The sequence below is a fragment of the Triticum urartu genome, chromosome 1 (genome assembly GCF_003073215.2).
Source record: "Triticum urartu cultivar G1812 chromosome 1, Tu2.1, whole genome shotgun sequence".
NCBI lineage: Eukaryota > Viridiplantae > Streptophyta > Magnoliopsida > Poales > Poaceae > Triticum > Triticum urartu.
In genome coordinates this window covers 151,428,839-151,500,927 of record NC_053022.1, presented here as the reverse complement: position 1 = coordinate 151,500,927, position 72,089 = coordinate 151,428,839, and the positions used below count along the sequence as shown (strand labels likewise).

Below are 72,089 nucleotides of genomic sequence, written 5' to 3'. Positions count from 1 at the left end.
CGTCATCCGCATCCCAATCCTGCCAAACATAGTTCGGCCAGGACTCTCCTGGCAGGGAGAGAGACCTTAATGAGTTCAGTATGTCGCCAAAGGGCGAGTGCTGAAAGATATCCGCGGAGGTGAACTCCATGATCGGCGCCCAGTCAGATTTGATAGGCATGGGCGCAGGCGGTTCAGAGTCCGTGGCCGGGGAAGAATGTAACGCCCCGAGACTGATGTGCCAGGTCTCCTCCAGTTATTCACTGTTGTTGCCTTGTCTTTTCTTGTGTGTCATGCATTTCATGTCATGTCATCATGTGCATTGCATCATCATGTTTTCGAAACTTGCATCCGTCCGGGTTCCCCCAATTCCGCCCGTTGTCCGTTCTGAGCCCAACCACACTTGCACGCGCCCGCGGCATGTCCGAAATATTATTTTATAAGTGGCCGGAAAATGTTCTCGGAATGGGATGAAAGTTGGTGTGTGGTCTTATTATAGTGTAGATAGACCGCCTGTCAAGTTTCATCGCATTCGGAGTTCGTTTGACGCCCCAACGATTAACTATAGCGGCAATATAGCCGGTCTAACGTCGGACGTTTTCGGCCTCCGAAAACTGCCGCCGGGCCCTCTCTCTCTCTTCTCTCCTCTCAGCCTCGCCACAGTCCACCTAGGCCCATGCCTACCCTCTCTGCACAGTGCATCGAACCCCTCGCACGCATCCGAAAGTTGTCCCGAACCTGACCCGGACTGTCGCCACCGTTGTGTCCGGATCATCACCAAACATCTACAAAACGTCTTCGTTTTCTTATTTGGGCTCCCTAGCCTTTTTTCCCGACCGTCCGATTATGATCGGAGGGACGGATTAGCCCCTACCCAAAAATCCCCTGCTATATATATATATATATATATAGAGAGAGAGAGAGAGAGAGAGAGATAGGTCCAACCCTAAAATCTAGGGACTTTGTCCTGCCGAGCCGCCGTCACCTACCGTATCTTCCTCGGGATCCAGATCCAATCCTCTTCCTCCCCGATCCGAAAGGCCCTCCTCGCTTTCACCACCACACCAACCAGAGCCCCCCTGCTCCCTGTCTCCTTCTCCCCGCTCCCGATGGCCAACCAGCGCCCGAGCCAACTGCCCATCGCTGCCGCTAGCGACCTCAACCACCACCACCGAAGCCTCCAGGTCCGGCCGTCGCCGGCAGCTACAACCAACAGATGAGCGCCGCCCTTCTTTTATTTCTTCCCTCATTCTTCCTCCTCTCCTTTTCCTGCTATCTCTCCCGAGCTCACCTCTCTCTCTCCCTCCCGTTCTGCAGGAAGCCACCTCCTGGCGGCCTCCTCTCAAGCCCGGCGCCGTCGTGACGGAACCCCTCGCTGAGCTCCATCAAGTCTGCCGCCCGCTGCCGTCTTCCCGGCGAATCCCGTCGAAGCCGCTGCCCCGGCCACCTTGCGCGACCTCCTGCCTCGTCCTCGTCTATGCGGGATATAAGCGATAGAGGCTGTGCGCCAAGCTTCCCTGCCTCGCCCGACCTTTCTCGTCGCAGAAACCACGCCATGACGCCATCCCTCTGCTTCCTCTTCCAACAGGACCACAAGACGTGTCCCCACCTCCTACCGCGCCAAGCCTGCTTCCTCTCCAGCGCAGCGCCCGCCGCGGTAAGTCCCACGCTGCCGCTGCGCCCCTGTACTGAACCTGCTGCTGCCCTGCATCAGTCCGTCGTCATGCTCATGGACCTTCCCTGCGCCCCAAGCTAGTCCGCGTTGTCCGCATCGCCCGCCGGAGTCGCCGCCTCGCCAAGCTCCGTCGCCGCCGGTGGTCTTCGCGTCGAGGAGCCAGAGTTCACGCCCTTGCCCCGCATCGCAACTCTGCCATCCTCTGTTTCGCTGGTGGTCGAGCGAGCCGACCGCTCGCGTTGACCGCTCGCCCTCCCTCGTTTGATCCATCCAGCACCAAGGTGGCCCGGCCCAGCTCTAGTGCGTGGAAGGCCCAGCCAGATCCGGCCTGTCCAGCCGCATGCCAGCAGGCCTCTTCCACCAACCGGGCCAGCCCAATGTGAGCAGCGCTCCTGATTTCGGCCCAGCTCTATATTTTTCTGCCTGAACGATTTTTCCCCATTATCCCGTTTTGCGCTGTTTTACAGAAAGGTCCCTCTTGATCATGCATATAATAACTCTCAAACCATGCATCATAAGTAAAAACTTTATATATGAAACTTGCTTAAAATTTCATCTAGTTTCATAATATGTCATTTTCATCCATGTTTTAAGTGATTAAATTGTTGTTTGTTTAAATTTGCTTAAATAACTTGTTAAAACGGTTTAATTCATAACTAAATAACCGTAACTCCGAATTTAATAAACTTTATATGTAAATGGGGTGGAAAAATGCCTAGTTTATCATGGTGCACTCATCTTGCATGTTTAACAACTATAAAAATTTGGTTTAGGGCAGAACAGTACCAAATCCATAAATATGCACATGAGGAGTTTCCGGACTTGTTGTTTTGTTGTTCCGGCCTCATTTAAACATGCCTAAATGTTTAGTTTACTTTTGCTTCACCCTCTTGCCATGTTTAACAACATTTAATATTGTTGGGTACATAAACAAGATCGAACTAAATAACTTGTTGTGGTGTTTCGTCAATATGCAACTCGTTGCATATTGAGCCCCACTTAATTTGTAGAACTGCTTGTGCACTTTGCCATGCCATGCCTCATTAAACCGGGCATGCATCATACTTGTTTGTGCATCATGCCATGTTATGTGGTGGTTGTTTACTATGTTGTGTGCTTCTTTCCGGTGTTGCTTCTTCGGGGTGGTCCCGATTACGTCGCGTTTGTGAGGAACCGTTCGACTACGTCCGTTTGTCTTCTTCATGGACTCGTTCTTCTTCCTTGCGGGATTTCAGGCAAGATGACCATACCCTCGAAATCACTTCTATCTTTGCTTGCTAGTTGCTCGCTCTTTTGCTATGCCTATGCTGCGATACCTACCACTTGCTTATCATGCCTCCCATATTGTTGAGCCAAGCCTCTAACCCACCTTGTCCTAGCAAACCGTTGTTTGGCTATGTTACCGCTTTGCTCAGCCCCTCTTATAGCGTTGTTAGTTGTAGGTGAAGATTGGAGCTTGTTCCTTGTTGGAACATGGATATTTTTGTTGGGATATCACAATATCTCTTATTTAATTAATGCATCTATATACTTGGTAAAGGGTGGAAGGCTCAGCCTTATGCCTGGTGTTTTGTTCCACTCTTGCCGCCCTAGTTTCCGTCATATCGGTGTTATGTTCCCGGATTTTGCGTTCCTTACGCGGTTGGGTTATAATGGGAACCCCTTGACAGTTCACTTTGAATAAAACTCCTCCAGCAAGGCCCAACCTTGGTTTTACCATTCGCCACCTAGCCTTTTTCCCTTGGGAGTCGCGCATCCCGAGGGTCATCTTTATTTTAAACCCCTGGGCCAGTGCTTGTCTAAGTGTTGGTCCAACCCAAAGCACCGTGTGGGGCCATGCCTTGGCAACTTGGGTTACGTTGGCTCCCGTACGCTTAGCTTATCCGGTGTGCCCTGAGAACGAGATATGTGCAGCTCCTATCGGGATGTCGGCGCATCGGGTGGTCTTGCTGGACTTGTTTTACCATTGCCGAGGATGTCTTGTAACCGGGATTCCGAGCCTGATCGGGTCTTCCCGCTAGAAGGAATATCCTTCGTTGACCGTGAGAGCTTGTGATGGGCTAAGTTGGGACACCCCTGCAGGGATTTGAACTTTCGAAAGCCATGCCCACGGCTATGGGCAAATGGGAATTTGTTAATGTCCGGTTGTAGAAAACCTGAAGTTGATCTTAATTAAAATACATCAACCGCGTGTGTAACCGTGATGGTCTCTTCTCGGCGGAGTCCAGGAAGTGAACACGGTGTTGGAGTAATGCTTGACGTAGGTTGTTCTAGGATCACTTCTTGATCATTAGTTGTTCGACCGTGCTTTTGCCTTCTCTTCTCGCTCTCTTTTGCGAATATGTTTAGCCACCATATATGCTAGTCGCTTTCTGCAGCTCCACCTCATACCTTTTACCCTTCCTATAAGCTTAAATAGTCTTGATCGCGAGGGTGTGAGATTGCTGAGTCCCCGTGACTCACAGTTACTTCCAAAACCAGTTTGCAGGTGCCGAGGTTACCGAGCAAGTGACGCAACCAAGCTCAAGGAGGAGCTCGATGAAGATCTTGCCCTTTGTGTTGTTTGTTCTAGTTGATCAGTAGTGGAGCCCAGTCAGGACGATCGGGGATCTGTGTAGCTTTTGGGGTAGTCTTCTTTTATTTTGGTTCCGTAGTCGGACCTTGATTGTATCTGGATGATGTAATGCTTTATTCATGTATTGTGTGAAGTGGCGATTGTAAGCCAACTATGTATCTCTTTCCCTTATTTATTACATGGGTTGTGTGAAGATTACCTCACTTGTGACATTGCTTTCAATGCGGTTTTGCCCTTAAGTCGTGCTTCAACACGTGGGAGATATAGCCGCATCGAGGGCGTTACAAAGAATCCGGCAGTTCGGCGTCACGGCTCCCGTAAAGGGTAAGGTCGATATTCGGCTCGATCGCCGCTGAGAATACAGCCTCCGAGGCGGGGTCTATCCACCCGTCCATGGATGGCGCAATTGGCTCCGAATTAAGGGTCGGAGCGGTCGCCGGTGCGGTCGCCTGAACACTGTCCGATGGTAGAGCTAAATCATGCTCATCGTGACCGTGCGGCGCACTCGGCAGGGGCTCGAATCCGTCGAAGATCAAGTCTCCGCGGATGTTGGCCGTGTAGTTTAAGCTTCCAAACCTGACCTGGTGGCCAGGGGCGTAACTCTCGATCTGCTCCAGATGGCCAAGCGAGTTGGCCCGCAGTGCGAAGCCACCGAATACAAAGATTTGTCCGGGGAGAAAAGTCTCACCCTGGACTGCATCGCTATCGATGATCAAAGGAGCCATCAAGCCTAATGGTGACGACACAGAGGAACTCTCAATGAAAGCACCAATGTCGGTGTCAAAACCGGCGGATCTCAGGTAGGGGGTCCCGAACTGTGCATCTAAGGCGGATGGTAACAGGAGGCGGGGGACGCGATGTTTTACCCAGGTTCGGGCCCTCTTGATGGAGGTAAAACCCTACGTCCTGCTTGATTTATTCTTGATAATATGTGTAGTACAAGAGTTGATCTACCACGAGATCAGAGAGGCTAAACCCTAGAAGCTAGCTTATGGTATGATTGTATGTTGTCCTACGGACTAAAACCCTCCGGTTTATATAGACACCGGAGGGGGCTAGGGTTACACAAGGTCGGTTACAAAGGAGGACATATACATATCTGTATTGCCTAGCTTGCCTTCCACACCAAGTAGAGTCCCATCCGGACACGGGACGAAGTCTTCAATCTTGTATCTTCATAGTCCAATAGTCCGGCCAAAGGATATAATCCGGCCGGCCGGATACCCCCTAATCCAGGACTCCCTCACCCTCGATGCTCATTATGTGAAAGATATTATGTACTACTTTGATAATCCTGAAAAAACCCATTCAACTTTATAATGGGAGTAACGTTGGATCAACGTGAATACTTTAGGGATTATCGCTTGACTCAAAAAGGGTAACTATTATGGGATCAAATTTATATGTTGCATTGGTATGCTCGGCAACTATGCTTGAGATATGATTATACTTATTGCTCTAGGATGAAGGCTCCAAACCTTCCCTTTTCATGTGAATTTAATGATAATGAAACCTTAGCTTCTTATGCTAATGATATATATGATTACTATGATGTGGAACGAATAGAAGAATTCGTTGCTTTTATGGGTGCTTATGAAATTGAATCTTTGTTTAAAGAGTGTGAAAATCTTGATGATGCTGTTTACAGACCTGGAAATTTTGCTATACTTAGATATTGCTATGAGAATTATGAATTCAACTCCAATATTGATGATTTTATTGAGAGAGTCTCCGCTGTCCAAGAAGAGACTAATATTTTGCAGGAGTCTATGGAAGAAGAAATTGATGAAATTGTGAGCTCATTGGATGAAAAAGATGATGAGGAGAGCGAAGAACAAAAGGAGGAAGAGCGGTTTAGCTACCCATGCCCACCTTCTAATGAGAGTAACTCTTCAACTCGTACATTGTTTAGTTTCCCTTCGTGCTTACCAAAGGATGATTGCTATGATGATTGTGACGATCCCGTTGATTCTTTTGAAATATCCCTTTTTGATGATGCTTGCTATGCTTGTGACCAAGATGCCAATATGAATTATGCTTATGGAGATGAACTACAGTTCCTTATGTTAAACATGAAATTGTTGCTATTGCACCCACGCATGATAGTCCTATTATCTTTTTGAATTCTCCCGACTACACTATATCGGAGAAGTTTGCCCTTATTAAGGATTATATTGATGGGTTGTGTTTTACTACTACACATGATGATTTTGATAGATACAATATGCATGTGCTTGCTGCTCCTACTTGAAATTATTATGAGAGAGGAACTACATCTCCGCCTCTCCATGTTTCCAATATGATAAAATTGCAAGAAACTGTTTATACTATGCATTGGCCTTTACTATGTGTGCATGAATTTTTCTTTTATGACATGCCGATGCATAGGAAGAGAGTTAGACTTCATTGTTACATGATATATGTTGCTTTGTGCTCACTACTAAATGCCAAATCATTGCTAATTCAAATTGGCTTTGATATACCTTGGGATCCGGGTGGATTCATTACTCGAGCACTATATGCCTAGCTTAATGGCTTTAAAGAAAGGGTTGCCAGGGAGACAACCCAGAAGTTTTAGAGAGTCATTTATTTATGTTGAGTGCTTTTATATAGTTTAAAACAAAAAAATAAAGAGGGGAACCCAAATCTTTTCAAAAAGGAAAGTGAAAGTGAGAGACAAGCATTGTTGAAGTGGGGGAGCTCCTTGAACTTTGTTCATGCTCACGGAAACTTTGTGAATCTTGATTACAGAATTTTTTCAACAAAAATAATTATCCCCTTGTACAATTCCATTGTATTATAAAAATAATGTGCCAAGATTTGCCTTTAGGATGTTTACATTGCTTGTTGGTTTGTGCGGTGCAGAACTGAAACTTTGGCTGTAGTGCGCGATTTTACATTTCTTACTGGAACGTCAAACGGTTCTGAAACTTTTTGCACTGTCTTTATATACAAATTTTTTACTTTTTTATAATTTTTTCATAATTTTTGGAGTACCAGAAGTATGGTGAATGTTCAGATTACTACAAACGGTCATGTTTAAGACATATTCTGTTTTTGATGCATAGTTTGCTTGTTTTGATGAAACCATCAATTTCTATCAGTGGATTAAGCCATGGAAAAGTTATATTACAAAGGAGGAGATATACATATCCGTATTGCCTAGCTTGCCTTCCACGCCAAGTAGAGTCCCATCCGGACACAGGACGAAGTCTTCAATCTTGTATCTTCATAGTCCAACAGTCCGGCCAAAGGATATAATCCGGCCGTCCGAATACCCCCTAATCCTGGACTCCCTCAGTAGCCCCTGAACCAGGCTTCAATGATGATGAGTCCGGCGCGCAGTGTTGTCTTCGGCATTGCAAGGCGGGTTCCTCCCCCGAATACACCATGGAAGAATTTGAATACAAGGATAGTTTTCGACCCTGCAAAATAAGTTCCACATACCACCGTAGAGAGAATAATATTACCACAAATCTAATCTGCTGACACGTTTTCGGCAGCATGACATCACGCCACGGCCCGGTAATTATTTGAACCATTTTTCTTTAACCAGCCCCGCACATAACGCGAGGCGGTTTCTTGACACGTCTTGTCAAAGCAGAGATCATGTTCCCCTTATTACGGGATTCTCATCAATACGGGCGTGGGTAACCCAACCGCGCCATCAATTACGGCGCTTGGGGGATAAGCGAGTTTTACCAGGCTTGTGGGGGCGCACAGTTTAGTCCGCCCTTATAAAGGGATAAGATCTCACCTTTTTCTACCCACGCCTTCTTCCTCCTTGCTCATCCATTCTTGCGCACTCGAGCTCCAGCGCCCAAGTCCGCATCCTTCTCCTCAACTCTCTCCAAACATGTCCGGAGCGGGAGGCAAGTGGATGGCCTCCTCCGTCATGGAGGGACACATCAAAAAGCTACGTGGAGCCGGATACTTAGCCGCGGATATCGCGCACCGGCTGCCAGGCGCGGGGCAGATCGTCCCTACCCCGGAACCTCACGAAAGGGTGGGTTTCCTCCCCCATTTCGTCCGCGGATTGGGGTTTCCCCTCCATCCATTCGTCTGTGGCCTCATGTTCTATTACGGGCTGGACTTTCATGATCTGGCCCCAAATTTCATCCTCAACATCTCGGCGTTCATCGTCGTGTGCGAGGCTTTCCTCCGCATCCGGCCCCACTTCGACCTATGGCTGAAGACCTTCAACATCAAGCCGAAGGTAGTAGGCGGCCAACAAGCGGAATGCGGCGGAGCCATGGTGGGCAAAATGCCCAACGTTACATGGATCGAGGGCTCCTTCATGGAGACCGCAAAAGGGTGGCAATCGGGGTGGTTCTACATCATTGAGCCGCGCGACACCAACTGGGTGGCGGCCCCCGAGTTTCGATCCGGAATCCCCACGCGGCTCACTTCCTGGAAGGAGAAGGGCCTGTCCTGGGGTTCATCGATGGAGCTGGACGGACTCCAGAAGTGTATCCGGAACATGACAAGCAAAAAACTTAAGCTTGTCAATATAGTCCAGGTCATGCTCTTCCGCCGGAACCTCCCGTGTCAACAACGGGCTTTCAACTTATGGGAGTTCGACCCAGCCCAGCACCAGACTCTACGCGAGCTCTTCGACACGATGCATAAGGACGTCTGGAAGGTGCTGTTCAAGGGCGCCGAGGTCCCTCTTTCTCTTACCGAGGACCGCGGGCTAAGCGCGAAGCGCCCTGCGAATCCGGTAAGTTCTGTACATCTGATAGGGCATTTATTTCCCATAGCTTAACCATGTGCGGGGTCTGAGCTCTCATGCCTTTGACAGGACTGGGTGGAGGCATCGGAGCAGATTAACTGTCTGGCCCCACTGCCCGAAGACCCTGCGGACGCTCTCCTGATGGAGATGCGAACTCCGGCTCCTTACGAGGTGCCGGAGAAGACCAAGAAGAAGGCCAAGGGAACCCGAAAGAGTTCCCGGCGCCAGGTGGTATCGGACTCATCGTTCGATAACTCCGAGACGCATTCCTCCCGTGAAGACGAGGAGAAGGAAGATGAAGATTCTCCCCCTCCAGCCGGGGGAGACAAGAAAAGGAAGGCCGCCCCAACCGGGGAGGCCGAAGGGTCCAAGAAGGGAAGCACTCTCCTTCTGGACTATTCCACCACCACCGCCGACGGTGAAGACGAGTGGCTGCTCAGGGCCAAGCCCCTGGCGAAGTCGTAAGTATTCGGATACCAGAGTAACTCATAGCATACTTTTATTGCACTGCTTCTCCTAACGTCGAATATGATTATGCAGTCCGCCCCAAGCCCGTATCGACGTATCATTGTCGGACGGTTCCTTGGACTCGTCGGACATGGATAGTGATACACTTCCAACTGCCACCTCTCCTTGCCCTACGGACAATGTCGAGGTACTGTCTCAAGGGGAACCGAGCCGGGGGGAGACAGTCCCGGAGGCGCCTCAGGGCGACCTTCCGGACTCCAGGAGCAAAGGGAGCAAGGCTCCCAGGGGCTCCAAGTTCGGCCCGTAGCCGGACACCGCAACGGAACCTCCAGTGGTTCCGGACTCGGCCAGGCGCCCCCTTCCAAGAGGGACAACCCGTCCGTGCCGGTGACCTCTGTCCATCCAGAGGCACCAGACGAACTGTTGGGAGCGCTTAGCGGCGCTTCCATCGACAAAGAGCACCGCACTATTATGAGTGCGGTGATCAAGAAGGTTCAGTCCGCCAAGAGCGGACTGACTGAAGCCTGCACCAGCCTTCTAACTGGCTTTGAGGTAAGTATTTAAAATATAGGAATATATTACTGCATAGACAATAGCCCATGATGCTCTGTTTGGTGTTCACAAAGAAAAGCCGAATAGAGGATCAAATAATATCTGCAGGAGTCTAATATAAGTATGTCTGTATGCGTATGCAGGCTTCGCTGCTGACCTCTGCCGCACTGACTGCGGAGGTCGCCGCACTGAAGCAGGACCTCGAGCGGTCCGAGAAGGAGCTCAGCCTTGCCAAGAGGCAGCTAGAGGAGAACAAAGGTAAGTAATACCTTGTCTATATAAAAAAGAAAATGTGGTTGCGAACTGACAGGATCATCATGAATGTGCCAGGGGCCACGATCGAAGTGGCGACCCTGAAGCAAGCGCTGTCCGAGGCCGAAAACAAAGCGGCCAAGGAGCGCACCGAGCGGGAAAAACAAGAGGCACGGGTGGGCGAGGTGTAGCAAGAGCTCCAGGCTCTCGTGAAGAAGCACGAGGCTTTGGAGCTTGACTCGAAGACGCGAGAGTCCGAGCTTGCCGCAGCCCTTGAGAGCACAAAGCATGCCAAGGCTGAAGCCCAAAAGGCCCTCCAGGAAATTGAGGCGATGAGGAAGATAGAGGCGGGTAAGGCATTCAATATGCAAAGCAAGCATGTGAAAGTAAATTACTTGTTACTTACCCGAGTCCGGAGCTCTCCAGGAGCATTCGCAGATTTGCCCCGCAGCGTGTCGGATGCCGCGAAATATTACCAGGCCGAGGATGGAAGCTCAGCGAAGAAGCTGTTTTGGTCTCATATACTGGGACCAAACATCCGATGCCTATGAGCGACCAGCTGAAGCAACTGGTCGAGCTGCACAAGGCGGCCGAACAGGCCATGAGGGGCCTTATAGTCCAGATGTGGCCTGGCGACTCCCTTCCCAACAGATACTTCGGCCTGGTGAGGCGGCTTGTGGATGCCTGCCCACGGCTGGAGGCCATAAAGCGGTCTGTCTGCATCGAAGGTGCACGCCGGGCCTTTGCCCGTGCGAAGGTGCACTGGGCCAAGATGGACGCCGAGAAGCTGGTGAAGGAGGGGCCACCGCAGGGCAAGGAGCATCGCCACCCTGAGATGTATTATGAGGGTGTCCTGAAGGGTGCCCGTCTTGTGGCGGACGAGTGTGCGAAGGATGTAATTTTGAATAAACTTGCTCGGGTGATCCTGTATTATGAAAACCTTTTTATATGCGCTATGCAACGCTTGTTTGAATTTAAAATATTACCTTCTGTGCGGCTGTTTATCAAATCTGAGAGATGGCCAGTCGTCGGCTTCTGCCCCCATGCCATGAGTGCTGGGGTGTTCGGGATAAACTTGGGCACTCTTTTTTCCCATTGTTGGGTCCTTCGAGGGAGGTGCTCAGCACAACGAACAAGGCAACCGGACTATAATGCTTTATCACTCTCACTTAGCCATAGAAGTCTACAATTTTAAATTTTGGCGAAGCCCCTAGTATTTGGAAGGCAGAGTTCGAGGCACTATACACGCCTTAAGCCGGACAAAGCCGACTCCTCGCTCTAAGCGGCATAAGTCTTTAGGGACTCGATACCTCTCGAACAGCGACCAACTCTCGCCTTATCATGACAGTCAGTTTTAGCTTTCTCTACTGAGGTGCTTAGCCCAGCTGAACCGGGGCACAATCGCAGTAGTTCTCCTAGTGCTACCTTAGCTGATATAGCGGAACGTAAGGTACCAAAACATGGGAGCCGGGCAAACCCAACTATTGACCCAAGACATGATTCAGAGCTGATGCATATAATGCTATAAGTTCGGGGTGTCGCATTGTCGAAAGTGTCCAGACTTCTCACGCCATATTATGGGGTATGCTTAAGCCCCTGGTGTATTGGCCGTACCAGAGTGTACGGGTGCTGAATGTCATGAATGAACATATATATATATAAGAATAGAGAATGTGGTAATAGTCTAGCGCTATGCATTGTTTATTCAAAAAGGTGCGTCGAAGCAGAATGATACAAGTAGTGCGATAAGCAAAAAGTAGGACTATTTGACATGTCCCCTCCAAGGGCAAGCTGAGGAATGGTATTTAAAGAAGTATTTCACTCGTTATCGGAGACCACCGGGGAGTTCCGTGGTGCGACGTGGCTTTTTACCTCCTTGGTTGTTGCATCGTGTATCCGGCAATCGTACTGCCGGACGGGGTTTCCAGAGATTAAAGTCCTGAAAGAGAGAAAAATAACAAAGCGGGAAGCCCCTAGTGCGGTTGAGCCGCGTCTTGGGGCGTGCCGTAGTCGTGTCCCCCTCCCCACCTGTGCCCATGGTATTTCCAATGCGTAATTATGTACGCGTGGCACGGATTTCGCCGTTTGGCTGGGACTGGGGTGGGGGCCGCATTGCTATGCGAGCTCGGAACGTGCCAGTCGGTCTTGTTGCCGATTACTCCGGGCGCACTTGAAGGTGTCCGGGTGTTTAATCGCCGAACTGGTGGATTGCCTTAAGAGACTGCTTTGTGCTTCTACTGCAAGGGCCGCAGTGTGCTCCTCCGTGCGGAGAGAGCGTTTTGTGTTTCCATTGACTGTGATGACCCCCCGAGGTCCTGGCATCTTGAGCTTGAGATATGCATAGTGTGGTACCGCGTTGCTCGCAAATGCGGTTCGCCCGAGCAGTGCATGATAGCCGCTGCGGAACGGGACTATATCGAAGATTAACTCCTCGCTTCGGAAGTTATCCGGGGATCCGAAGACCACTTCCAGTGTGACTAAGCCTGTGCAATGGGCCTCTACACCTGGTATGACGCCTTTAAAGGTCGTTTTGTGGGTTTGATCCTTGAGGGGTCTATACCCATTTTGCGCACTGTGTCTTGATAAAGCAGGTTCAGACTGTTGCCGCCGTCCATAAGGACTCGAGTGAGGTGAAATCCGTCGATGATTGGGTCTAGGACCAGTGCTGCGAATCCGCCATGACGGATACTAGTGGGATGGTCCCTGCGATCGAAGGTGATCGGACAGGAGGACCATGGGTTGAACTTTGGGGCGACTGGCTCCAACGCGTATACATCCCTTAACGCACGCTTTCGCTCCCTCTTGGGGATGTGGGTTGCGTATATCATGTTCACCGTCTGCACTTGTGGGGGGAACCTCTTCTGCCCTCCGGTGTTTGGCTGCCGGGGCTCCTCCTCGTCATCGCTATGTAGCCCCTTATCTTTGTCTTCGGCGCTTAACTTGCCGGCCTGCTTGAACACCCAACATTCCCTGTTGGTGTGGTTGGCTGGCTTGTCGGGGGTGCCATGTATTTGGCACGAGCGATCGAGTATACGGTCCAAACTGGACGGGCCCGGGGTGCTTCTTTTGAATGGCTTTTTCCGCTGACCGGGTTTAGAGCCTCTGAATCCGGCATTGACTGCCGTATCCTCGGTATTGTCGCTATTGACGCGGCGCTTATGTTTGTTGCGACGTGACCTGCCATTGCTATCCTTAGTATCTGAAGTACCGTGGTTCTTTGATATGTTATTGCTGCGAGCCAGCCAGCTGTCTTCTCTCGCACAAAAGAGGGTCATAAGTGTCGTGAGGGCTGCCATGAATTTCGGCTTTTCCTGGCCAAGGTGCCAGGCGAGCCACTCATCACGGATGTTGTGCTTAAAAGCTGCTAGGGCCTCTGCATCCGGACAGTCAACGATTTGATTTTTCTTTGTCGGGAACCGTGTCCAGAATTGCCTGGCCGATTCCTCTGGCTGCTGAATTATGTGGCTCAAGTCATCGGCATCTGGTGGTCGCACATAAGTGCCCTGGAAGTTGTCGAGGAATGCGGCTTCCAGATCTTCCCAACAGCCAATGGATTCTGCTGGCAGGCTGTTGAGCCAATGCCGAGCTGGTCCTTTGAGTTTAAGTAGGAGGTATTTGATGGCGTGTAGATCGTCACCCCGGGCCATGTGGATGTGCAGGAGGAAGTCCTCGATCCATACCGCAGGATCTGTTGTGCCGTCGTATGATTCTATATTTACGGGTTTGAAACCCTCTGGGATTTGGTGATCCATTACTTTGTCTGTGAATCATAGGGGGTGTGCGGCGCCTCTGTACTAGGCTATGTCGCGACGCAGCTCAAATGAGTCTTGTCCGCTGTGTTCGGCCCGGCCGGATTTACTTTTACTATATCCGGCGTGACGGTTATCGTCCCGCGTGGTGGCGCGCCCTCGCGATCCGTAGATCAACCTTTCGTGTTTTGCTTTGTCCTCCAATATGTCTCGCAGGTCTAGCATGTTTCCCCATGCCTTGACATTTTTATTTGAGTGGCGTCAGGGTGCGGGCTGAGCTTTTGGCTGAAATGCCTCTCTGTCGCGTCTACGAGGTGGCCGATCAGCCACGTCATACACTGGAGATGTAGGTTTTAATGCTTCCTCCTCCAGTCGGGGTAGCAACCTGCGCTTTGGGTAACTCTTGGAGGGGCGTTCGGTTTCATATTCCTCGGCCGCAAGGACATCAGTCCATCTGTCAGCTAGCAAATCTTGATCAACTTGAAGCTGCTGCTGCTTTTTCTTAAGGCTATTTGTCGTGGCTATAAGCCGGCGCTTGAAGCGCTCTTGCTCGACGGGATCCTCGGGCATGACAAATTCGTCATCATCGAGGCTTGCCTCGTCTTCGGAGGGAGGCATGTAATTATCATCCTCCGCATCTCCATCTGCCGCTCTCTCGGGAGGGCTGGCTTCTCCATCCTCGTGCTCTAAATCTTGCTGGAAGGGATTGTTGTCGTCTTCGGCACTGTCCGAAGTGCTATTATCTCCTTGCCGGTGTCACCGCTTTTGCTTTGGTGAGACTTAGAGCGGCGCCGCTGATGTCGGCGCTTGGGTTGTTTCTTGGAGGGGTCATCCTCCCCTGTCTCGTCGCCATTGCCTTCTTTGGGTGTGTCCACCATGTATATATCATATGATGAGGTGGCTGTCCAATGCCCTATGGGCAGTGGTTCCTCTTCGTCTCCCGCATCGTCGTCCATACCGTCGATGTCTTCGGAGTCGAAGTCGAGCATGTCGGTCAAATTGTCGACAGTGGCTACTAAGTGGGTGGTGGGTGGGCGGCGAATTTCTTCGTCATCCGCATCCCAATCCTGCCCTTGTCAGGAGATCCTGAACTATGTGGCAGGATTGGGATGCGGATGATACGAAGAAATTCGCCGCCCACCCACCACCCACTTAGTAGCCACTGTCGACGACTTAACCGACATGCTCGACTTCGACTCCGAAGACATCGACGGTATGGACGACGATGCGGGAGACGAAGAGGAACCACTGCCCACAGGGCACTGGACAGCCACCTCATCATGATATATACATGGTGGACACACCCAAAGAAGGCAATGGCGACGAGACAGCGGAGGATGACCCCTCCAAGAAGCAACCCAAGCGCCGACGTCAGCGGCGCCGCTCTAAGTCTCGCCAAAGCAAAAGCGGTGATACCGGCACAGGAGATAATAGCACTCCGGACAGTGCCGAAGATGACAACAATCCCCTCCAGCAAGATTTAGAGCAGGAGGATGGAGAAGCCAGCCCTCCCGAGAGAGCGGCAGATGGAGAGGCGGAGGATGATAATTACATGCCTCCCTCCGAAGACGAGGCAAGCCTCGACGATGACGAATTTGTCGTGCCTGAGGATCCCGTCGAGCAAGAGCGCTTCAAGCGCCGGCTTATAGCCACGACAAATAGCCTTAAGAAAAAGCAGCAGCAGCTTCAAGTTGATCAAGATTTGCTAGCTGACAGATGGACTGATGTCCTTGCGGCCGAGGAATATGAAACCGAACGCCCCTCCAAGAGTTACCCAAAGCGCAGGTTGCTACCCCGACTGGAGGAGGAAGCATTAAAACCTACATCTCCAGTGTATGACGTGGCTGATCGGCCACCTCGTAGACGCGACAGAGAGGCATTTCAGCCAAAAGCTCAGCCCGCACCCTGACGCCACTCAAATAAAAATGTCAAGGCATGGGGAAACATGCTAGACCTGCGAGACATATTGGAGGACAAAGCAAAACACGAAAGGTTGATCTACGGATCGCGAGGGCGCGCCACCACGCGGGACGATAACCGTCACGCCGGATATAGTAAAAGTAAATCCGGCCGGGCCGAACACAGCGGACAAGACTCATTTGAGCTGCGTCGCGACATAGCCTAGTACAGAGGCGCCGCACACCCCCTATGATTCACAGACAAAGTAATGGATCACCAAATCCCAGAGGGTTTTCAAACCCGTAAATATATCAGAATCATACGACGGAACAACAGATCCTGCGGTATGGATCTGAGGACTTCCTCCTGCACATCCACATGGCCGGGTGACGATCTAACACGCCATTCAATACCTCCTACTTAAACTCAAAGGACCAGCTCGGCATTGGCTCAACAGCCTGCCAGCAAATCCATTGGCTAGTTGGAAGATCTGGGAAGCCGCATTCTCGACAACTTCCAGGGCACTTATGTGCGACACCAAGATGCCGATGACTGAGCCACATAATTCAGCAGCCAGAGGATCGCCAGGCAATTCTGGACCACGGTTCCTGACAAAGAAATCAAAATCGTCGACTGTCCGGATGCAGAGGCCCTAGCAGCTTTAAGCCACAACATCCGTGATGAGTGGCTCGCCTGGCACCTTTGGCCAGGAAAGCCGAATTCATGGCCCCTCACGACCACTCTATGACCCTCTTTTTTGTGCGAGAGAAGACAGCTGGCTGGCTCGCAGCTAATAACATATCAAAGAACCACGGTACTTCAGATACCAAGGATAGCAATGGCAGGTCACGTCGCAACAAACATAAGCGCCACGTCAATAGCGACAATACCGAGGATACGGCAGTCAATGCCAGATTCAGAGGCTCTAAACCCGGTCAGCGGAAAAAGCCATTCAAAAGAAGCACTCCGGGCCTGTGCAGTTTGGACCGTATACTCGATCGCTCGTGCCAAATACATGGCACCCCCGACAAGCCAGCCAACCATACCAACAGGTAATATTGGGTGTTCAAGCAGGCCGGCAAGTTAAACGCCGAAAACAAAGATAAGGGGCTACATAGCGATGACGAGGAGGAGCCCTGGCAGCCGAACACCGGAGGGCAGAAGAGGTTCCTCCCACAAGTGCGGACGGTGAACATGATATACGCAACCCACATCCCCAAGAGGGAGCGGAAGCGTGTGTTAAGGGATGTATATGCGTTGGAGCCAGTCGCCCCAAAGTTCAACCCATGGTCCTCCTGTCCGATCACCTTCGATCGCAGGGACCATCCCACTAGTATCCGTCATGGCGGATTCGCCGCACTGGTCCTAGACCCAATCATCAACGGATTTCACCTCACTCGAGTCCTTATGGACGGCGGCAGCAGCCTGAACCTGCTTTATCAGGACACAATGCGCAAAATGGGTATAGACCCCTCAAGGATCAAACCCACAAAAACGACCTTCAAAGGCGTCATACCAGGTGTAGAGGCCCATTGCACAAGGGGGGGACGCTTGAGCTCACCGGGGACTTTCGGATTGCTGCATCGCGCATCCAATATCCGAAAACGCTAGTCGGCCCGGAACAGCGAAGACTCTCCTGACAGGTGCGAAGCGGAGAGACCGTTATGAGAAGTTCTCATGTATGTCGCCTAATGGTGAGCGCGCTAAAGAGATAGCTATGCCAAGCGAGAGGGCATACCGCTCGCCACGTGAGACGAGCCGCCCAGTCCGATTTGAATAGTCTTGGCGCAGAGCCGCAGAGTCTCCACGCGGAGAGTGGCGTTGAGCCGGGGAGAATGTAACGCACCGAAGACTGATTGCATGACCAGCGTTCTCCACATCTCACAATAGTAAGTCCCTATGTGTTGCCTTCTCGTGGCTGTTGGTCTCTGAGAGTGTCACATGCGATTCCCTAACAGTCAAACGTCAATCGTCATCATGTGCATTGCATCATCATGTTTTCAAACTGTGCCATCCGTCCGGGTTCCCCCATTCCGTCCGTTGTCCGTTCTGAGCCCAACCACATCTTGCACGCGCCCGCGGCATGTCCGAAATAGTATTTTATAAGTGGCCGGAAAATGTTCTCGGAATGGGATGAAAGTTGGCGTGTGGTCTTATTATAGTGTAGATAGACCGCCTGTCAAGTTTCATCGCATTCGGAGTTCGTTTGACGCCCCAACGATTAACTATAGCGGCAATATAGCCGGTCTAACGTCGAACGTTTTCGGTCCTCCGGAAACTGCGCCGGGCTCCTCTCTCTCTCTTCTCTCCTCTCAGCCTCGCCACAGTCCACCTAGGCCCATGCCTACCCTCTCTGCACAGTGCATCGAACCCCTCGCGCGCGTCCGAAAGTTGTCCCGAACCCGACCCGGACTGTCACCGTTGTGTCCGGATCATCCCCAACATCTACAAAACGTCTCCGTTTTTCTTATTTGGCCTCCTAGCTATTTTTCCGACCGTCCGATTACGATCGGAGCGGATATACTACCAAAAATCCCTGCATACTAATATATATAGAGAGAGAGAGATAGGTCCAACCTAAAATCTAGGGACTTTGTCCGCCGAGCCGCCGCCACCTACCGTATTTCCTCCGGGATCCAGATCCAATCCGCTTCTCCCTGATCCAAAAGCCCCTCCTCGCTTTCACCACCACACCAACCAGAGCCCCTGCTCCTGTCTCCTTCTCCCGTCCCGATGGCCAACCATCAACTGCCGCATTCCTCGGACGGGCTGGCTTCTCCATCCTCCTGCTCTAAATCTTGCTGGAGGGGATTGTTGTCATCTTCGGCACTGTCCGAAGTGCTATTATCTCATGTGCCGGTGTCACCGCTTTTGCTTTGGCGAGACTTAGAGCGGTGCCGCTGACGTCGACGCTTGGGTTGTTTCTTGGAGGGGTCATCCTCTGCTGTCTCGTCGCCATTGCCTTCTTTGGGTGTGTCCACCATGTATATATGATATGATGAGGTGGCTGTCTAGTGCCCTGTGGGCAGTGGTTCCTCTTCGTCTCCCGCATCGTCATCCATACCGTCGATGTCTTCGGAGTCGAAGTCGAGCATGTCGGTCAAATTGTCGACAGTGGCTACTAAGTGGGTGGTGGGTGGGTGGTGAATTTCTTCGTCATCCGCATCCCAAACCTACCGAACATAGTTCGGCGAGGACTCTCCTGTCAGGGAGAGAGACCTTAATGAGTTCAGTATGTCGCCGAAGGGCGAGTGCTGAAAGATATCCGCGGAGGTGAACTCCATGATCGGCGCCCAGTCAGATTGATAGGCATGGGCGCAGGCGGTTCAGAGTCCGTGGCCGGGGAAGAATGTAACGCCCCGAGACTGATGTGCCAGGTCTCCTCCAGTTATTCGCTGTTGTTGCCTTGTCTTTGCTTGTGTGTCATGCATTTCATGTCATGTCATCATGTGCATTGCATCATCATGTTTTCGAAACTTGCATCGTCCGGGTTCCCCCAATTCCGTCTGTTGTCCATTCTGAGCCCAACCACACTTGCACGCGCCCGCGGCATGTACCAAATATTATTTTATAAGTGCCCAGAAAATGTTCTCAGAATGGGATGAAAGTTGGCGTGTGGTCTTATTATAGTGTAGATAGACCGCCTGTCAAGTTTCATCGCATTCGGAGTTCGTTTGATGCCCCAACGATTAACTATAGCGGCAATATAGCCGGTCTAACGTCGAACGTTTTCGGCCTCCGGAAACTGCCGCCGGGCCCTCTCTCTCTCTTCTCTCCTCTCAGCCTCGCCACAGTCCACTAGGCCCATGGCCTACCTCTCTGCACAGTGCATCGAACCCTCGCACGCATCCGAAAGTTGTCCCGACCTGACCCGGACTGTCGCCACCGTTGTGTCGGGATCATCACCAAACATCTACAAAACGTCTTCGGTTTTCTTATTGGCTCCTAGCCTTTTTCCCGACCGTCCGATTATGATCGAAGGGACGGATTAGCCCCTACCCAAAAATCCTGCTATATATATATATATATATGAGAGAGAGAGAGAGAGAGAGAGATAGGTCCAACCCTAAAATCTAGGGACTTTGTCCTGCCGAGCCGCCGTCACCTACCGTATCTTCCTCGGGATCCAGATCCAATCCGCTTCCTCTCCGATCCAAAAGCCCCTCCTCGCTTTCACCACCACACCAACCAGAGCCCCCCTGCTCCCTGTCTCCTTCTCCCCGCTCCCGATGGCCAACCAGCGCCCGAGCCAACTGCCCATCGCTGCCGCTAGCGACCTCAACCACCACCACCGAAGCCTCCAGGTCCGGCCGTTGCCGGCAGCTACAACCAACAGATGAGCGCCGCCCTTCTTTTATTTCTTCCCTCATTCTTCCTCCTCTCCTTTTCCTGCTATCTCTCCCGAGCTCACCTCTCTCTCTCCCTCCCGTTCTGCAGGAAGCCACCTCCTGGCGGCCTCCTCTCAAGCCCGGTGCCGTCGTGACGGAACCCCTCGCTGAGCTCCATCAAGTCTGCCGCCCGCTGCCGTCTTCCCGGCGAATCCCGTCGAAGCCGCTGCCCCGGCCACCTTGCGCGACCTCCTGCCTCATCCTCGTCTATGCGGGATATAAGCGATAGAGGCTGTGCGCCAAGCTTCCCTGCCTCGCCCGACCTTTCTCGTCGCAGAAACCACGCCATGACGCCATCCCTCTGCTTCCTCTTCCAACAGGACCACAAGACGTGTCCCCACCTCCTATCGCGCCAAGCCTGCTTCCTCTCCAGCACAGCGCCCGCCGCGGTAAGTCCCACGCTGCCGTTGCGCCCCTGTACTGAACCTGCTGCTGCCCTGCATCAGTCCGTCGTCATGCTCATGGACCTTCCCTGCGCCCCAAGCTAGTCCGCGTTGACCGCATCGCCCGCCGGAGTCGCCGCCTCGCCAAGCTCCGTCGCCGCCGGTGGTCTTCGCGTCGAGGAGCCAGAGTTCACGCCCTTGCCCCGCATCGCAACTCTGCCATCCTCTGTTTCGCTGGTGGTCGAGCGAGCCGACCGCTCGCGTTGACCGCTCGCCCTCCCTCGTTTGATCCATCCAGCACCAAGGTGGCCCGGCCCAGCTCTAGTGCGTGGAAGGCCCAGCCAGATCCGGCCTGTCCAGCCGCATGCCAGCAGGCCTCTTCCACCAACCGGGCCAGCCCAATGTGAGCAGCGCTCCTGATTTCGGCCCAGCTCTATATTTTTCTGCCTGAACGATTTTTCCCCATTATCCCGTTTTGCGCTGTTTTACAGAAAGGTCCCTCTTGATCATGCATATAATAACTCTCAAACCATACATCATAAGTAAAAACTTTATATATGAAACTTGCTTAAAATTTCATCTAGTTTCATAATATGTCATTTTCATCCATGTTTTAAGTGATTAAATTGTTGTTTGTTTAAATTTGCTTAAATAACTTGTTAAAACGGTTTAATTCATAACTAAATAACCGTAACTCCGAATTTAATAAACTTTATATGTAAATGGGGTGGAAAAATGCCTAGTTTATCATGGTGCACTCATCTTGCATGTTTAACAACTATAAAAATTTGGTTTAGGGCAGAACAGTACCAAATCCATAAATATGCACATGAGGAGTTTCCGGACTTGTTGTTTTGTTGTTCCGGCCTCATTTAAACATGCCTAAATGTTTAGTTTACTTTTGCTTCACCCTCTTGCCATGTTTAACAACATTTAATATTGTTGGGTACATAAACAAGATCGAACTAAATAACTTGTTGTGGTGTTTCGTCAATATGCAACTCGTTGCATATTGAGCCCCACTTAATTTGTAGAACTGCTTGTGCACTTTGCCATGCCATGCCTCATTAAACCGGGCATGCATCATACTTGTTTGTGCATCATGCCATGTTATGTGGTGGTTGTTTACTATGTTGTGTGCTTCTTTCCGGTGTTGCTTCTTCGGGGTGGTCCCGATTACGTCGCGTTTGTGAGGAACCGTTCGACTACGTCCGTTTGTCTTCTTCATGGACTCGTTCTTCTTCCTTGCGGGATTTCAGGCAAGATGACCATACCCTCGAAATCACTTCTATCTTTGCTTGCTAGTTGCTCGCTCTTTTGCTATGCCTATGCTTCGATACCTACCACTTGCTTATCATGCCTCCCATATTGTTGAGCCAAGCCTCTAACCCACCTTGTCCTAGCAAACCGTTGTTTGGCTATGTTACCGCTTTGCTCAGCCCCTCTTATAGCGTTGTTAGTTGCAGGTGAAGATTGGAAGCTTGTTCCATGTTTGGAACATGGTTATTTTGTTGGGATATCACAATATCTCTTATTTAATTAATGCATCTATATACTTGGTAAAGGGTGGAAGGCTTGGCCTTATGCCTGGTGTTTTGTTCCACTCTTGCCGCCCTAGTTTCCGTCATACCGGTGTTATGTTCCTCGAGTTTGCGTTCCTTACACGGTTGGGTCATAATGGGAACCCCTTGACAGTTCGCCTTGAATAAAACTCCTCCAGTAAGGCCCAACATTGGTTTTACCATTTGCCACCTAGCCTTTTTCTTTCCCTTGGGTCGGCCGGCTCAAGGGTCATCTTTATTTTAACCCCCCCCCCCCGGGCCAGTGCTTCTGTAAGTGTTGGTCCAACTGAGCGATGTCCGGAGCTACCAGGGGCAACTCTGGGCTGGCCTACCCGACGTCTGGCTCATCCGGTGTGTCCTGAGAACGAGATATGTGCAGCTCCTATCGGGATTTGTCGGCACATTCGGGTGGCTTTGGTGGACTTGTTTTACCATTGCCGAAATGTCTTGTAACCGGGATTCCGAGCCTGATCGGGTCTTCCTGGGAGAAGGAATATCCTTCGTTGACCGTGAGAGCTTGTGATGGGCTAAGTTGGGACACCCCTGCAGGGTTATGAACTTTCGAAAGCCGTGCCCGCGGTTATGGGCAGATGGGAATTTGTTAATGTCCGGTTTGTAGAAAACCTGAAACTTAACTTAATTAAAATGCACCAACCGCGTGTGTAACCGTGATGGTCTCTTCTCGGCGGAGTCCGGGAAGTGAACACGGTGTTGGAGTAATGCTTGACGTAGGTTGTTCTAGGATCACTAGTTGTTCGACCGTACTTTTGCCTTCTCTTCTCGCTTTCATTTGCGTTGTTAGCCACCATTTATGCTAGTCGCTTGCCGCAGCTCCACCTCACATGCCTTTCCCTACCTATAAGCTTAAATAGTCTTGATCGCGAGGATGTGAGATTGCTGAGTCCCCGTGACTCACAGATACTTCCAAAACCAGTTTGCAGGTGCCGATGATACCGTGCAGGTGACGCAACCGAGCTCAAGGAGGAGCTAGTTGAAGATCGTGTTCGTTGTGTTGTTTCGTTTCAGTTGATCAGTAGTGGAGCCCAGTTGGGACGATCGGGGATCTGTAGCATTTGGGGTAGTCTTCTTTTATTTTGGTTCCGTAGTCGGACCTTGATTGTATCTGGATGATGTAATGCTTTGTTCATTTATTGTGTGAAGTGGCGATTGTAAGCCAACTATGTATCTATTTCCCTTATGTATTACATGGGTTGTTGTGAAGATTACCTCACTTGCGACATTGCTTTCAATGTGGTTATGCCTCTAAGTCGTGCTTCGACACGTGGGAGATATAGCCGCATCGAGGACGTTACAAGTTGGAGTCGTGCTTCGACATGTAGGAGATATAGCCGCATCGAGGACGTTACGGAACTGTGCAGTTCAATTTCATCAATACTAGTTTGAACAATACCACTGTGAATGACTACATTTGGTTGTTGTCAAGCATGTTGTAGTTAACACGCTTTTCCATTTTTATTCTGACAATAACCAGTGTACTTAGACCGACATAATACCAGTTTGAATGACTATATTTGCTTGTTGTTAAACGTTAGGCCTGTTGTAGTTAACACACATTTCCATTTTTTTGTTTTGCTTAACTAGCATGCTTAAACCTGCACACAAAAGCTATTGTTTGAAGATTATTTTGTCTGCCATGAATATATTTGGTTGATGTTTAGCATATTGTGCTTAACATGCCTCTCGATGTACTTACACGGGACAATCTTGGGAACGACTGATGTTTTCCATCGAGGTTAGTTTCATCCCATGACTTATATATACTCACTCTTCAGGATATCGGTAGCTGGTACCATATAGATCAGGGGTTGATAAAAGACTAGGGTTATAGGTTAACTAGGGTCATAGGTTAAGGGGGTTAACTAAATATATATATGTAACTCATTTATCAATAGGTTAACTAGGGTCATATCTATCTAAGGCTACATAGCAACATGCAATGTATTGAATGTCTAAATATGCAATCCTAGGCTACATAGCAACAAAGAAGAGTGTTACTTTAATGTTTTGATGATATCTAGATATACATAGAAGAGCAGCAACAACAACACAACAGTAGACCGTCCAGATGCTATTTTGATGGACACATAGTGCACGGGGACACATGCTGATAAGGCGCACGGTGCAGATGAAATGAAGATGACATGAGTCGCAACGAGACGCAAGTAGACAAGTGGGCAACGGAGACAAGGGGATGGAACGAGTGACGAGGAGATTCAGGGATGAGACAATCAAACCGGTATCTTGGATTCACTTAGGCAGTGGCAGTATCCTTGAATAGCTGTCAAGGAGCTAGGTTTTCCTAGCTTTGCAAATCCTCAAATTTTGCACTAAAACTATCGCCAACTTCTAGGTTCATATTAAATGAGACATTCAGAACACGCCCTTAGCAGCCTCATTAGTGCCTTAAATGAGACCTTGTTTCATATCAAAACTATGTTCATATTAAAACTATGTTAAGACCCTTGATGCACTGTTGGGGTGGAGAGAAAAGGTCCAAGAACAAAACCATTCTTCACACCCGTTGTCTGAAAGTTACTACTAGACAAAGTTTTTAAAATATTAAGTTACATACAGCATATCAGTTTCAATAGTTTCCATTCAGCTGGATACATTACCCGTTTACCAACCTCATTGACACCAATAGTGACAGTGTTTACCAACCTCATTGACACCAATATTACCTAAGCCCACAACGCATCCTCAGAAGTTACTTCGACATACTACCTGTAGCCAGCTACACTTCAGTGTTTACTTGTCAAGATGAATCCTACTTTTAAACCGACAAGACTGGAGATACTGGAAACCCTAACCTTCAATTGTTCAACGACCTACCATACACCAATAGTGCCCCAAAACCAGCAAAATTGCAGTCAAACAATATTCGTAGCACGAGCACCATAAGTGCCACAAAACCAGATGATACTGATGTTCGGACTTAAATCTATGCCTCAAGTGAATCAACCATATGGGTGTTGACTGGAACAACATCGGACATTGCACAGGAATTGCCATCAACACGTCGATAGAAGAGCAGATAAGCAGCAGATGTCCTTGTTTCCTCTTCATTGACAGAGGAGACATGACTATCATCAAAGTGATACCAGCTATCTTCTTCTATTAACTGCAAGTGTAAAATGGACAGCAAATGAATTTCAGGCAACCCACATGTGATTCTACAAATGGTATGCAAGACATTGATGGATAACAATATAGCACAAAAGATGGGCCAAGCACCTTCGCGTAGGCAGAATAGTGACCACCTCCCAAACCACCATAATGATTTATCACCGCATAGAGTTCATAGATGAGGGGCTGGTCGCCTCCTGATGTGTGCTTTGCGTACTTGGTCATATCGAGATCATGGATTGGAAAGTTCACAAAGGTATCAAGCTTATTTTTCATATAACGGCTGTATGAAAACCTCTTTAAATGGACCACCAATATCTCAGGCAACCTCCACAAGTCGAGTTTCTTCCTAGCCTGTCTGTGCTCCTTGCAGCAAGGACAGTACCTGTTGCAGATTGGCAAGGTACCAGTGGAAGCCATCAGACTGAAGAAAGTTCGAACCAATAGCTGGACTAGTCAAAAGAAAAAAATACTAACCACATGTCATCAGGGCCTAGAGGTTCGTCCTTCAGAAAAGCATCTAAGCATGAAAATAAGTTGACTGCTTCTTGCCGTGTTTTCTTTGACATAAATCCTGGCTTGAAAACATCAGGAAGATCATCCATGTATTTAAGGTTATATATTTCATGTTCTTTATCAGACCAACCCATCAGTAACCTCATAGGCAAACCAAAAACTTGATCAGAATCTTCTTCTACAGGATTTCTTATATGACCTTTATCATCACTCAAGTAAAGCTTAAACGGCAAAAACTCAGCATCACTCGTTGCTTCATCCACATTTGACGTAGAAAGACCCTTCTCACATGAGGCTCCATTATCCCTTGGTACAATACCATCCAGACTTGGCCTGCGGCCATTCAACAGAGACTCACCTGGAGCATGCACTTTTGCTCGTACAAATGGAGCCAGAACCGCAGAGACAGCCGCATAAATATCAGCTTTTCTTGTTGAGTCATTGGGAATACAAGTCACAAGAGGGCTTCCAATGAGCTTCCGAGCATTAAACTGGGGCTCTGGAGTAAATCTGGGTGAATTAACAAGCACATACCAACATAAGCCTAATTTGGAAAGTAATTCTCACATCCATACTGACAGAATTATAAAAAAAATATAGCATCAAAGAAGATGAGACATAAAATGAGGTATAGGTGATCTCAGTTTTCTGTGCTATCTGCAAGTAAAAATAATGCAAAAAATTGTACTCCCATCAAATTTGAACTAAAGCCACGGCACATTATTTGGATCAGAGGAGTACTACAGAAGGAAAAATCTATTTTTTTTCGAAGCGGAGGCAAAGATTGCCTCGTCTATTAATTAAGTAGAAGAGAATTGCCCGGTTAATTACGGAAAACCAGGCAAAAACCCACCCTAATACACATGGCAAAACCCACCCTAATCGACGACAAAGTCGACCTGCGGCCAGACAACGCAGCTCCAACTCTGACGAAGAGCTCAGAAGAACGAAACCAGGCATGGCTGGCGCCACAGAAGATCGCCGAACGGGCTACCTGCAGCCAGTCATCGTACACCACAGGGCCTCGCCGCCGCAGCTTCGACTCCATAACAACAAGCAAACCGAGGCAAAATCGTGGACACGCCGGAGAAGAGACGACTACCACAACCATTGCCGCGTCGCCGACATCACTTCCACCATCATCGTTGCCACAGAAGTCTGGTTGCGACAGAGATTCTCTTGGGGCCGCCGCCCCGACATCCACCGCTCCGTCGCGCCCAGCGCAATCAACCGACACCGCCTTCCGGGGCCACCGCCCCGACATAACACCGCTCCACTCAAGCAGCAACGCCGCACAACCCAGCTGCCCGCAGCCCATGCTGCTCAGGGCAACCGCTCTCAGACCACGAACGTCGCACCACAACCAAGGCCGCCGCCCCGACGTAAAGTCAGACCGCCCCCTCCCCGCGGCGCACCGACCGAGCCGACACCCCCACCGCCCAAGCGGGACAAGGATGCCACCCAACCAATGTCGAGATAGAGCCCCACCTCATAGAGCTGCCACTCACATTGTTCCCGAGATCGCCATCTCGACGCACAATCAAAAATCATCCGGAGCCGCCGCCCCGACATCCACTGCCCTCGACGACAAAGAGATCCGTGCAAACTGCAATATGCTGACTCTCCAAGGCGATGCCTCAAAGAAGGAAACGACGTAGCCGCCGACATCGCCCGCTTCGACCGTCCGAAGCTAGGGATTTCTCCCAGAGAGTCATGCAAAGAAGCACCATGGCAACACCTTCAAGAAGGGGAACGACACCATGGCCATGGCACCGCTGTTGCTGGCACCGACCCAAGGTCAGTGCTGGACTTTCGTCCGGAGCTTTTCTCCACACCTCCGAACCTGAGCAGATCCGAAGCACTGCGTAGCACACAATCCCCATGGTCGACATCCACCGCTCCACCTTCCCGCTGCACTAAGCACCGCCCGAGACGGAGAACAACCACGGTTCCCAGCCGGCCAGCCACAGCCATGAACCAGACACGCCAACGCACGCCACCACGCGCCTGCCGGAGACCAGAATCCTCAGAACCACCACACATGCACCCTGCTCCGAACCTCCAACATCAGCCACTGCACCCTTACACGCACAGCGAGCCACACAGCGAAGAGCCGTGCAGACCCGCCGCCGCCCCTGCCAGATCCACGCCTGCCCAAAGCACCGCAGGGAAGATCCAGCGCCCTCACACCGCCGAGCCTCGTGCACGGGAGAAATCCACCGTGCCAGCGGCGTCACAGCCCATCGAAAGACGCGTGAGGTCGCCGCTCCAACAGTCGCCGCCCCCTACGGCCGCGCACCCACTACCACACCAGATCCGGGCGCGGGGGCCCCAGATCCGCCGCCCCGCCGGAGGTTGGGAGTGGTGTAGCACAAAGCTTAAACCATTAAAAAAACATTTACTGTGGCAGATCATAAATCATAAGAGCATCTCCAACAGGCGCCCAATATCAGCCTCGCACCCAAAAAATCGCAAGTTTAGCGCGCATGGAGCTAGAAATAACACTCCAGCGGACGCTGCATAATAGAGCACGCCGTAAAAAGTGTTCAGCGCGCAGGAAGAAACTGGACCCGAAGCCGTATATTTGGGGCGTGAGCTCCAGCGCGCCTAACATCCCACGCACACGAAAAAGTGCCCCGTGCGTCCTTGGCTGCCGTCGGCCTCCTCGCGTGCGCACGCCAGCCCGCCAGCCGGCCACGGCCACGACGGCGGCGTGGGCCGGAGGAGCGCGGCCACTGACGGCGGGTCGGGGCGAGCAAGGGCGGCGCGGTGAGCAGGCCACGGCCACGGCAGGGCGGCGAGGCGAGCGGGGCGGTGGGGCGAACAGGGGCAGCGGGCCGGGGCAAGCAGGCCGCGGCCCCAGGCGGCGGGGCGGGGCGCGGGCGCGTTGAGCAGGCCGCGGCCACGGGCGGCGGGGCGGGGCGCGGGGGCGGTGAGCAGGCCGCGGCCACGGGCGGCGGGGCGCAGGCGCGGCCACGGCGGCGGCAGGGCGAGCAGGCCAAGGCCACGGCAGGGCTACCAGGGGAGGAGCACGACCACGGCCATGGCGGCTGCGGGGCACGCCCACAGCGGCGAGCAGGCCACGGGGGCGGCGCGTGGCCATGACCATGCCGGCGAGCATGCCACGGGTGGTGAGCTGGGTACGGGCGCGTGAGATTAATTTTGGGCGTCTGTTGGAGATGTAGCTGGGCAGTATATTTTTGGGCGTCTGCTGGAGATGTCCAGTTATCCGGCGCGCTAAAACGCTATTTTGGCGTTGTAAAAACTTTTTAGCGCGCTGCTCCGTAAGGCGTCTGTTGGAGATGCTCTAAGGGCATTCATGACAACAAAATGTAGAAGAATATGTCTTGTCCACTCCAAATCTCGTGCTCTCGACTGCAGAGTTAGATCGGAGTGCTGCCACCCCCTCCATATCTTTCGACCCCTTCCACATCTCAATCTTCCTAACCCCATTCTAAATATGCAGCCGTACAGTAAGTCTACCATAATGTAAAGACTCTACACGCCTTTTGGCCATAAGAGACTGAAAGCACAATCAACACTGTTGTCAGCCTCTAGCCGCATGTAGGCATTTTAGAAGGGCAAGCACCAGCGTCAGCCGGCTGATACTCACACGGGATCAACCGGCTCGATGGCCACTCGCTCAATTTGTAAGCCATATGATTATTTCATTAGTCAAACCAGAGCACCGTTTTGGCGACCGTTGTGTGGTGCTGAGGCCAAGGACGCACCGTTTCACAAATCAAGTGGGCGTCAGGACCCCACAATACTAGTTTAATGTATGTTATGTATAGCAACTACAGATTGTAGCTAGCTGCTCATATTGTAGCAGCCTCACACAATCCCCAGATTTTAGTTACGTATCAAGCCATTCATGCTCATGCTGCATGGCCCCTAGAGCCTATCTTTGTCGTCAACGTTCATAGAAACATATGCAACAAAATAGAGATAATCTATATCTTTGCAGTAGCAAAATATAGAGAGGTCGTCTTGCAACAACAGCACCGCTCTTGTACGGGCGTCCTTTTGTCTTGCAGCAATGGGCGATCGTCCTTGACGCCTCATCGTCCCACTTGCAACAATTATGACCGTCATTATAATATGTTGCGACTAGCTTGCATCAATGCCTGATGGATGTTGCGCGTGGATCATCCGGGTGATTTGAACCATTTAGCTATACAACAAATCACCATTGATCGCAACAAAAATCTTGACAAGAAAAACATCCAACATATGAAGTATGAAGTCAAACACTTGCAACATTCACCCATGTATTTGCAGCAAACGCAAGTACAAGTTTACAACATGTCAACAAAAACCATTACCATCGGAGCGGCGGACAAGACATGCTGAATGCACTGGCGGAGCTACGGCAAGGCCGAAGTATTCACCCATGTATTTGCAGCAAACGCAAGTACAAGTTTACAACATGTCAACAAAAACCGTTACCATCGGAGCGGCAGACAAGACATGCTGCATGCACTGGCGGAGCTACGGCAAGGCCGAAGTGGCCGTGGCCCGCCCAGGATTTATGAGTGTTTTCTTTCATATACTACTATGCATCGGTAAAGCCGAGTCCACTGGCAGACCTAGCTAAGGCCGTGATCCCCTTTACGCCCGATTCTGTGCGAGATTCACACGACTTCTCGACCGCTACGATGTAGTGACAGGTTTTGAAATTATGGGCCACAAGGAGCATCGGCTGGAGGTCTAGTTAGTTCTTAGTTAGCAAATTGACAGCCCTACATGGTATTTAGACCCGTATTGCCAAACCGCTCCATTGGAGATGCTTGTCGTGCTCATGGCATCTGCCGTTTGTTGAGTTTTGATGCATCCTACTTGTAATATGTATTATATACCGATTTAGATATGTTTTATCGAAACTAACTCCAGCTTTTGCTCATGTGCCAGGAGAGTGCTGAGACATTTTTTATTAAATCAAAATCCTTATTTTCTTGCATGCGGCAAGTCATCTGGGTTGTATGGCTGGCCACCAAAATGTGCACCTGTAATTTTGAAAAAAATGTGAACTTGTTTGCCTGGCCCGCCCAGCTATTTCTGTGTAGCTCCGCCACTGGCTGCATGGATCGGATCAGACGCCTCTAGAGTCGTTGGATCCCATGCGCGACAACCATCTAAAGTGGTTGCTTCAGTCATTCATTGTAACCCGACATGTTGCGCTGCTGGATGCAACATGATCCATGTTGCGCTCGGGAAAACATTCGTGGGCATCCACCCTGATCTGACCCGTTTGCGACATAAACCATGTTATGTTTGTAGGTTGCAACATGACCAGTGTTGTGTTCGGAAAAAAAATCCTCCACACCCTGACCCCCATTTGCAACATGAGCCATGTTGCGCTCGTAGGTTGCAGCCGGAAAAATCATCCACACACTGATCCTGTTTGCAACATTAGCCATTTTGCACTCGTAGGTTGCACAATGACCTGTGTTGCTTTGGAAAAAAGTCCTCCACACCCTAACCCCAGTTTACAACATGAGCCATGTTGCGCTCGCAGGTTGCAACAGGACTCATGTTATTTTGGGAAAAAGTACTCCACACCCCGACGGCACGACACCCGTTTGCAACATGAGCCATGTTGCATTCTTTGAAACATGACCCGTGTTGCTTCAGAAAGAAGTCCTCCACACCATAACCCCATATACAACATGAGTCCTGTTGCTCTCGGGTAAGGTCATCCATTCGCAATATGAGTCATGTGCTCGCTGGTTGTAACATGACCCACACTGCACTCGGGAAAAGATTCGCTTCTTGCGCCTGGAAGGGAGTTGCATTGGGGACTGTTGAAATATATTGCCCACCTCCCTCCATGAGTTCGAACTTTTGGATGAGTTGGCTGGAGCATGAATTCAATATGGTATCCGAGCCAAGAGGTCTTGAGTTCAAAACCCTGCCGACGCAGTATTAAATAAAACGATTCTGCGGCCTACATCGATCCCACGTCTAAGGACTAAAATAGCCTAGACGTGAGGGGGAGTGTTGAAATATATTGCCCACCTCCCTCCATGAGTTCGAACTTTTGGATGAGTTGGCTGGAGCATGAATTCAATAGGGACCATCTGATCAAAATCGGACCTGAAGGACACGGAGACAGCCAACCCTCGCCGAGTTATGAGCAGGCTATTTACAAGTGTTTTCCATAAGCCATAGGATGATTGTGGGGACGGGGACGGCACCGCGAGCTCGCCGGTTATTCGCAACATTATCTGTTGTTGTAGAGGTCCCCGGTGCTGCAAACTCCTCTGACAGAAAGGACGTTGTCGCTATTGCGAGGGCAGCGCTGGACTGGGTGGCGACGCTGGCGAGCAGCAGCGACGACAGTGCAGTAGCACCAAGGAAAAAGCACATCAGCGGGCTGGCGCATGGGCTTGGGGCGAGAAGAAAGCACACCTCATAAGCTAGGAAGGTACGACAGCATGCCAGCCACTGTGCTCCGACCATAGAACTAGAAGTATTAAAAAAGCCAAATTATGTTTAGTAGAAGGTAATGTACTAGTAGGGATCGCGCACATGCACCTAAGTTTTCATGCGGCCGTACTACTTGCGATCGAACGGCCCAGCACACGACAGATGCAATCAGCAAATTAGTCGGTTGAATCCAATATTTTTCCTTTTAGAAGACCCAATTCTGATACGTATAACATTTATGAATCCTTTTAGGATCAACGCTAAAAAGCAACGGTGATACCGATGAGGATGTTAGCCATAGAATCAAAGCGGTTTGCATGAAGTGGCGGCAAGCATCTGACACCCTCCATGGCAAGGTCCCACAAAAGCTCAAAAGTTCTATAGGACGGCTATCAGACCTGTGATGCTATATGGAGCGAGAGTGTTAGCCTTACTAAGAAACAAACGTACCCAACAATGTGCATGCTAAGGTGGATGTGTGGCCATATAATAAAGGACCGAATTAGGAATGACGGAATACATGCTAAGGTAGGGATGGCACCGATTAAAGAGAAGGTGGTTAGGATAAAATGCACTAGTGAATGAATAGTGGTAGTCTAAAGACTAGCAAAAATACGAGGGGGGTAGGGGGGCGACCGATATGGTAAAAAGAGACTTGAAGGATTGGAATGTGCCCAGGGATTTGGCGCTTGATAGGACTGTGTATGGAAATCAATGATAGATGTACCAGAACCTTAATTTGCTTTCCTTCACTTTGTTTACTTCTACATTCTCTCTTCCTTTTTGGGTTTTTGATGTTCTGCTTGGGATAAAACGCTTTGTTGTTATTTTGAAAATGGTGCGATCATTGTAATGAACACATCTATGCAATGGATGCAGAGTAGGGCCACTTAACTCTCAAGTGTCTTATACTCCCTCTGTGCCAAAATAAGTATGGCTGATTTAGTACAACATTACAACTTTGTACTAAATCAACGACACTTATTTTGGGATGGAGAGAGTAACAAATATCACAAGGAAAATGATAAAAGGGCTCTGTTTGGCATAGTGATGCCTCTCCAAATGCACGTATGTGTTTCTATATAGATATAGCAGTTATTTGGAACTTGCAAGCGTATTTTTTAGGTGTAAGAAAAAAACTTACTAGAATTTAGTAAAAGTCAATTAAGTTGCTACATTCCAGCATTTGGGGCAGCACACACATAAACCAAAAACTAAGCCTAAGATATGAAAAAAATACGGAATAGATAAATCCCGAACGTTCGGAATGTAAGAATGTCATCCCGAACGTTTTTTGATGGCAACTTTAGTTGCTGCGAGGTGGCAACTTTGTTCCAGTTCGATTTTTTGTCAGAAAATTGCCATGTTTTGTCAACAACACCTTGATTAAAGTTGCCATGAAAAGAGTTTGGATTAGCATGCTTAAATTCCGAACGTTCGGGACTTATTGAGGTCCAAAAAATAACATTCGCATGACTCTCACCTATCCACATTCCGATGTAGGATCTCAATCCTCAAAAGTTTTTCATGGCCAGCAGGAAGCTTATAAGCAACAAGCTGATCACCATCTTTTATAATATTTAGTAGCTCCAATGGACTGAAATAACGGTATATCCGATAATCATATACCTGATAAATGTCAGTAACCATTAGTTAGTTATTTGCTGAAAAAACCTACACTCGAGTTTCACGAATGACTAGGCAAGTAAAACATGACAAGTATTTTTACCTCTCCAAGTAACAACGTCTCAGACTGTTTTAAGCAGCACGCATCACTCAGGGCTTTACAAAGATCTCTGCAAACTCCATTTTTCGGTACTGTAACAGTGTAAGGCATGGGAAGAGAATCCCCAGTACCACTAAATACAGTCACAGTCATCATTCGAGTAACAGTTGAGGGTAATGGTAGCGATAAATACATGAATGGGTCAAAGGTAACAGAGATTTTGTTGCATTCTGGACAGACTAAGGTGGACTTGTATTGCCCCTGAAACAACAAACAAAGAAATTATAGTTATGGCAGAGAACACGAACAAAAAAAACTTGTTGGTAGACAGTCCCCGCATATGAAGAAAAAAATTGTAAGATAACTGACTCATAATTCAAACAAAGAGCGCTAATTTAAATATTATAGTTAGCTTTATTTTTGTTCTCTATTTCTAAATGCCACCCACCAAATCATGGCCACCATGTTCCTGAACCAGAGCAGCAACTTTGCCATGTTCAACAATGGGTTTTTCTCTTTTTGTTTTATTATGAGATCTAAAGTCTCCTAATCAATAAATCAGCACACAGACCACTAACACATCTGATTTGGACACCATGTGAATTAGACAAAACAAATTATGCATGATGTTGGAAGGCAATGGAGATTTCATGAGATAATATGGCTCATAATAGCGGTGGGCAACCCCGTCAACTACGCATACAATCTGACAAGTGTGGCATATCTGCTGTTGCCTAATCGCACTGCTCCACGCAGATCGTAGCTTCCGAGTGGTGATTATTAAGATAGTCGTTTAACCATCTATCTGAAAAGACCGATTTAATAGGAAGAGATATATAATATACTTAACACACAGATCCCTTCGCATCCGATGTGGATATGGAATGATCAGCACCTACCCTCACGGGGGGAAATGCGGGGTCCGAGACTTGAACCCAAGACCACAGCTCTGATGCCATGTTAATAGTCATCCAACCATCAATCCCAAAAGACCGATCTAATAGGAAGAAGAGATATAATATACTAAACACCATCACCCCCCCCCAAATCCCCTCTGCATCCGATGTGGATATGGAATGATCGACACCTTGGCCCACGCCCGACGTGGATAAATGCTTGGGGGAGATACGGGGACCGAGACTTGAACCCAAGACCTCAGCTCTGATACCAATGTTAAGATATGTCATCTAACCATCTATACTGATCTGATAGGAAGAGGAGATATAATCCTATATACATAAGAGAGTGATCAACACCTCGGCCCACGCCCGACGTGGATAAATGCTTGGGGGAGATACGGGGACCGAGACTTGAACCCAAGACCTCAGCTCTGATACCAATGTTAAGATATGGTCATCTAACCATCTGTACTGATCTGATAGGAAGAGGAGGTATAATCCTATATACATAAGAGTGATCCCCACTAACTTATTTATGTCAACATGCAAGCATGCCACCTCACCATACAATTATGAACGGAATAAGGCCCACCTTAGCACGCAAACCATGCATGGAGAAAGACCCACCACAACATTCAATCATGCATGGAAAAAAGTTCTCCATTCAATTATATTCTACTTATATTCAACAAAGATTTTGCAACTCTACATAATCAAATACAACATGTCAAATGTATTTAAATTTTTGTTCTCATGTTATCAACCCAATTTTTTGTCAACCAATTCCCGCAACAACGCGCCATGTATCCTCTAGTATACTTAACCCCCCCCCCCCCCCCCCCCCCCCCCCCCCCCTATGTGGATATGGAATGATCAACACGTCCACCAATGCCCAACGTTGGCGTGGATAAATGGTTGGGGAAAATGCGGGGACCGAGACTTGAACCCAAGATCTCAGCTATGATACCAATGCCCCAAAAGACCGATATGATATTAAGAGATATAATATACTCCCTCCGTCCCATAATATAAGAGCGTTTTTTACACTAGCGTAGTGTAAAAAACGCTAGTGTAAAAAACGCTCTTATATTATGGGACAGAGGGAGTACTTAACACCCCCCCCCCATCCGATGTGGATATGGAATGATCAACACCTTCCCCCGCGCCCGACGTGGGTGGATAAATGATTGGTGATTGGGGACCGAGACTTTAACCAAAGACCTCGGGTCTAATACCATGTTACAATATAGTCATCTGACCATCCATCCCAAAAGACCAACCTGATAGGAAGAGGAGATATAATATAGTACTTAACAGTAGTAATTAGAGTATCAAGAGAAACCAATTAACCTCGAAGCATCTCCACCCAACAACATGGTGAATGCCTGGAACCTAGGGTCTCTTGGATGTTCCGCAAACTTAGAAGGTGATCACAAGTAAGGGTGGGAATAAAAACTGCCAAACCAGAAACCAAACCGACACCGACAACAACAAAAAACACTTGCACTAATATATTCACTTGTTACTGTCAATAACCGAGTTAAATTTGGTTAGTTTGGTATTTTATCTCGATTATCCGACCAGGAACGAACATCCAAAAGCCTGCCTCTCCTATGGGCCAGCCAGCTGCAGGAAGGCCCAAACCAAACATGATGCGGACACGAGCACGTGCAAGAGCTCTCGAGACCGAGGTGACATCTCTCCTTAGTGACATTCCGTATGACCCACGTGAGACATGGCTACTACCTAAATCCGGAATGTTGTGTGTGCTTAGGTACCAAGAGGACCCTCTCAGAGACGCTCATGATGATGGACAAGTCCCCAAGTGCAAAGACATCGAGACTCAAGAAAGAGAACCGTCAAGATGCTACAGGACTCGGACATCCGGCCCCTGGCGACTTCACCCCCAACCGCAGTCCAGCCGAACACCAGCTTCAGGGCCCGGACATCCGGCCCGAGCCGCCGGACATCCAGCCCCCGCCTGAAAATCCGGCCAAACCCTACAGCACGGAAAGCCCGAGCCAGCCCGAACATCCGGCCTGTCCCAAAGCCCCAGCCCGGACATCCGGCACCTGTCTACGCACAGTGAACGGGCCGAAGGCCCATGTATCCCTCCAACTCGCCCCAACTTGTACTAGGGTTAGGAGAGGATTAGCTCATTAGAGATAGAGCTTTGCTCAGCCACTTACATACTCCCATGGAGATACATACTCCCATATATAGACCTCTTCATACTCCATCTAGGGTTAGGAGAGGATTAGCTCATTAGAGATAGAGCTTTGCTCAGCCACTTACATACTCCCATGGAGATCAAGACCTCCATGTGATGAACTAGCTACCGATTGTATCCTCCCTTGTTGACTTTGGATCGTGTATCTCTCTGTGTGTATAGCACATGTGTGATTCTGTCTTGTCTATTTGAGTGATTTCCCTCTTGTGTTCTTCGTGTTCTTCCCCGTTTCCCCTCCAAATCCCCTCCAAATCGTGAAAGATCGACACCATAGGGTTCCACCCTACATCAAAACATAACGCAATATTTGGCATTCTTGGTAAAGTGTGCAGCTGCAGGAGAAATTAGTCCCACCTCGCCTAGCTAATCAGAAGGGGGCAGAGACCTGGCCTATATGAGGGAGAGGTGTGTGGTGAAAGGCACGCAACTTCATGGTGGATATAACGCAAATTAGCGAACAACGCATTAGGTACGAACTGAAAAGCGAACCGAATTAGTCGGTTAACCAAATTTTCAGTGCTGTTTTATGCTGCCATTTTCGATTAGCATTTGTCACTAACCAAATTTGCAAATAAACCAAATTTTTTATTTCTATCAGACCTACTCATAGGATGTGTCATGTACTTTTGTGTGCGTCCTTTCTTGTCACATTGTGAGGAACAACAAGGTAAGCAACTGCAGGGCAACTATTATCTGTTCTTGGCCATCAGATAGGCTGCAGGACGGCAGATCGCTGTGATTGCTTTCTCTTAGGTTCACCTACTACTATCTCCATAAGAGCAAGTCACCCAATTAGAATTCAGTACCACTTCCCAAATATAATCAATGCCAACAAGCAAAACAAGTTTTCTGACACTGAAGGACCTAAATATCAAGTTCAGGGACCTACTTGAACCATCTATGCAGGTTTAGAAACCAACGGTGCAACTCTTAACAGTCGATAATCAAACTAGTAGAAGATCACAATCCTAGCCCAATTCAACCTAGGATGTGGCCTAACACCGTGCTGGCAACTTTGATTCTCGCATTGACAACTAAATAATACCCAGACAAAGAACAATGCAGTCTTTAGGATCAGCGACCACAAATATGATAAACATCATGTGATAAATATAGATGGGCTTTCTTGTTGAATGAAAACTGAAATTTCATACATTCTGCAAACTATATCTATAAACACATAAAATCCAGAAGTAGTATATGAGAAAGTAACATCAACAGTGTCGGTTACAGCATGGACAAGTTCCTTGTGTCACCTAGCAGTGGTTAACTTTCACTAGTACGTCCGATTATAGTTAACTTAGCTTTGATGAGCTCCCATTATTATAAAATACCTAAATAACAGTAAAAGGCATCGAATAGTTTGAAAAGGATTCAAAATAAAGTAGGATTCAAACAGAATAGTTTCTCCAGGTAAGCATGATTATCTGATCATTCAAGTCTAAAGATTACTTACCTGGAACTTATCTACTATTATGGAGTCATTTCGAGCTTTATGGTAATTCCAGCATTCTTCAGCAAATTCTTCATCAGGACGGTCATCAGCATCCTTTGCTTCTATATATGGTTTCTTCTTCACGCGATTGAGATCTTCATGCAGACCATCCAACAGAAATGCAAGCAACTCCTGAAGAAAAGAGAGGCAATTCTTACGTAAGAAAAAAGGGTATATTTAAATGTTTCACAAAATGTAGCAAAACAAAAACAGAAGGCAGGTCGATATGTACAAGTGTGCCACATGCAAGGATTTGTACCGGTCCTGAGACCGATGAATGTGACAAGGTTGGGGGTACAGCTCCGAGGAGTGAAGGTTGGTGTGCCATGGTGCTGAGGATGAGAGGGAGAAGGTTGGGGACATAGATTACATCTTTACTAGTTTATTCTCATTTGTTGGATAATCCATATGGGGTACATCATGTCCCTTTTACAGGGAAGACTCGACTTGATGCCTAAGAATATATCTTGAGTTTCGTACCAAATCATATCTTCATCTTCCTAACTAGACCAATCTCTTTCCTATCTAAATAGATACCCTTACAAAGTAAACTACTATAATTATCTCTAGTGGACTAAGGGCTGAGATCAACGCCTATCGAGGAATAGAGTTATAGCTAAATGAGATGAGACAGAAAATGTTGAAAAGTATAAAGGAAAAACTTTTTCAACGGAGCAACAATGTGGTTGATGAAATCATTTGACATTTGTTTGCTTTGTTATCTGTGCAGGAAACTGGGATGTTCGCTCCTGAATGTGGTCTGCAATCATATAATTAGGTATTTCGCTCCTGAATGTTACATGACTCTTAACCATTTGCCTTGCATCTTCTGAACGTAAAGTTTTACTTACTATGTTTCCAAATTAGCCTAAATACACTATGTGCATTACCGGGCAGTGGTAACATGGAGTGAATTGCATCTTGATGTGACATGAGTGAGTTCCAGTTTTTGCTTCAAACTTGAAAATACTACTATATGCTAACCTCAGTAGCAAGATGAATAATAACAATCCTGGAGTAAGTTCTCATTGTTTGGTCAAATTGACTTTGTATGATAGAATTGGCAAGATATTGGATAGGAAAATTATGTGTAAACTTTCTATCTTTTATGTGTGCAACTAGATAATTTCACATCATGCATTCCGCCTGTAATTTTGTAGAAATGTTTTCCAATTTTTTGATGGTGTATTGTCATTTGTGATTTTTCTAATTTTGTTGTGTGTGTAATAAGTTTGACCTGATTTATAGGCAAACAGTGTGCATGCAAGATTACTAGTGACATATAACATCTAAAACCATTGAAGACTTAGTGATGGGCACATTCAAAAGAAACCATGCTCTTACTTACAAAGAGCATAGTATATATAAAAAAAGTAAACAGGGAAGTAGATCTCAACAAATGGGTAACAGACACTGAGTTGTAGATAAGAAAGTAGATTAGAAGCAAGAGTGGTCGAGTGAAATAGAATAGAAGCATACATCGAAGAATATCAATTTAACTGTGGAAGGAGATTATACTCCATACGAAATATAGGGTGCATTCTGCTTTGCACTTATACTAATGAGACAAGATTGCGGCTAACCTATTCGGTCAAAAACAGAAGTGGCTAAGCTACCACTATTGCCATGTCTAAAGAACTAACAACGCATGCATGTATATAATACAAAATAAAGCAGGGTACATATTAGGGGTATAGAGGGAGCAACACACTTTGCATAAGATTATAAAATCCGCCATATATTTAAGATGCACCTGGTATTTCATATCTTTAAACCAAGTGAGTAATGACAGTAAATGGGTATGAACGAAACAAGCTGTGGAGATGGAAGACATGTATTTCGAATAGGCAGAACTGAGATCATATAGTCAATGCTTCAGGAACTGAGGGTCACAAATGATACTAAGTAATCAAAAGGGCAATATGGTATCGATGCCATATGGATGCAAGCTTGATCAAAGCAGAGAAAATGATATCACATCTCAAAAAAAAGAAAAATAAACAGGGCATCATGAATTAGAATCTTTGTAAATCTAAAACAGAAGAGGATATCTTCTAATATCTACAAAATGATACAAAGTGAGATACCTAGCTGTACAAGAAAATCGTTAGATCCATTAGAAAATGCACCAAAGAAAAAAATGCTACAGACTAAATTCATTAGATTGATTAGAAAATGCACCAAAGAAAAAAATGCTACACTACTATCCAAGTATATTATAGTATTCCACGGTAAAAAAGAACCAATACTATAATAAACTTGGATAAATGTGTTTAATTCTTCCAAGTTGAAATAGCATAAACATCTGAAGGACCAACGCGGACCAATGCATTCTGAGCAACACAAACCTGAGAATCATGCTGATTATATCCACTAAACTGAGGAGCAAAACGAGAAAGTTTTGACTTAAATGCACGTGGAGGTACAGAAGTGCGACCAGCGGTCCAAAGTTTTCTCAGTAGTTCAGCAAATGCTACTGCAAGTTCACCCTGCATCATTAAAATTCCTCAAATATCATGAATAACAACATCATGTGCCCCAAGTGGGTAAAAATGAGCTCGTACCTGCAGCCCAAGCGGATTTTCCGTGTTTATCTCCTGAGTGTACTCCTTCAAAAAATACTCCACCAGTGGAGGCGTATGGACCAAAGACTGTATGGCGCTATTCATGAAGCATGTATTACCCAGGTTATGTAACCCAGTCAATCCATGGATGTCATCTTTTGTTCCATTGCTGAAATTACTATACCCATCTTCTGTGTCCCTTACTAAAGGATTAAGGCTATTATCTTGTGAAAGACTGGAACCAATTCCAGATGAATAGCCATTTGAAAAGTTAGGGCCTCCAGCAATTGAGAATGATGATGACGTGGTAGGTTCCAGTGGAAGTAATGCTAATTCATTGCTGGTAGATCTTGTACAATGATCGGAAGACCAGATATCATCTGCACTAACCTCCAAGAGAATCTGTAAGCATAAAGCAAGAACGAAGGAATTTCAGCCAAGCTAGAGAAAATAGCAAAGAAGTTACAGGCCTGTAGTTAACACAGGGCAATCATGCACAACGGAAGTATATAATTTGAGAAGGCCACAAGCATTCTTGCATAAATAGAAAGGGTTGTAAGTTTCAACCCAGCCAATTATTACATTTACATACAGCACCAATAAACTCAAAACAGATTTTCATCTCGCAACTTCATACCAGTGTTACAAAAGGAGTTATACCATATGATAGCATACTAAATGTGCACAAACGTTAGAGGAGAAGCAAACTTAATGGTTTGTCACTACTTGATTGTGGATGCTATACTCATCTATAAACAGGTGACATGCAACAGCAGACCATGAACAGGACCCATGCTGTTGCTGAGCATAACAGGAACCTTCAAATGTTTCAGCAAAGGAGTGCATGAAAAGAAACATGATACCTCTTGATCCATCAGAAGTTGAGCTTCCTCAAGTGTCTCATTGCGATTGGTCAACTTTTTGTTCTTCAACTTTTGGTAATGATCCCAGATGTGAACCTGAACCATTAAAACACAAGGATCAAAGTCTGGATGGTACAAGCAGACCAATGCTGCAGCTCTACTGAAGATACAAGGCACAATATGTGAGATACATAGGTGGTAGTGAGTATACCTTGGACTGCTCCACAGACAAAAGTGAGCAAACCAATCTATAAAGCTCACTAACTTTGGCCTGGAAGCATCAGAATGCAGGTGTCAAACAATAGATGACTGAGAATAAAATTGCTCATAAAATTCATCTTATTTCAAGGCCACATTAGTATGTAGTATCATCTTGTAACAAAAATTTGTGCCTTCACCAACAGCAAACAAGTATGAATACCCAGGATAGTGTTCCAGAGAACAAGAGGAATAAGGGAAGAAAGACCAGCCCAATTGTGCCTCTTTTTCTTTTTCTTTTTCTTTTTTTTTTGGCACTACCATCCCAAAGGAGAAAGTCAGGGTTTTACGTATTATCTTCAATGCATACAATACAAAAGATGTTTACAACTACTACTAGCCAACTAAGTTATGCAACATAGCGGTGTAATCTACTGGTCAGCAGATCATCTATCACATGTCATAAAGATATCATAACAGCCTTAATTTGTATGTGGATAGATAGTTACACATGCTCATCATATTTTAAAAGAATATGTTAGCTCCAATTCACCTTCCTACTTAGTTTGATGGTCCGTGCAGAGTTGTCTCTTTCATCAATTAGTGTCAAATGAAGGGGATAGACATCGACTATGTATCTCCTGGAAGCTGGATCCTCACATATCACTTTCCTAGATATCTCTGGTCCACCTTTATACCTGAAAATATCAATCCACCTCATAAGTAACAGATATGCCGAAGATTAAATAATCTAAGTACTCCTCAGTTAACAAACAAGGGACGCTAAACTTCGACCGCCAATATCCTTTTAAACATTTAAAATTAAAATTAGAAGCTTGAGTATCATATGGATAGATTTGTCTTGAAAAGTATATCAAGAACATTGTAACTCTCATCGGCTATAAGTCCACTTACATGGCATTTTAGCCAATGTGGAGGACACAGACAAGATAAAAGAGGAGTGGGCTCTCATGCAAGAGCCCACCTCTACAAGTGCTTCTAGGTAAAAATATTAAATGGAGGAAAGAGAAAGGGAAAAAAAAAGCCCTTCAGTCCCAAACAAGTTGGGGTAGGCTAGAGTTGAAACCCATTAGGGCAGTCCCAGTGCACTTTATCTTAAGCTATATCTAATGGCATTAGATAGATGTTTAGATATAAGTAGTCCCACACTCCCACTGCACTATATCGTGTTCTATCTAAAACAACATCATTTTATGTCTTGGATTTGGTGCTAAGATCTACTGCCTATAGATTTTTGTGGAAGTCAAACTTTGCCAACTTTGACCAAGTGTATAGAGAAAACTGTCTAAATCTACAATACCAAACATGTACATTCCAAAAATATAACTCATGATGTATTCAATGATGTGCATTTGGTATTTTAGATGTACCTACTTTTCGCTATAAATATGGTCAAAGTTTGTAATGTTTGACCTTTGCAAAAATCTATAGGCACTACACTATGGAACGGAGCGAGTATTATAATTCGGAACAGAGGTACTGTATCTAGATTAAGATATATGGTTGCTCCATCTTTCCTCATTACATAGAGCGCCACATCAGATTTTTACCTATGAAACCATGCTAAGATATAAGCATTGGTAGTGCCCTGAGGTCTCAAAACCTAGTCATGGTTCTGCCACGTGGATAGCTAACTTCCAGACACCCCTGATGATGACAGAGAGTGAAAAAAAAAACTAACCTAATAGCCAACTCTATTAATGTAACTAGAGAATCTCAAGCAGATCCGCTAAAAACGGTACCGCAAAATCGTTTTAGGGTTCCCCAAAAAACGATTTTCTGGGAACGCAAAGGCTCCGGCGGAACAGATCCCGTAAATCTCGTACTGCATATTTAAAAACATCTTCGTGTTAGAAAATAGTTCATCACAACGGTAGTGCATACATAGGAAATACAAACTTCGCGCTACAAATTAAACCTAGAGTTACCGGTCACTCGTCAACGCCGAGGTAGAACTTGGTGACGGTCTTGCGGAGCAAGGTCGTGCACCCCCTTGGTGGCGATGAGACAGTCGGCGGCACCTTCTTCTCCGGCCGCCAAAGCTTTCTCCGAGGCAACGAGCTCGCATCGGCCTCCCGGCACCTCTGGAAATGCGGAAAGAGTTGCTCGTGGAGCTCGTGGAAGCCGGCCCAAGGGCTCAACCCATCGGGAGAGCAGCCCACCGTCACGCACTTGCTTCGAGCGACATGGCTCGACGACGGGCAGGCTGGAGCTGCTGGCCTCCGTGTAGTGTCATGCGAGCTTGCGCAGAGGCGACCCGCCTCGGCCGCCACGCCCGCCAACACCACCAGCCATCAAGGAGAAGAAAAAACGAAGGAGATGCGGCAAGATTTGTCGCCGGAGTTGGGGAGGGCTAGCGGCAGAGTGGGCGGATTGCGGCGGAGGGGGAAGGGTTTGCAAAACAGGGCCGGCCCCGTACATATAGGGCCGGAGGGATGGACATGCGGGCCGCCTGTAAAAAAATTACGGGTCGGGCTACGTTTAACGGATCATTTCAGGCCAAAAAAACGAGATCCTGCAAAACAGACAGAATTTTACGGGCCGCCGAGCTTTTGCAGAATCTGCTAGAGATCCTCTAACAAGGCTGACTTTTTGATGACATGGCAGTTTTATATAGCCAGCTGTTGGCTCTACTATTATTCTTTCTCTCATAAATATCAACCAGCAGTATAAATTTCTAGTTACCCCTTAAAGACCGTGTTACCGTACAAAACATTACTTATTTGCCTGTCAACTAGAGATGCGTCAAGTATTCTTCTGTTCCCAATGTGTTGTTCTAGCTTTCCAAATTTTGTTCTTTCTCATTGCACTTTTACCCATTTTTTTCACTAAATACGTGTTATTGTAGCACTCCAACTTTTGTTCATTGGCACAACATTCTTGCCCCTTCTCCTTATATACCCCCCATTCTCATTACTCCATTGGCATCAGAAATTAAACATCTGCAACCTATACCTACTACTAGTTGCAACTTCCAAAGATGGAACTGATCAACATACATTTCTTGATTGTGGATGCATGCGCATGGGTTACAAACCAACCACCAAGGAGCAAACACACACCAAAAATGGTGGGATATACATATACAGAAGTATTTACATAATGTGGTCCAAAACTACTAGTGGCAGGCGAGAGAAAAATAAAAGGCAACAACTAATGTCAACAAGCAGGATGGTGGAGGTGATATTATAGGTCTAGCCAAGTTCCTGCTACAAAGTGCAGTAAACAGGGCTAAAGAAACAATGAAAAACATATATTGCGTGCCGTTGCAACTGCATACCAGTCATATAGTTTTCTCCAGACATCTTGTGGCACCAAAGTGTAGTCCTCCCCTTCTCTTAAGGTTCTTTGGAGCTCTGTATCTTCACTGCCACTGCTAGTTTCCTCCAAAACAAGCTTTCTGTTATCAATCTCTCCAGGTCTACTTGCAGGTTGAAGAGGAATGTCAGTGTCATTCTCCCCATAACTGAGTAAGCCCACATAAGATTGCCAGTTGGTCCACCAGCTGCAACATTTACACAGCAGGCAGTTGAATGGCCAAAGCATGGAATTGAAATGTCCAAGTAATTATTTCAATGAAAAGCAGATAGCTCTATATTTTAACTTCAAACCGGCAATACAACCTCGAATGCAGATATGATATTTACAGGCACAAGTGCAATCCAGAGGTAGTAATACTTACAAGCAACCTAGAGCAAGAAGGGCATCTGGATTGAATTGTTTGAAAACATAAATATAAACACTGTTGTACACATTAATTTGCAGGGTTTTAAACGGAAGTTGCAATTTCCACTGCCAGTGGATTGGATGTCAATTTATGTGTTCACAGACAGTAATATTGAAACACATGGTCCTCATCGTAGTTCATTTACTCGCTCCATATTGAAGAGTGAATTCAAACATCTAAGAGTTCTCCAATACAGACAAGTTGATGGAAATTAGAATAAAGGACAGGAAGTCAGGAAACGATTCAAGGCTTTAAAGTCCCTCAGTTGGTTCCAGGCCTGTTTGGTTAGCTACCAAATAGTGGCACGTGTAGTCGTGACAAAATGCGGCAAGCCACACTTTATATGGCTAACAAACTGTTGGCCATGCCTTCAGCAAGTTTTGGCCTAACATTGTCCTATGACACGTTGACTGCAAGGTAAGAAAAAAGTGTGGTGAAGCAAAACTCTGGCACGGTTAGTAAAACTTGCCTACCTAAGGCCCGCACAATGTTGTAGCGAACCAAACATGCGCTTCATGTTTTCCATTAACGTATTCCTAGACTGAAGCACGTGTAGGCTGGGGAGGTCACTTCCTTGTTATACTAATAAATAGGTAAGAAGGAACAGACATTGTTATCATTCCTCTACAACCTTCAGTACGGCTTTATACATCCAGTACAAACAGAATAACAGTATGAATGATGGATACTCAAAACGGCCCCCAAGCACATGTGAGCCTGACAACTAAGCCGCTCAAGTGTGTGGAGATGTACGCCACGCAGTTTATAGGAGGCTGTATTTCTGCATATTCTTCTGCTTTGTTCTTTAAAAATTCTCACCGCTGTGCACGAGGGAGCATGCTCTCTCTGACTGGTCCCACGAACTTTTCAAGGGTGCGTTTACTTTTTACCAGTCTACCTTGTCATTAACACGCAATTTACCTCCGAAAAAACACTCGGCTTACAAAAAACTGCTATTCAGAATGTCATAATAAATCTTAACATGATTCATTCTGATTGGAGCAAATTTCTCGATGCACCGTCAGGATTAGTTCATATGCATCATCCGTGAACAAATGTGTGACCATTAAAAAGAGAGCTTCACCAGTAGGATTAGTTGATGCCTCATCCATTAATTTTTGGAAGGTTGATGAAAACAAAATGATTTGGACAGCGGAACCAATTGATCCATGAACAAACAAAATGCATCACCCATGAACAAATTTGACACCAATAAGAAAGTAGCCTCACCGTCCAGTCTCACCGTCATGTAGAAGGATTAATCAAATCAACGTAACTATTATAAATTGCAATGCTGCCGCATCAAACTAACTGATTTGTCATCAGTTGAAAGAAGACCCAAAAAAGAAGAGGAACAATGCCAATATCATAAAGAACGGCGAGATGCCACCGTGTGCTCCATTCCTTCAAGCATTCCTCTGCACAATTTTGCCTGACGCACACGGTGATGAACATTCCCCGGGACATACATCACTGCAATGGATCTGGCTGTGTTCAAGCAGGAATACATGACACGTCAGATCCATGTCCGGGGGCGAGGGGCACACCTGAGCTGCCCTCTCCATCTGCCGGAGACGAGGGATATGCCAGGTTCATGCGTTTTGGCCACCGGAATCGACGCTAACTACGGATCTGGGTTCTGCAGATCCGTGTGTGTTGTGAGTGCTTGTTGTGGTTGTGTTGGGCTTGTTGTGCTGTGCCCGCAGCTGAACCCGTGTGCGTGTCTGTTGGACCTTGACTGTGGTGGCGTTGTGTGTGTTGTTCAGATGGTACTTTGTTGACTTTGTGCTCGGTGGTTGCTTTATTTATAAAGCGGGGCGAAAGCCTTTTTCGGTATCTGGGTTCTGCAGTAGTCGTATCGGTGGAAACGACCTTTCCCCAAACATAGTACCCCATCGCCACTAGTCGCTGACAACCTCCCAGTCGCCACGAACAAGCGCACCAGGAAATCGAGAGGATCGATGAGAAAGGAGATGAGAAAAGCTGTGGCCTGAGGCGCGTGCGCACACACACACAGGGCAGGAGAGAGAGAGAGAGAGAGAGAGAGAGAGAGAGAGATGGGAGATAATGGGAGAGAGAAGCCGGAACACATATTGTCGTAATTTGATTTCCTCTAACTCAGCATCCTTAACTGGATGCCAAATCATATGAGAGTATGAAGGAGGCGCAGACATCTATGACGAATGAATCGCTATATACACTCATACATAATATCTGCTCAATGAACAGGTGAACTGTTGAGTTGTCTCTAATATCATAATTGCAGTCCCTCGCAGATAACCTATCAAAATGTACCACCAGATACTGATAGTCAAAACTGAGATAGCTAACAGTTAAGTGCACTCCTATTATAACAAGGCATAGAACTAAGTCGCTCAAATAATCTGCAATAGCCAACATAAATGAGAATTTGTCTTATATCATCATATAGGACCATCCACTACAAAACCTACGATTTCCAGATGATACAGAGGCAAATCGAGAGGGGTATCACGATTAGATTATTATTACTACTGCGCAACACAGACCCGAAAACACAAAGATTCGATCGCGCCATAACACAGACTAAGACGCCAGATCCCATATCCCAAATCCCTAAATTGCTGCCCGGCGTAAGATCCGCATGGCATCCGCCTTATCAACCGGAAACTCGAACCCATTCCACGAAGGAAAAATGCGCAGAAAAAATTAAAAGTGTAAGTAGGAAGATGGTCCTGCACTGCGCCCACCTTTGTGAGATGAGATAGCGGAGATCGCCGTTTTTGACATTCGCGTCGGCCTCCCGCGTGAGTGCGTCGACGGTCGCCCTTTCCTCCTCCGCCGTGCACGGCAGGCAGCTCGCCGCCGGGAGGAATCCCTCGGCACTAGGTATCGTCATCCCCCTCCAGTCCAATCTCGCACCCAACTGAGATCGACTCGAATCGGATCGAAAGGAGCCCTACCTAGGGTTTGGTAGCTCGAGCGTTTTATTTGGACGGAACGGGAAAAGGCGAAGCGGAGGCAACGGAAGGAGAAGAGACAACAACGTGAGAGAGTGTGTATATATATCTCTATTTATTCTTTTCTTCGGACGAGGCGTTTTGGAGCCCGGGAGTGAAAAAAATCCTTAAAAATACGAAATAAATTTTAAAAAATCAATTTTCTTTTTTGTGGAGAAAGATGACTGAGTGTGTGATGTCCATGCCAAATCTCAGAGCATTTAAATGTCTAAGTATCTCTCGGTAAGAAAGAAAATTTTGGGATACGTGAAAAGGTTTAATGTTTGTGTATTGTTTGGATCCGATTTTGTTGTTTTTTTTTTCTGAGAGCTACTCAGATTTACAAATGCTTTAAAATTTGGCACACAACTCACATACTAAAATATCTTCCACGCAAAAAAACGGACTTTTTTTATTTTTCTATTTTTTTAATTTAATGTTACTGGGTGCAGATGAGTCGGGGCTTAGAATTAGATGTTTGTTTTTCATCTTCATATATTATCTTCTTCTTATCTTATTCTACCTCTATACAAATTAAGCTACAAAAACGGCATATATTATGATACGAAGGGTATCGGTTACAAATGCGGGGGAGTGGCCCACCAGAGGCCTAAGACTCATATAAGGTACGGCCCAGAAGGTAGTGGGCCAAGGGGCTTAACCTTTGGCCCATCAAGGAAAAGGAGGGTGGCATGAGACCGTGCTAAGTCCCAACAGTCGGATACCAGGCCACTGTCGACCACCAGAGACTCGGCCGGAGACGAAGGAAACAGTCAGCTATGTCCTCAGTCGGTGACTACCTAAGATACCTCTCGGGCACGATGTCTTAATAGTGCCAAATACTGATAACCCACAAGCGTAGGGGATCGCGGCAGTCTTCGAGGATAGTATTTGACCCAAATTTGTTGATTTGACACAAGGGTACCCAAAGAAATTTTATGAGTATGAGCAGTTGAGTTGTTAATTTAACCACACTTGGAGAACTAAGGCCCTGTTCGGATCAAAGGGAAGAAAAACAATGGATTGGAACAAAATGGAGGAAAAGGAAAGGAAAGCAAGTGTAAAACATAGGAATACAAAAACCGTGCAGGAAGAGCAGCGTAGGTGTTCGAAATGTAGGAGAAATAGTACGGGAAATCTAAACAAGTTGGTCCCACAAAATGATTTCTCTACTCCAGGTCAATGGCCCAACATGCACTGATCCAGCCCGTGGTTAGCTCGATGTGGGTCCCAAGTACTTGGTTGAGCTGCACTGCCTTGGGCCAGCGCACAGAAAAAGAGCTAGGAGTGGATGTTTGATTTCCTCCAAAATGTACAGGATAGCTAAACTTTCCATAGGATTGGAACGACTCGATTCCTATGTCCCGAACATAGCTACAGTGACAAAACCTGTAGGAATGGATTCCTTCAAAGTTTCCTTTACTTTTCCCATGAAACGAACAGGCCCTAAATATTTATGAGTATTAGTAGTTGAGTTGTGAACGCATGGATTAGCATGTCGAACAAGTTTAACATAATTCTTCCGGATAACCCATGCAGAAGAGGAAGAGCTGGTAGATTCACAATGTAGAATGGAGAACACATCAAGAGCACTCTCGTTGTGATCTTTTGGTTCAAAAGAACTTCTGCCATATTGGTTCATGGTATTGGAAGAACGATATACCGCGGACCTCGAAGGCTATCACAAAGGTTACTAATCAACCTAAAGGAACGAGCAAACACTATCAACAGGAATGGAGAGAATGAATCATGGGTTCAAGACCCAAAAATAGAATACCTACTAACTAAATAACATCACGAGATGCTTTCGAGAATGGTGGCCAAAATCATCACACTGAGAACACAACACAAGGTTGTGTTACTGGGTGGCTACTCTATGATATCCTAGTTTCCTGATAGCTTCGACAAATATGTTGAGGCGACAGAGTACCTCAACTCGGTGATTAGTGTGGTTATTCTGGCCCAAAAGGACATCGAGAACAGGAGGAGAGGTTGCAAATGCATCATACTATTTAGTAACCTTGGATACCTCGAACAGCATAACAGCTGTACAGGCATGAAAATTGAGATAAGCTGCATGACAACTCAATGACATAGCAACGAGTTCTTATGGAAACACCGATCCGGGAACTCAACAACTTTCCTATAAGTCTCCAGCATAGTAACTTGTCATCCTGAGAGATAGATAAGAAAGTCTAGTTTCTTAACCCCGTAGAAAAGATTAGGGTGACTCGGAATCAAAATGACATAGGGATAAGGAGTAAAAGAGCCTTACGTTCCCTTTCACAATCAATTCCCTTTATATAACTAAAGTATTTCTAGACTCGACTTCGACCAGTGTGGCTTGGTAATCCTACAGGCAGTCAGGCTCTGATACCAAAGTTGTCGGGACTCTGATCCTAAGTTACACTGGTCTAGTAAGTAACACATCATATCACTTTGCGGCCTCACGCACGATATTCCCATGGCTGCAGCCTTACCTTGGTCGGGCACGTTTGCGCCTTTTGGCTCACGTATATATAGTGTCGCTAGCATCCATATGATAGAGAACCCGGGCCGACATGACTAGTCGTAAACCCAAGGTGGCACAAACTTACAGGAACATGCATACATGACCCAACAATGCACGTGTCGGTCAACAGTGAATGTAACCTGGCTGTAGCAAGCCATCAGGACTCCGGTAAACACCGCGTGACATTTCCCCCTAGGGACAGACATAGGAGGAAAGAAGGACACATGACAGTCAATCCATGTGTTCCGGTGGAAGCACTAGGAGACATTTCCTCGTAAGGAAGGCTACCAAGAATAAACAATTAGCTGTCGGATCCCACACATACCAAAGCATTTTTAAAACATACACACAACATGCTCGATATGTGCAGATACAACATGGCATCACAACATAACTCTATGACTCAAAGTATTTAATTAAAAGGCTCTGAGGAGACACACATAACATGATATTACAAACATGGGTCTCATAACCCAACATACAAAGTCATACAAGCAACAAGCACATGCGGAAGCTAATCTTGTCTGAGTATAGACAACTGAAAGGTAAGAGGACTAGGAATCCTGTCTACTACAAGACCCTCCATAGGAACCAGACCTCTGTCTGGGATTCCCAAGCTAATCGTCGAAGCCCATGAAGAACTATTAGTGAGACTGAAGTCTCTCTGCAAAAAACATAAATTAAGCAAACATGAGTACAAATGTACTCAGCAAGACTTACATCAAAACTATCTACATATGCATCAGTATCAACAAAAGGGTGGTGGAGTTTAACTGCAGCAAGCCAGTTTTGACTCAGTGGCTATCCTATACTATGACTACCAGTATTTTCTTTGGGGTGAGAAAGTGCACACGAGTCCACATATTCACCATAACAATACACCACTATGGATCCGCTCATGTCTCCCTACGAGAAGGCCATCCATAGCACTCACACTTATCTTGCACATTTTAGAATATCCACTTCCAGTTATCTATGAACAATGTAAGCTTTCCAAGTAGTCCATATCCGAGGACGCGGCTATCCAAATAGATCATTAACCCTGCAGGGGTATACTCCTTCACGCATGCCCTCACCACTTACCGCCATGTATACGTCATGTATCTCAGCAACCTTCAAACGGAAGCCTGGCAAGGGTGTCGGTCATGACCTGACTAACCACACAAGACTCTAGTCCAGGTTTATCGCCTATTTGAGGTTGTATCTGCAACGGAAGTCCGGCCGAAGTTCTATCACAGCCCCAAACGATGAGAGTAGGGTTCCCAAGAGCACCATCTGGGTGTCATCCTGGTACACCGTGCCTCGGTGTCTCTACCACATCATGGCCCACCCCTAGGGTCAGCGCTATGCACGACCTCTAACACATATCCTACAAACACCTGAAACTAGTTGCAACTCCTGGGCAGAAATCGAGACGATTAATAAGTCGAGAGGTTCAATTAAGTATCCCAATGCGTGGTAGTAATTGTCTTGGATCACAAATACAGAACTCAGTTCCTGAGGATGGTCCCAATGAGACAACCCACCATGTACTCCTACATGGCCTCTCACCGCTACCTTTACCAAAACGTGTTCACACATTTAGCTCTCAACAATAGGACATGCTCACCACAATTCCAATCCATCCCAGATGAATCAGACCTGACACAACTCTAAGCATAGCAGGCATAACAAGCAAGCATGAATGAGTAGGCACATCATGGCTCAAGCAATTCCTACTCATACTAGTGGGTTTCATCTATTTTACTATGGCGAAAATAGGTCATGCAAAGGAATGGGTTCAACTATCGCAACATGTAATAGTTGAATCGTTGTTGTCCTAATGTAATAAAAGAGATTAGGAGCGAGAGAGTGGGATTGTATCAAAATGCTCAAAGGAGGTTTTTCTTGCATGGCACTTCTGAAGATAGTATAGTTATTCATCGGTGTCAAAGATCATTGCGTCGCAACAGTCTGCTACCGAGAGGGGACAACACCGACAAACAGAGAAGGAACGCAATAAATGCAATGCAACAATATGATGCATGATCATGACGTGTCAATATGTTGTGATTTGGGATAATGCAACTAACAACAATTTAAATGAAGTTGTTTTGAACTCAAGGTTCAAATTCAGACTCCATATAAGACATTTCAAATGTCATTTATTCAAATTGTCATATATAATAGCTCTAAGTTGTTCATGTTGGGGAACGCAGTATTTCAAAAAAATTCCTACGATCACGCAATATCTATCTAGGAGATGCACAGCAACGAGAGGGGAGAGTGTGTCTACGTACCCTCATAGACCGAAAGCGGAAGCGTGATACGTCTCCGTCGTATCTATAATTTTTTATTGTTCCATGCCAATATTCTACAACTTTCATATACTTTTGGCAACTTTTTATGCTATTTTTGGGACTAACATATTAATCTAGTGCCCAGTGTCAGTTCCTGTTTGTTGCATGTTTTTTGTTTCACAGAAAATCCATATAAAACAGAGTCCAAACGGGATAAAAACAGACGGAGATTTTTTTGGAATATATGTGATATTTTGGGGAAGAAGAATCAACACGAGACGATGCCTGAGGGGGCCACGAGGCAGGGGGCGCGCCCTGGGCCCTCGTGGCCACCTCGTAAGGCGGTTGGTGCCCTTCTTTCGCCACAAGAAAGCTAATATCCGGATAATAATCGTGTCCAAAATTCAGCCCAATCAAAGTTACAGATCTCCGGGAATTTAAGAAACGGTGAAAGGGCAGAATCTGGAACGCGGAAATAGAGAGAGACAAAGAGACAGATCCAATCTCGGAGGGGCTCTCGCCCCTCCCATGCCATGGAGGCCATGGACCAGAGGGGAAACCCTTCTCCCACCTAGGGAGAAGGTCAAGGAAGAAGAAGAAGAAGGGGGCTCTCTATCCCTCTCTCCCGGTGGCGCCGGAACACCGCCGGGGCCATCATCATCACCGCAATCTACACCAACAACTTCACCGCCATCATCACCAACTCTTCCCCCCTCTATGCAGCGGTGTAACCCCTCTTTTACCCGCTGTAATCTCTACTTAAACATGGTGCTCAACGCTATATATTGTTTCCCAATGATGTATGGCTATCCTATGATGTTTGAGTAGATCTGTTTTATCCTATGGGTTAATTGATGATCGTGATTGGTTTGAGTTGCATGTTTTATTATTGGTATTGTCCTATGGTGCTCTCCGTGTCACGCAAGTGTGAGGGATCCCCGCTGTAGGGTTTGCAATATTTTCATGATTTGCTTATGGTGGGTGGCGTGAGTGATAGAAACACAGACCCGAGTAAGTAGGTTGTTTGCGTATGGGAATAAGGAGGACTTGATGCCTTATAATGCTATGGTTGGGTTTTACCTTAATGATCTTTAGTAGTTGCGGATACTTGCTAGAGTTCCAATCATAAGTGCATATGATCCAAGAAGAGAAAGTATGTTAGCTTATACCTCTCCCTCAAATAAAATTGGAATAATGATTACCGGTCTAGTTATCGATTGCATAGGGACAAATAACTTTCTCGTGATAACAAGATCTCTACTAAAACTAACTTAGTTGTGTCTTCATCTAAACAGCCCCTACTTTTTATTTACGCGCTCTTTATTATCTTGCAAACCTATCCAACAACACCTACAAAGTACTTATAGTTTCATATTTGTTCTAGGTAAAGCGAACGTTAAGCGTGCGTAGAGTTGTATCGATGGTCGATAGAACTTGAGGGAATATTTGTTCTACCTTTAGCTCCTCATTGGGTTCGACACTCTTACTTATCGAAAGAGACTACAATTGATCTCCTATACTTATGGGTTATCAAGACCTTTTTCTGGCGGCGTTGCCAGCGAGCAATAGCGTGGGGTTGATATTCTCGTGTATGCTTATTTGCTTTATCACTAAGTAATTTCTATTTGCAGTTCTAAGTTGTTCTTTATCTTTAGTTATGGATATGGAACACGAAATACCAAAAAAATTAGGTTTACTTAATTAGGTTTACTTGCTACTCATGGAGATGGGGAACCTCCTAAAACCCTCTGTCGGTGTCAAAACCGGCGGATCTCGGGTAGGGGGTCCCGAACTGTGCATCTATGGCGGATGGTAATAGGAGGCAGGGGACACGATGTTTTACCCAGGTTCGGGCCCTCTTGATGGAGGTAAAACCCTACATACTGCTTGATTTATTCTTGATAATATGTGTAGTACAAGAGTTGATCTACCACGAGATCAGAGAGGCTAAACCCTAGAAGCTAGCATATGGTATGATTGTATGTTGTCCTACGGACTAAAACCCTCCGGTTTATATAGACACCGGAGGGGGCTAGGGTTACACAAGGTCGGTTACAAAGGAGGAGATATACATATTTGTATTGCCTAGCTTGCCTTCCACACCAAGTAGAGTCCCATCCGGACACGGGACGAAGTCTTCAATCTTGTATCTTCATAGTCCAACAGTCCGGCCAAAGGATATAATCCGGCCGGCCGGATACCCCCTAATCCAGGACTCCCTCACCCTCGATGCTCATTATGTGAAAGATATTATGTACTACTTTGATAATCCTGAAAAAACCCATTCAACTTTATAATGGGAGTAACGTTGGATCAACGTGAATACTTTAGGGATTATCGCTTGACTCAAAAAGGGTAACTATTATGGGATCAAATTTATATGTTGCACTGGTATGCTCGCCAACTATGCTTGAGATATGATTATACTTATTGCTCTAGGATGAAGGCTCCACACCCTCCCCTTTCATGCGAATTTAATGATAATAAAACCTTAGCTTCTTATGCTAATGATATATATGATTACTATGATGTGGAACGAATAGAAGAATTCGTTGCTTTTATGGGTGCTTATGAAATTGAATCTTTGTTTAAAGAGTGTGAAAATCTTGATGATGCTGTTTACAGACCTGGAAATTTTGCTATACTTAGATATTGCTATGAGAATTATGAATTCAACTCCAATATTGATGATTTTATTGAGAGAGTCTCCGCTGTCCAAGAAGAGACTAATATTTTGCAGGAGTCTATGGAAGAAGAAATTGATGAAATTGTGAGCTCATTGGATGAAAAAGATGATGAGGAGAGCGAAGAACAAAAGGAGGAAGAGCGGTTTAGCTACCCGTGCCCACCTTCTAATGAGAGTAACTCTTCAACTCGTACATTGTTTAATTTCCCTTCGTGCTTACCGAAGGATGATTGCTATGATGATTGTGACGATCCCGTTGATTCTTTTGAAATATCCCTTTTTGATGATGCTTGCTATGCTTGTGACCAAGATGCCAATATGAATTATGCTTATGGAGATGAACTTGCTATAGTTCCTTATGTTAAACATGAAATTGTTGCTATTGCACCCACGATGATAGTCCTATTGTCTATTTGAATTCTCCCGACTACACTATATCGGAGAAGTTTGCCCTTATTAAGGATTATATTGATGGGTTGTGTTTTACTACTACACATGATGATTTTGATAGATATAATATGCATGTGCTTGCTGCTCCTACTTGAAATTATTATGAGAGAGGAACTACATCTCCGCCTCTCCATGTTTCCAATATGATAAAATTGCAAGAAACTGTTTATACTATGCATTGGCCTTTACTATGTGTGCATGAATTTTTCTTTTATGACATGCCGATGCATAGGAAGAGAGTTAGACTTCATTGTTACATGATATATGTTGCTTTGTGCTCACTACTAAATGCCAAATCATTGCTAATTCAAATTGGCTTTGATATACCTTGGGATCCGGGTGGATTCATTACTCGAGCACTATATGCCTAGCTTAATGGCTTTAAAGAAAGCATTGCCAGGGAGACAACCCAGAAGTTTTAGAGAGTCATTTATTTCTGTTGAGTGCTTTTATATAGTTTAAAAAAAAAGAGGGGAACCCAAAACTTTTCAAAAAGGAAAGTGAAAGTGAGAGAGACAAGCATTGTTGAAGTGGGGGAGCTCCTTGAACTTTGTTCATGCTCACGGAAACTTTGTGAATCTTGATTACAGAATTTTTTCAACAAAAATAATTATCCCCTTGTACAATTCCATTGTATTATAAAAATAATGTACCAAGATTTGCCTTTAGGATGTTTACATTGCTTGTTGGTTTGTGCGGTGCAGAACAGAAACTTTGGCTGTAGTGCGCGATTTTACATTTCTTACTGGAACATCAAACGGTTCTGAAACTTTTTGCACTGTATTTATATACAAATTTTTTACTTTTTTCTAATTTTTTCATAATTTTTGGAGTACCATAAGTATGGTGAATGTTCAGATTACTACAAACTGTCATGTTTAAGACATATTCTGTTTTTGATGCATAGTTTGCTTGTTTTGATGAAACCATCAATTTCTGTCAGTGGATTAAGCCATGGAAAAGTTATATTACAGCAGCAACAATGCAAAAAAATGTGAATTGGTTTGCAACGGTACTTAGAGTAGTGATTTTCTTTATTATACTAACGGATCTTACCAAACTTTCTGTTAAATTTTGTGTGATTGAAGTTTTCAAGTTTTGGGAGAGATCGCGATGGATGAAGGAATAAGGAGTGGCAAGAGCCTAAGCTTTTGGATGCCCGAGGCACCCCAAGGAAATATTCAAGGACTCCCAAGCAACCAAGCTTGGGGATGCCCCGGAAGGCATCCCATCTTTCTTCTAACAATCATCGGTAATTTTACTTAGAGCTATATTTTTATTCGTCACATGATATGCGTAAATCATGGAGCGTATTTTGTATTTAGTTTTCACTTTTCTTTTATGCATCATGCTGGTATGAGATAGTCCTTGGTTGATTTATAGAATGCTCTTTGCACTTCACTTATATCTTTTGAGTATGGCTTTATAGAATGCTTCATGTGCTTCACTTATATCATTTGAAGTTTGGATTGCCTGTTTCTCTTCACATAGAAAACCGCCATTTGTAGAATGCTCTTTTGCTTCAGTTATATCTGTTAGAGCGTGGGCATATCTTTTGTAGAAAGAATTAAACTCTCTTGCTTCACTTATATCTATTTAGAGAGATGACAGGAACTGGTCATTCACATGGTTAGTCACAGAATCCTACATAAAACTTGTAGATCACTGAATATGATATGGTTGATTCCTTGCAATAGTTTTGCGATATAAAGATGGTGATATTAGAGTCATGCTAGTGGGTAGTTGTGCATTGTAGAAATACTTGTGTTGAAGTTTGTGATTCCCATAGCATGCACGTATGATGAACCGTTATGTAACGAAGTTGGAGCATGAGGTATTTATTGATTGTCTTCCTTATGAGTGGCGGTCGGGGACGAGCGATGGTCTTTTCCTACCAATCTATCCCCCTAGGAGTATGCGCATAGTACTTTGTTCCGATGACTAATAGATTTTTGCAATAAGTATGTGAGTTCTTTATGACTAATGTTGAGTCCATGGATTATACGCACTCTCACCCTTCCATCATTGCTAGCCTATTCGGTACCGTGCATTGCCCTTTCTCACCTCGAGAGTTGGTGCAAACTTCGCCGGTGCATCCAAACCCCATGATATGATACGCTCTGTCACACATAAGCCTCCTTATATCTTCCTCAAAATAGCCACCATACCTACCTATTATGGCATTTCCATAGCCATTCCGAGATATATTGCCATGCAACTTCCATCATCATCATCATATACATGACTTGAGTATTTATTGTCATATTGCCTTGCATGATCATAAGATAGCTAGCATGATGTTTTCATGACTTATCCATTTTTTGATGTCATTGCTACGCTAGATCATTGCATATCCCGATACACCGCCAGAGGCATTAATAGAGTCATATCTTTGTTCTATTATCGAGTTGTAATATTGAGTTGTAAGTAAATAAAAGTGTGATGATCATCATTATTAGAACATTGTCCCATGATCAAAATAAAAGTGGCTAAAGAAGCCCCCCCCCACCCCACCCCCAAAAATAATAGAGGCCAAAGAAGCCTACAAAAAAAGGAAAAAAAGAGAAGGGACAATGTTACTATCCTTTTACCACACTTGTGCTTTAGAGTAGCACCATGTTCTTCATATAGAGAGTCTCTTGAGTTATCACTTTCATATACTAGTGGGAATTTTCATTATAGAACTTGGCATGTATATTCCAACGATGGGCTTCCTCAAATGCCCTAGGTCTTCATGAGCAAGCAAGTTGGATGCACACCCACTTAGTTTCAGTTTGAGCTTTCATACACTTATAACTCTTAGTGCATCCGTTGCATGGCAATCCCTACTCCTCGCATTGACATCAATTGATGGGCATCTCCATAGCCCGTTGATTAGCTGCGTCGATGTGAGACTTTCTCCTTTTTCGTCCTCTCCACACAACCTCCATCATCATATTCCATTCCACCTATAGTGCTATATCCATGGCTCATGCTCATGTATTGCGTGAATGTTGAAAAGGTTTGAGAACATCAAAAGTATGAAATAATTGCTTGGCTTGTCATCGGGGTTGTGCATGATTTGAATATTTTGTGTGGTGAAGATGGAGCATAGCCAGACCATATGATTTTGTAGGGATAACTTTCTTTGGCCATGTTATTTTGAAAAGACATGATTGCTTTATTAGTATACTTGAAGTATTATTGTCTTAATGTCAAATGATAGACTATTGCTTTGAATCACTCGTGTCTTAATATTCATGCCATGATTAGATTACATGATCAAGATTATGCTAGGTAACATTCCACATCAAAAATTATCTTTTTTACCATTTACCTACTCGAGGATGAGCAGGAATTAAGCTTGGGGATGCTGAAACGTCTCCATCGTATCTATAATTTTTTATTGTTCCATGCCAATATTCTACAACTTTCATATACTTTTGGCAACTTTTTATACTATTTTTGGGACTAACATATTGAGTGCCTAGTGCCAGTTCCTGTTTGTTGCATGTTTTTTGTTTCGCAGAAAATCCATATCAAATGGAGTCCAAACGGGATAAAAACTGACGGAGATTTTTTGGAATATATGTGATATTTTTGGGAATAAGAATCAACGCAAGACGATGCCCGAGGGGGCCACGAGGCAGGGGGGCGCGCCCCGGGGGGTCAGGCGCGCCCTGGGCCCTCGTGGCCACCCCGTAAGACGGTTGGTGCCCTTCCTTCGCCGCAAGAAAGCTAATATCTAGATAAAAAACGTGTCCAAAATTCAGACCAATCAGAGTTATGGATCTCCGAGATTTAAGAAACGGTGAAAGGGCAGAATCTAGAACACAAAAATAGAGAGAGATAGAGAGACTGATCCAATCTCGGAGGGTCTCTCGCCCCTCCCATGCCATGGAGGCCATGGACCAGAGGGGAAACCCTTCTCCCACCTAGGGAGAAGGTCAAGGAAGAAGAAGAAGAAGAAGAAGGGGGCTCTCTCACCCTCTCTCCCGGTGGCACCGGAACACCGTCGGGGCCATCATCATCACCGCAATCTACACCAACAACTTCACCGCCATCATCACCAACTCTTCCTCCCTCTATGCAGCGGTGTAACCCCTCTTTTACCTGCTGTAATCTCTACTTAAACATGGTTCTCAACGCTATATATTGTTTCCCAATGATGTATGGCTATTCTATGATGTTTGAGTAGATCCGTTTTGTCCTATGGGTTAATTGATGATCGTGATTGGTTTGAGTGCATGTTTTATTATTGGTGCTGTCCTATGGTGCTTTTCGTGTCGCGCAAGCGTGAGGGATCCTCGCTGCCGGGTTTGCAATGTGTTCATGATTTGTTTATGGTGGGTGGCGTGAGTGATAGAAACACAAGCCCGAGTAAGTAGGTTGTTAGAGGACTTGATGCCTTATAATGCTATTGTTGGGTTTTACCTTAATGATCTTTAGTAGTTGCGGATCCTTGCTAGAGTTCCAATTATAAGTGCATATGATTCAAGAAGAGAAAGTATGTTAGCTTATGCCTCTCCCTCCAATAAAATTGCAATAGTGATTACCGGTCTAGTTATCGATTGCCTAGGGACAAATAACTTTCTCGTGACAACAAGCTCTCTACTAAAACTAACTTAGTTGTGTATTTATCTAAACAGCCCCTACTTTTTATTTACGCGCTCTTTATTATCTTGCAAACCTATCCAACAGCACCTACAAAGTACTTCTAGTTTCATACTTGTTCTAGGTAAAACGAACGTTAAGCGTGCGTAGAGTTGTATCGGTGGTCGATAGAACTTGAGGGAATATTTGTTCTATCTTTAGCTCATCATTGGGTTCGACACTCTTACTTATCAGAAGAGGCTACAATTTATCCCCTATACTTGTGGGTTATCAAAGCGTTAAGTAACGCGGTTGATGTAGTTGAACGTCTTCGCGATCCAACCGATCAAGTATCGAATGCACGGCACCTCCGCGATCTGCATACATTTAGCTCAGTGACATCCCTCATACTCTTGATTTAGCTGAGGCCGAGGGTGAGTTCTGTCAGCACGACGGCGTGTTGATGGTGATGATGAAGTTACCGACGCAGGGCTTCGCCTAAGCACTACGACAATATGAGCGAGGTGTAAAACTGTGGAGGGGGGCACCACACACGGCTAAAGATCAACTTGTGTGTCTATGGGGTGCCCCCTTCCCCGCATATAAAGGAGGGGAGGAGGAGGGCCGACCACAAGGGGCGCGCCCAAGGGGGGGGAATCCTACTCCTAGTAGGAGTAGGTTTCCCCCTTTCCTAATCCAAGTAGGAGAAGAAGGAAGGAGAGGAAGAAGAGAAGGAAAGGGGGGCCGGCCCCCCTAGCCCTAGTCCAATTTGGTTTGGGCTAGGGGGGGAGCCACACCTTGGCCTGCCTCCTCTCTTCCACCATTAGGCCCATGAGGCCCAATAACTTCCCGGGGGGTTCCGGTAACCCCCGGTACTCCGAAACTTATTCGAAATGGCCCGAACCATTCCGGTGTCCGAATGTAGCCTTCCAATATATGAATATTTATGTCTAGACCATTTCAAGACTCCTCGTCATGTCTGTGATCACATCCGGGACTCCGAACAACCTTCGGTACATAAAATCACATAACTCATAATACATATCGTCATCGAACGTTAAGCATGCAGACCCTATGGGTACGAGAACTATGTAGACATGATCGAGACTCATCTCCGGTCAATAACCAATAGCGGAACCTGGATGCTCATATTGGTTCCTACATATTCTACGAAGATCTTTATCGGTCAAACCGCATAACAACATACGTTGTTCCCTTTGTCATCGGTATGTTACTTGCCCGAGATTCGATCATCGGTATCATCATACCTATTTCAATCTCGTCACCGGCAAGTCTATTTACTCGTTATGTAATGCATAATCCCGCAACTAACTCATTAGTCACATTGCTTGCAAGGCTTATAGTGATGTGCATTACCGAGAGGGCCCAGAGATACCTCTCCGACAATCGGAGTGACAAATCCTAATCTCGATCTATGCCAACTCAACAAACACCATCGGAGACACCCGTAGAGCATCTTTATAATCACCTAGTTACGTTGTGACATTTGATAGCACACTAGGTGTTCCTCCGGTATTCGGGAGTTGCATAATCTCATAGTCATAGGAACATGTATAAGTCATGAAGAAAGCAATAGCAATAAACTAAACGATCATAGTGATAAGCTAACGGATGGGTCTAGTCCATCACATCATTCTCTAATGATGTGACCCCGTTCATCAAATGACAACACATGTCCATGGCTAGGAAACTTAACCATCTTTGATTAACGAGCTAGTCAAGTAGAGGCATACTAGGGACACTTTGTTTGTCTATGTATTCACACATGTACTAAGTTTCCAGTTAATACAATTCTAGCATGAATAATAAACATTTATCATGATATAAGGAAACATAAATAACAACCGAATTATTGCCTCTAGGGTATATTTCCTTCAGCCTCCCACTTGCACTAGAGTCAATAATCTAGTTCACATCGTCATGTGATTTCACACAAATAGCTCACATCATCATGTGACTAATAGCCAAAGGGTTTACTAGAGTCAATAATCTAGTTCACATCGCTATGTGATTAACACCCAAAAAGTGATCATGTTTTGCTTGTGAGAGAAGTTTAGCCTACGGGTCTGCAACATTCAGAGCCATATGTATTTTTGCAAATTTCTATGTCTACAATACTCCGCACTGAGCTACTCTAGCTAATTGCTCCCACTTTCAATATGTATCTAGATCGAGACTTAGAGTCATCTAGATCGGTGTCAAAAAACTTGCATCAACGTAACTCTTTCCGATGAACTCTTTTATTACCTCCGTAACCGAGAAATATTTCCTTAGTCCTCTAAGGATAATTTTTACCTCTGTCTAGTGATCTACTCCTAGATCACTATTGTACTCCCTTGCCAAAATCATGCTAAGGTATACAATAGGTCTGGTACATAGCATAGCATACTTTATAGAACCTATGACTGATGCATAGGGAATGAATTTTCATTCTCTTTCTATTTTCTGCCGTGGTCGGGTTTTGAGTCTTCACTCAACTTTACACCTTGCAATACAGGCAAGAACTCCTTCTTTGACTGTTCCATTTTGAACTACTTCAAAATCTTGTCAAGGTATGTACTCATTGAAAAATCTTACCAAGCGTCTTGATCTATCTCTATAGATCTTGATGCCCAATATGTAAGCAGCTTTATCGAGGTCTTTCTTTGAAAACTCCTTCCAAACACTCCTTTATGCTTTCCAGAAAATTCTACATCATTTCCGATCAACAATATGTAATTCACATATACTTATCAGAAAGGTTGTAGTGTTCCCACTCACTTTCTTGCAAATACAGGCTTCACCGCAAGTCAGTATAAAACTATATGCTTTGATCAACACATCAAAGCATATATTCCAACTCCGAGATGCTTGCACCAGTCCATAGATGGATCGCTGGAGCTTGCACACTTTGTTAGCACCTTTTGGATCGACAAAACCTTCTGGTTGCATCATATACAACTCTTCTTTAAGATATCCATTAAGGAAAGCAGTTTTGACATCCATTTGCCAAATTTCATAATCATAAAATGTGGCAGTTGCTAACATGATTCAGACGGACTTAAGCATCGCTACGAGTGAGAAGGTCTCATCGTAGTCAACTCCTTGAACTTGTCGAAAACCTTTCGCAAAAAGTCGAGCTTTGTAGATAGTAACACTACTATCAGCGTCCGTCTTCCTCTTGAAGATCCATTTATTCTAAATGGCTTGCCAATCATCGGGCAAGTCCACCAAAGTCCACACTTTGTTCTCATACATGGATTCCATCTCGATTTCATGGCCTCAAGCCATTTGTCGGAATCTGGGCTCATCATTGCTTCCTCATAGTTCGTAGGTTCATCATAGTCTAGTAACATGACTTTCAGGACAGGATTACCGTACCACTCTGGTGCGGATCATACTCTGATTGACCTATGAGGTTCGGTAGTAACTTGATCTGAAGTTTCATGATCATCATCATTAACTTCCTCACTAATTGGTGTAGGCATCACTGGAACTGATTTCTGTGATGAACCATTTTCCAATTCAGGAGAAGGTACAATTACCTCATCAAGTTCTACTTTCCTCCCACTCACTTCTTCCGAGAGAAACTCCTTCTCTAGAAAGGATCCACTCTTAGCAACAAATATCTTGCCTTTGGATCTGTGATAGAAGTTGTACCCAATAGTTTCCTTTGGGTATCCTATGAAGACGCATTTCTCCGATTTGGGTTCGAGCTTATCATGTTGAAGCTTTTTCACATAAGCATCGCAACCCCAAACTTTAAGAAACGACATCTTAGGTTTCTTGCTTAAACCATAGTTCATACGATGTCGTCTCAATGGATTTAGATGGTGCCCTATTTAACGTGAATGCATCTGTTGTTGGGGAACGCGGTAATTTCAAAAAAAATACTACGCACACGCAAGATCCATCTAGGTGATGCATAGCAACAAGAGGGGGAGAGTATGTCTACGTACCCTCGTAGACCGAAAGCGGAAGCGTTATGAAACGCGGTTGATGTAGTCGAACGTCTTCGCGATCCAATCGATCAAGTACCGAACACACGACACCTCTGTGATCTTCACACGTTCAGCTCGGTGACGTCCCTCGTACTCTTGATCCAGTTGAGGCCGAGGGAGAGTTTCATCATCATGACGGCGTGATGACGGTGATAATGAAGTTACTTGCGCAAGGATTTGCCTAAGCACTACAACGATATGACCGAGGTAGAAATCTATGGGGGGGGGCACCACACACGGCTAAACAATCAACTTGTGTGTCTATGGGGTGCCCCCTCCCCATATATAAAGGGGGAGTAGGAGAGGGCCGACCTAGGAGGAGGCGCGCCCAAGGGGGACAATCCTACTCCAAGTAGGTTTGCCCCCCCTTTCCTATTCCTACCAGGAGAAGGAGGAAGGAGGAGGAGAGGAGAAGGAAGGGGGGCGGCCCCCCAAACCCTAAACCAATTCGGTTTGGGCCTAGGGGGGCGCCCCACCACTTGCATGCTGCCCTCTATCTCCACTAGGGCCCATTAAGTCCCATTGACTCCCCGGGGAGTTCCGGTAACCTCCCGGTACTCTGGAAAATGCCCAAACTCATTCGGAACCATTTCGGTGTCCAAACATAGCCTTCCAATATATCGATCTTTATGTCTCAACCATTTCGAGACTCCTCGTCATGTTTGTGATCACATCCGGGACTCCGAACTACCTTCGGTACATCAAAACACATAAACTCATAATACCAATCATCATCGAACGTTAAGCGTGCGGACCCTACAGGTTCGAGAACTATGTAGACATGACCGAGACTCACTTCTAGTCAATAACCAATAGCAGAACCTGGATGCTCATATTGGTTCCTACATATTCTACGAAGATCTTTATTGGTCAAACCGCATAATAACATACATTGTTCCCTTTGTCATCGGTATGTTACTTGCCCGAGATTCGATCGTCGGTTTCTCAATACCTAGTTCAATCTCGTTACCGACAAGTCTCTTTACTCGTTCCGTAATGCATCATCCCATAACTAACTCTTTAGTCACATTGCTTGCAAGGCTTATAGTGATGAGCATTACCGAGAGGGTCTATAGATACCTCTCCGACAATCGGAGTGACAAATCCTAATCTCGATCTATGACAACTCAACAAACACCATTGGAGACACCTTTACAACATCTTTATAATCACCCAGTTACGTTGTGATGTTTGATAGCACACTAAGTGTTCCTCCGGTATTCGGGAGTTGCATAATCTCATAGTTATAGGAACATGTATAAGTCATGAAGAAAGCAATATAAATAAACTAAACGATCATAGTGCTAAGCTAACGGATGGGTCTTGTCCATCACATCATTCTCTAATGATGTGATCCCGTTCATCAAATGACAACACATGTCCATGGCTAGGAAACTTAACCATCTTTGATTAACGAGCTAGTCAAGTAGAGGCATACTAGGGACACTCTGTTTGTCTATGTATTCACACATGTACTAAGTTTCCAGTTAATACAATTCTAGCATGAATAATAAACATTTATCATGATATAAGGAAATATAAATAACAACTTTATTATTGCCTCTAGGGCATATTTCCTTCAGTCACCCACTTGCACTAGAGTCAATAATCTAGTTCACATCGTCATGTGATTTCACACCAATAGTTCACATCTTTATGTGATTAGTTCACATCTTCATGTGACTAATGCCCAAAGGGTTCCTAGAGTCAATAATCTAGTTCACTTCTCTATGTGATTAACACCCAAAGAGTGATCATGTTTTGCTTGTGAGAGAAGTTTAGTCTACGGGTCTGCAACATTCAGATCCATATGTATTTCGCAAATTTCTATGTCTACAATACTCTGCACGGAGCTACTCTAGCTAATTGCTCCCACTTTCAATATGTATCTAGATCGAGACTTAGAGTCATCTAGATCGGTGTAAAAAGCTTGCATCGACGTAACTCTTTACGACGAACTCTTTTATCACCTCCATAACTGAGAAATATTTCCTTAGTCCTCTAAGGATAATTTTGACCAATGTCCAGTGATATACTCCTAGATCACTATTGTACTCCCTTGCCAAAATCATGCTAAGGTATACAATAGGTCTGGTACACAACATAGCACACTTTATAGAACCTATGACTGAGGCATAGGGAATGATTTTCCATTCTCTTTCTATTTTCTGCCGTAGTCGGGTTTTGAATCTTACTCGACTTCAGACGTTGCAATATAGGCAAGAACTCCTTCTTTGACTGTTCCATTTTGAACTACTTCAAAATCTTATCAAGGTATGTACTCATTGAAAAACTTATCAAGCGTCTTGATCTATCTCTATAGATCTTGATGCTCAATGTGTAAGCAGCTTCACCGAGGTCTTTCTTTGAAAAACTCCTTTCAAACACTCCTTTATGCTTCCGGAAAATTCTACATCATTTTCGATCAACAATATGTCATTCACATATACTTATTAGAAAGGCTGTAGCGCTCCCACTCACTTTCTTGTAAATACAGGCTTCTCCAAAAGTCTGTATAAAACCATATGATTTGATCACACTATCAAAGCATATATTCCAGCTCCGAGATGGTTTCACCAGTCCATAGATGGATTGCTGGAGCTTGCACACTTTGTTAGCACCTTTAGGATTGTCAAAACCTTCTTGTTGCATCATATACAACTCTTCTTTAAGAAATCCATTAAGGAATGCAGTTTTGACATCCATTTGCCAGATTTCATAAAATGTGGCAATTGTTAACATGATTCGGACAGACTTAAGCATCGCTATGAGTGAGAAAATCTCATCATAGTCAACATCTTGAACTTGTCGAAAACCTTTTGCGACAATTCGAGCTTTGTATATAGTAATACTACTATCAGCGTCTGTCTTCCTCTTGAAGATCCATTTATTCTCAATGGCTTGCCAATCATTGGGCAAGTCAACCAAAGTCCACACTTTGTTCTCATACATGGGTCCCATCTCAGATTTCTGGCCTCAAGCCATTTTGCGGAATCTAGGCTCATCATCGCTTCCTCATAGTTCGTAGGTTCATCATGGTCTAGTAACATGACTTCTAGAAAGGATTACCATACCACTCTGGTGCGGACCATACTTTGGTTGACCTACGAGGTTCGGTAGTAACTTGATCTGAAGTTTCATGATCATCATCATTAGCTTCCTCACTAATTGGTGTAGGAATCACTAGAACTGATTTCTGTGATGAACTACTTCCCAATTCGGGAGAAGGTACAATTACCTCATCAAGTTCTACATTCCTCCCACTCACTTCTTTCGAGAGAAACTTCTTCTCTAGAAAGGATCCATTCTTAGCAACGAATATCTTGCCTTCGAATCTGTGATAGAAAGTGTACCCAACAGTTTCCTTTGGGTTTCCTATGAGGATGCATTTCTCCGACCTGGGTTCGAGCTTACCAGGTTGAAACTTTTTCACATAAGCATCATAGCCCCAAACTTTAAGAAACGACAGCTTAGCTTTCTTGCTAAGCCACAGTTCATATGGTGTCATCTCAACGGATTTAGATGGTGCCCTATTTAACGTGAATGCAGCTGTCTCTAATGCATAACCCCAAAACGATAGTGATAAATTGGTAAGAGACATCATAGATTGCACCATATCTAATAAAGTAGGGTTATGATGTTCGGACACACCATTACGTTGTGGTGTTCCAGGTGGCGTGAGTTGCGAAACTATTCCACACCATTTCAAATGAAGACCAAACTCGTAACTCAAATATTTGTCTCCTTGATCATATCGTAGAAACTTTATTTTCTTGTTACGATGATTTTCCACTTCACTCTGAAATACTTTGAACTTTTCAAATGTTTCAGACTTATGTTTCATCAAGTAGATATACCCATATCTGCTCAAATCATCTGTGAAGGTCAGAAAATAACGATACCCGCCGCGAGCCTCAACACTCATTGAATCACATACATCAGTATGTATTATTCGTCAGTTGCTTGCTCCATTGTTCCGGAGAACGGAGTCTTAGTCATCTTTCCCATGAGTTATGGTTCACAAGTATCAAGTGATTCATAATCAAGTGATTCCAAAAGCCCATCAGCATGGAGTTTCTTCATGCGCTTTACACCAATATGACCTAAACGGTAGTGCCACAAATAAGTTGCACTATCATTATTAACTTTGCATCTTTTGTCTTCAATATTATGAATATGTGTATTGCTACGATCGAGATTCAATAAACCATTTATTTTAAGTGTATGACCATAGAAGGTTTTATTCATGTAAACAGAACAACAATTATTCTTTGACTGGAATGAATAACCTTATTGCAATAAACATGATCCAATCATATTATGCTCAACGCAAACACCAAATAACATTTATTTAGGTTCAACACTAATCCCGAAGGTAGAGGGAGTATGCGATGGTGATCTTATCAACCTTGGAATCTCTTCCAACACACATCGTCACTTTGCCCTCAACTAGTCTCTGTTCATTCTGTAATTCCTGTTTTGAGTTACTAATCTTAGCAACTGAATCGGTATCTAATACCTAGGGGTTACTATGAACACTAGTAAAGTACACATCAATAATCTGTATATCAAATATACCTTTGTTCACTTTGCCATCCTTCTTATCCGCCAAGTATTTGGGGTAGTTCCGCTTCCAGTGACCATTTCCTTTGCAGTAGAAGCACTCAGTTTCAGGCTTGGGTCTAGCTTTGGGCTTCTTCATGGGAGTGGCAACTTGCTTGACATTCTTCTTAAAGTTCCCTTTCTTTCCCTTGCCCTTTTACTTGAAACTAGTGGTCTTGTCAACCGTCAACACTTGATGCTTTTCTTGATTTCCACCTTCGCCGATTTCAGCATCGCGAAGATCTCGGGGAATCATTTTCGTCATCCCTTGCATATTATAGTTCATCACGAAGTTCTAGTAAGTTGGTGATAGTGACTAGAGAACTCTGTCAATCACTATCTTATCTGGAAGATTAACTCCCACTTGATTCAAGCGATTGTAGTACTCAGACATTCTGAGCACATGCTCATTGGTTGAGCTATTCTCCTCCATCTTGTAGGTAAAGTACTTGTCAGAGGTCTCATACCTCTCGACTCGGGCAGGAGTCTGAAATACAAATTTCAGCTCTTGGAACATTCCGTGGCGTTCAAAATGTTTTTGAGGTCCCGGTTCTAAGCTGTAAATCATGGTGCACTAAACTATCAAATAGTCATCAAACCGAGCTTTGCCAAACGTTCATAACGTCTTCATCTGCTCCTGCAATAGGTCTGTCACCTAGCGGTGCATCAAGGACATAATTCTTCTGTGCAGCAATGAGGATAATCCTCAGATCACGGACCTAGTCTGCATCATTGCTACTATCATCTTTCAACTTATTTTTCTCTAGGAACATATCAAAAATAAAATAGGGAGCTATACGCGAGCTATTGATCTACAACATATATATGCAAAATACTATCAGGTGCTAAGTTCATGATAAATTAAAGTTCAATTAATCATATTACTTAAGAACTCCCACTTAGATAGACATCCCTCTAATCATCTAAGTGATCACGTGATCCACATCAACTAAACCATGTCCGATCATCACGTGAGATGGACTAGTTTTCAATGGTGAACATCACTATATTGATCGTATCTACTATATGATTCACGCTCGACCTTTCGGTCTCAGTGTTCCGAGGCCATATTTGCATATGCTAGGCTCGTCAAGTTTAACCCGAGTATTCTGCACGTGCAAAACTGGCTTGCACCCGTTGTGTGTGAACGTGGAGCTTATCACACCCGATCATCACGTGGTGTCTCGGCACGACGAACTGTTGCAACGGTGCATACTCAGGGAGAACACTTATACCTTGAAATTTTAGTGAGAGGTCATCTTATAATGCTACCGCCGAACTAAGCAAAATAAGATGCATAAAGGATAAACATCACATGCAATCAAATAAGTGATATGATATGGCCATCATCATCTTGTGCCTTTGATCTCCATCTCTAAAGCATCGTCATGATCACCATCTTCACCGGCTTGACACCTTGATCTCCATCGTATCATCGTTGTTGTCTCGCAAACTATTGCTTCCATGACCATCGCTACCGCTTAGTGATAAAGTAAAGCAATTACATGGCGATTGCATTTCATACAATAAAGCAACAACCATATGGCTCCTGCCAGTTGCCGATAACTGTGTTACAAAACATGATCATCTCATACAACAATAATCTTGTCTTGACCATATCACATCACAACATGCCCTGCAAAAACAAGTTAGACGTCCTCTACATTGTTGTTGAAAGTTTTACGTGGCTGCTACGGGCTTCTAGCAAGAACCGTTCTTACGTACGCATCAAAACCACAATGATTTTTTTTGTCAAGTGTGCTGTTTTAACCTTCAACAAGGACCGAGCGTAGTCAAACTCGATTCAACTAAAGCTGGAGAAACAGACACCCGCTAGCCACCTGTGTGCGAAGCACGTCGGTAGAACCAGTCTCATGAACACGGTCATGTAATGTTGGTCCGGGCAGCTTCATCCAACAATACCGCTGAATCAAAGTAAGACATTGCTGGTAAGCAATATGACTATTATCGCCCACAACT

The 72,089-nt window shown here is 45.6% G+C and overlaps 1 protein-coding gene across 2 annotated transcripts; it reads right to left on the bottom strand.

Moving 5' to 3' along the window:
* Nucleotides 1-24,746: 24,746 nt before the first annotated feature.
* On the bottom strand, nucleotides 24,747-49,062 carry LOC125552199 (ubiquitin carboxyl-terminal hydrolase 9-like). Of its 2 annotated transcripts, XM_048715686.1 has the most exons (13): nucleotides 48,759-49,061; nucleotides 45,583-45,807; nucleotides 42,835-42,979; nucleotides 42,295-42,354; nucleotides 42,084-42,179; nucleotides 41,221-41,622; nucleotides 41,005-41,145; nucleotides 38,618-38,788; nucleotides 34,036-34,293; nucleotides 33,790-33,935; nucleotides 25,839-26,387; nucleotides 25,470-25,746; nucleotides 24,747-25,356 (listed from the first exon to the last, which is right to left on the bottom strand). In XM_048715686.1, exons 1-13 carry the CDS (start codon nucleotides 48,905-48,907, stop codon nucleotides 25,177-25,179), a joined length of 2,799 nt encoding a protein of 932 aa, XP_048571643.1. In that variant the 5' UTR covers nucleotides 48,908-49,061; the 3' UTR covers nucleotides 24,747-25,176. The 2 variants fall into 2 exon arrangements, with proteins under 2 accessions (XP_048571643.1, XP_048571651.1); XM_048715694.1 differs by lacking the exon at nucleotides 45,583-45,807 and having other exon boundaries at nucleotides 48,759-49,062.
* Nucleotides 49,063-72,089: the final 23,027 nt, after the last annotated feature.

What these genes read in the sequence shown, in the direction of transcription:
- LOC125552199 (XM_048715686.1), bottom strand. Translation starts at nt 48,907, where the DNA reads ATGACGATACCTAGTGCCGAGGGATTCCTCCCGGCGGCGAGCTGCCTG. An exon ending in CGCTATCTCATCTCACAAAG is followed by an intron (nt 45,808 to 48,758) that starts GTGGGCGCAGTG and finishes TAAATGTTGCAG; the next exon opens with CTGGTGGACCAACTGGCAAT. An exon ending in AGACGTTGTTACTTGGAGAG is followed by an intron (nt 33,936 to 34,035) that starts GTAAAAATACTT and finishes GACATTTATCAG; the next exon opens with GTATATGATTATCGGATATA.